The 72,089-nt window shown below is 33.9% G+C and overlaps 5 protein-coding genes across 5 annotated transcripts; 4 read left to right on the top strand and 1 right to left on the bottom strand.

The window, feature by feature from the left end:
- Positions 1 to 38,850: 38,850 nt before the first annotated feature.
- Positions 38,851 to 41,882, top strand: LOC132307505 (glycine-rich RNA-binding protein 3, mitochondrial-like). Its single transcript, XM_059805294.1, has 6 exons — positions 38,851 to 39,091; positions 39,209 to 39,249; positions 39,396 to 39,559; positions 40,339 to 40,438; positions 40,543 to 40,712; positions 40,990 to 41,882. The coding sequence occupies exons 1-6, from the start codon at positions 39,039 to 39,041 to the stop codon at positions 41,509 to 41,511; spliced, it is 1,050 nt and encodes a 349-aa protein (XP_059661277.1). The 5' UTR covers positions 38,851 to 39,038; the 3' UTR covers positions 41,512 to 41,882.
- Positions 41,883 to 44,777: 2,895 nt separating this feature from the next.
- On the top strand, positions 44,778 to 58,500 carry LOC132307504 (long chain acyl-CoA synthetase 8). The gene is made up of 12 exons (XM_059805293.1): positions 44,778 to 44,992; positions 45,893 to 46,498; positions 46,644 to 46,724; positions 46,899 to 47,171; positions 47,547 to 47,678; positions 47,758 to 47,931; positions 48,090 to 48,319; positions 55,149 to 55,266; positions 57,082 to 57,213; positions 57,297 to 57,431; positions 57,755 to 57,961; positions 58,169 to 58,500. The coding sequence occupies exons 2-12, from the start codon at positions 45,953 to 45,955 to the stop codon at positions 58,331 to 58,333; spliced, it is 2,193 nt and encodes a 730-aa protein (XP_059661276.1). The 5' UTR covers positions 44,778 to 44,992; positions 45,893 to 45,952; the 3' UTR covers positions 58,334 to 58,500.
- Positions 58,501 to 59,694: 1,194 nt separating this feature from the next.
- LOC132307503 (uncharacterized) lies at positions 59,695 to 65,291 on the top strand. Its single transcript, XM_059805292.1, has 12 exons — positions 59,695 to 60,166; positions 60,763 to 60,926; positions 61,044 to 61,127; positions 61,278 to 61,335; positions 61,967 to 62,020; positions 62,498 to 62,569; positions 62,680 to 62,760; positions 63,240 to 63,412; positions 63,725 to 63,827; positions 64,032 to 64,154; positions 64,375 to 64,497; positions 65,092 to 65,291. The coding sequence occupies exons 1-12, from the start codon at positions 59,786 to 59,788 to the stop codon at positions 65,176 to 65,178; spliced, it is 1,503 nt and encodes a 500-aa protein (XP_059661275.1). The 5' UTR covers positions 59,695 to 59,785; the 3' UTR covers positions 65,179 to 65,291.
- Positions 65,292 to 66,449: 1,158 nt separating this feature from the next.
- LOC132309672 (polygalacturonase-like) lies at positions 66,450 to 67,896 on the bottom strand. The gene is made up of 4 exons (XM_059807959.1): positions 67,777 to 67,896; positions 67,389 to 67,694; positions 66,785 to 67,303; positions 66,450 to 66,674 (listed from the first exon to the last, which is right to left on the bottom strand). Exons 1-4 carry the CDS (start codon positions 67,894 to 67,896, stop codon positions 66,450 to 66,452), a joined length of 1,170 nt encoding a protein of 389 aa, XP_059663942.1.
- A 1,598-nt stretch (positions 67,897 to 69,494) lies between these two features.
- Positions 69,495 to 69,848, top strand: LOC132309671 (uncharacterized). Its single transcript, XM_059807958.1, has one exon. The coding sequence runs from the start codon at positions 69,495 to 69,497 to the stop codon at positions 69,846 to 69,848; it is 354 nt and encodes a 117-aa protein (XP_059663941.1).
- Positions 69,849 to 72,089: the final 2,241 nt, after the last annotated feature.

Here is a 72,089-nt window from a genome sequence, read left to right as displayed (position 1 = left end):
TGGTTAATTATTTAATTGTCTTTATTAAGTGCTTAAGTAGAAGTTGAATTAATAGTTTTCAGTTAGGGTTTCTTGGAGCCGTCATACAAGTATTTAACGTGTATGTGACTTAAGTTTATGGGCCGACTCTAGTTTAATTAGGCTTCTGCCTTACCTCTAGTTTAATTGGGGTTTTCTAAAGGCCTATATATATATATAGTTTAATTAGGGTTTTCTAAAGGCCTATATATATACGTGTATGAGTTTCACTAAGGGTTTTGGAAGAACCCTATTCACGGCACAGTAAAACTAGAACGTAACAGAGAGAGAGTTGAGAGAACAGAGGCAATTGTAAGAGCTACCAAGGACACGAACAGAGAGGGTCAAAGGAGGGTTGTGGTGGATTAGATCACACCCATAGGAGGCTTGAAGGAAGTTAGTAGTTGCCGGAAACTTAGAGATGACGCCGGGATTTCATAACTGAAATCACAGGCAAGTTCTTCTCTTTTTCCTTCTCTTTGGCTCGTGTTCTGTGCACCTAGATAATCTATAGGGTTTAATCAATTAATAACTGGAAGTTATATGTTTAGTATATGTTATATGAATGATCTGTTTGCCGTAAATTCAAATCTGTTTACAGTTCATGTATGGTTGCTCCCAGTTTTATTCTTAAAAGCATATTAAGTTCTGTTGTAATGTTTGTTACTGTACTTGCTTCCATCTTCTATAAACGAACCATGGGGATGTTAATGGGGTGATAGAAGACTTTAGGTTCAGTATTATTGAGGAACAGAGGGGTTGGAATGGAGCTGTGGTTGCAAAATAGTTTCAGTGTTGTCCCTAAAGCATGTCTAGTTCGGTAGCAAATTTGATCTATGTAATTGATTTAAATGGTTAAAATCAAACCTTTGGGATGCTAGTGGATATTAATAAGACCCTTAGGATCAGTTTTTGAAACCAACTGAAGGGCAGAAACATGCCGGAGAAGAAGCAGAAAGTCAGAACGGAGCAGAACGGGGACAGAGGCTCTCAAAGGAGGTGAGTGGAGCCGGCTCCCATACTCATTGAGCCGGCTCTAAATTCTATAGAGCCGGCTCTAGGCTCAAAAAGAGCCTACTCTTGGAATTTAGAGCAGGCTCTTTCAAATAGTAGTTTTCTGAATTTTTTTTTCTACGAACTGTTTGGATACTGTTGGAGCATGGGAACATTTCTGTTGACTCTGGGGTTTTACAGAGGGATTAGAAGGTTGGCTTTGAGTGTTATTAAGTCCTTAAATTGAGTAAGGTTGACCTCTAAGTTAATGAAATTAACAGTGAGCTAATTTAACAACTGTGCGTACGGTTAACGGCTGGAAGGAGATTTGTTGTCTAGTTTTAATTTGACAACTTAGGGTGCTAAAATGATTCTAAATTAAGCTTAAAAGCACAGTGAAGTCTTTTAAATTTATAAATTGGACTTGGGGCATAGGGCATGGCTCTGTGCTAAAAGATAAGACAGAATACAAGTATACAACTTAGTACGCTGTTACCGGATGAAAGGAATTAAATTGCTTAAATTAATATAGCGATTTATTGGACTATAATATGATTATAGAATTTATTCTAATGCTTGATAGAGTCATTGATATATTAGATTTGATCTATGTATGCTCTGGATGGTAGTTGCCGAATTATTAATTGTTTCCTGCAACTATATGGTTTAACTCTTGGATTTAAATTGCTGAAATACTAAATACTCTTCTGCAATTATTTAGGATGGTTTTGGATTATAAATTGTTAAACTGTTAATTATATGTTGTAATTTACATGGTTTGGATGTTAATTGTGAACTCTTATATATTATTCTACAATTAATTGGATTATTGGTTTGAACTGTACATATTGTAGTATCGCATATACTATTCTGCAGTTATTTGGATATTTGGTTTTGGACTGTAAATTACTTACTAATTATTTATATGTTGTAATTTACATGGATATGGAGGATTGTATGCACCAGTATGGGACGGTGACATACTAGGTATGATTTAGCTGAAAACGCTAATTCCTACCTTATGGATTTTAATTGGTGAACAGTTTTATCTGTTCAATCAATTATATGGATTGTGTGGATTGTATGCACCGGTATGGGACGGTGGCATACTAGACACTGCCTGATTCAAAATAACTCAGTCCTACCTATTATGGATTAAGGGTTCGAATTATAAAATTAAAAAAACATAATTTTCCTTATATTTAAGTCTGGGCAGTTAAATAAGCTGAACGACTTATTGGATCTCTTATTTAAGTCTGTGCAGCTGAATAAGCTGAACGACTTATTGGATTTCCTATAGATGGATATGAATGGATTTTAAATATATGTTTATGATACCACGAGATGAGCTTGAGTCTCAGACTCGTTGGTTAGGGTGCGTATATGCAGTGGATGCGTAATTGGCTATAGTAAGTTGAGGTGTACCCTGTTAGGTCTAGGTACTCATGCCTACCTTTGGATGCGTTTTCGCATGTTGCTTTCTATTCAGGTTGAAACCCCTATTGTAGTCCAGTGAATGTCCCTTAGTGTGGATATATCTATATGTATGGACTAGATAGCTATTGTTGAGATATCTAGGGTGTATCTGCGTATCGAGTCACTGTTTGGATTGTAGTCAGAGAAGAATTTACATGTGGGCCTAACCCACTCTTATTTTTACAGGTGTTCGTTAGTTCCAGACTTAGAGCTGGATCGTTCTAAGCGGATACAGTCATTCACTCCACCGATGACCAGGATTTTATTTCATGTTTTAGACTTGGGTTTCATTTCCAGTCTTTTGAGTTCAGTGAGTTTTTAGGGGTCCACTAGATGGATTCCCGAGTTGTAATAGAAGTGGAGAAGTTGGATATATCTAGAATAATTATTTATTAATAAAATTTTATTCTGGTGTTTTTGAATTATTGTTCTAGTTCTTTTCAGCAATTTATTTGTTCCTGTTTCTTAATTGTATTCTGTGTTCGATTATTGCTAATTGATTTGATATCCTCGGGTTATCGGGCGTGGGCCTGGCCAACCCGCATCCGAAAATCCGGGGGTATCACACCTATGGACCCCTAATAATATCCCAAATTGAAACTGAAACAACTGAAATAAAATCTAAAGCTAAACAGTAGAAGTAGTCCTACGTAGTCGGAAGAATGAGTGTTTGTATCTGCTGTGATACCCCTCGATTCTAGAGCCACGGGTGATCAAGTCCGAGCACAGATCCGAAGGATATCAAACAATTAATATTTAATCGAACACAGATGACAAAATGAATTGAATAAATAAAGTTTAAGCTGGAAGAAACTAAAAGTAAAATCCTTTATAATTAAATACTTAGAATCTGATAATCCAAAACTCCATCAGTTTAACAACTCGGGAATCCATCTCTAGTGGACCCCTAATAAAAATCCCAAACTGAATGAAAGTAAAAACTGAAAATAAAATCCAAATCTAATATTTGGAAAGAAGCCCTACGTCGTCGGTAAAATGGAAGATCGTCTCTACTCAGCACGAACAAGCTCTAGACTGGAAATGCCCGATACCTGTAAAATGATGAGTGGGTCAGGCCCACATGCAAGTTCTATACCACTACTACCCAAGCAGAGACCCGATACGCGTGTACATCCTAACCAATCCAACAATAGCTAATAGTCCGTAGATAAATATATATATATATATAATCACACTACAGGACTCTCACTAGACTACAGGCTCGTCTCAACCTGACTAGTAGGCACCATGCGAAAACGCACCCAAAGGTGGGCATGACTACCTAGTCCTAGCAGGGTACACATCCAACCATCATAGCCAGCTATGCATCCCAATGCATATACGCTCCCTAACCAACGACTCTGAGACTCAGGCTCATATCGTGGCATCATAAAAATATATTTAAATTCCATTCCAAACCAGAAGTGTCACTCAACTATTTAGTGATCTGACACAAATACAGGTAGGACTTAACTTTTGTAGTTAATCCATCCTTTAATCCAGAGTAGGTAGGACTTAGCATTTTTAAGCTAATCCCCCTAATATGTCACCGTCCCATACCAGTGCATACAATCCATCCTTCCAGTTGATAATATAAATGACAGTAAATATCAACGTATCCAATCTAAGCATAACAAGAATGTTTAACTAGCATGCTTGTTTAATACATCCAGTATATGATTCCCTGACAAGTTTTAAATACAGAGAACAAATATAACGATTCTGTAACTCATAAAAAGCATAACAATAATATTAACAGTAATTGCATGCTTCCTTGTAATACTTCACAACATTCCCCAAGTTGACATAAACAATTCTGGATCAACATCAACTAGTTTCTTATTAAGCATTAAGTGTAATTATATTAGTCGACATGCTTAATCCCACACTACTGTTTCATGATTTAAACATAAACTTCTTAATTCAATTACTAAGCAACTTGAATTATCTGTAATAAAGTCGTCACACAAACTTCCTTAAGTGTCGTAAACATCAATTAATTCCCCGTTAAGCATAATTGACATTATATAATTTGAGATGCTTACTCCAATACCACGGTCATATGATTTACACATAAAATTCCTAATTCAATTGTTACTTTTAAAACAAGCAACTTGAATTATCCGCATCACCGTAAAACTGATCACTTCCTAAAAGTCTTCGCCTGTTCCTTATTTAGCTTCTTTTGGTATATTATGAGTTACCATGCCATCATAGAATTTATCAAGGGTTTATTCATTACAAAATATCCCTAGAACCATTCCTAAAACATTCTGGAACTTCAAAATTCCAAATACAGTAGCCTAGATTCGCAAGGAAAACAAAGAAAATAAAAAAAAACTGGAAAACCTGGAGGAGCCGGCTCCACCCAAAGTGGAGCCGCCCCCACTACCAAGTAGAGCCGCCTCCACTACCAAGTAGAGCCTGCTCCACTTTTTAATTGAGCCTGCTCTACTTGAAATAGAGCAGGCTCCTTCCCCTGTGCGTCGTTTTTCCAATTCCGGCTGTGTTGATCCTCCAAACCAAATTTCTTGCTGATTAAAATTAAGTCCTTGGGTGTTCAAAAGTTAATTAACTTCCTTGATTAATAATCACATTCAGTGGGAGCAAGAATTAAACAAAATAATTTAAAAACGGTTAACATGCACCTACAAGGAAACATGCTGTTCAACTTCTTCTCCAACTCCGGCAACTTTGTTCCTCCAACCCAAGTTTATAACTAATCAAAACTAAGTCCTAAGGTGTTTCAAAGTTAACTAAATTCTTTACTTATTAATTAAATTCAATCAGAACAAGAATCAAGCAAAACAGACTAAAACCGAATGAAAACACATACATGAACACATACTGTTTTGAAACAATTACTTGTGCAACCATATTAATTTAACTTTATTACTTCCTGGAACTAAATTAGCGATGCAAAGAACACAGGTCAAAGAGATAGAGTTAGTTATAGAACTTGCCTGTGAGATTCGGTTCAAAAATCTCAACGTCTTTCTTCTAAATTTTTCGGCGAACTACCTTCTCCTAACTCCCCTGATACTTCTGCCTCCAATACGTGTGGTTAGGGTTCTAAACCCTTGGCAGTCTTATACAGATATATATATATAGGCCAACTAAACCTAGGTGCAATTAAACCCTAATCCTATTACTAGACAGAAAACAAAATAAGTCGGCTAAATACGTGGTTTTCCTAAACTGATAAAACCCTAATTTAATAAATAAAACATTTAACTTAATTCAAATAAATACTAACTAACATAAACAACCAATTTAAAATAAAATAAATAATCAATTTAAATAATTAAAGCAAAACAAAAATTCAACTAAATAACAATTTAAATAAACAAACAAACACAACAACTACAAATAACCAACTAAATAAACTAAAAACACAATTAAACATTTAAATAAATTCCAAAACTATCCTGTTTAAAATTAGGGGTATTACATCTGCTCTGCACGATCAAGCTCTAACCCTGGAACTGACGAGCACCTAAAAATAAGAGAGTGGGTCAGGCCCACATGCAAGTTCTATTCTACTACGATCCATACAGAAATCCGATACGCAAATACATCTTAGATAGCTCAACAATAACTAGAGTAGTCCATATATGTATAAGTATACACTATAGGACGTTCAATAGTCCAATAGGTCTGTCTCAGCCTGAGTAGAGATACCATGTAAATCGCACATAATGTGGTCATGTGTACCTAAACCTACCAGGGAACAGCAACTGCTGTCCAGTTATCTATCCTAAGCGATATACGGACCCTAACCATGGTCTTGATACTCAAGCTCATACCATGGCACCATAACATAAATATATAAAGTCCGTATACTCCTCATATAAACTATCATCCATCTAGTATAGTGGCCTGATATATGTATAACAATCCATCCAGAAACCAAAGTAGGTCATTTAATTATTTTAGTGACATGACACCAATGTGAGTTGGACTTAACCTTTATGGTTAATTCATACATCAATCTAGATTAGGTAGGACTTAATATTTGAATTAATCCATCCCTAATATGCCACCGTCCCATACCGGTGCATACAATCCTACAATTAACATAATTGATAAAACAGCACTAGGTATTCATCAATCATTCTCCAGAATATGCAGCAACATAAATTAATACATACACAACAATATTAGGCATTCATTACAAAACCTAAAAATCATGTTTCAACTATTTAAATTGCTAAAATAAATTAAAGCATTTAAATCCTCCAAATCGTTCATAAATTGATACAGTTTATAGCAAATTAAATACCAATTTACTTACTCACAACCAAGCATAGTTAATTTCAAGTAATTCACTATACTTATATCTCTATTTAAATATGTTTAAACAGTATTAAATCATATTTACAAGAATCTCCAAGTTCCAGTATGTAAGTTAATTAACAACCAAAGTGTAACATGTAGGATTTTTCCCTAAGTTCACACTGTCCACTCCTTAATCCATTTATAAATTATTGTTTCCCTGTATTTTTACAGGTCTGTGACAATCATATACATCATTTAAAGCAATTTAAACAAAGTGAAAACACCCTGCACAGTCCAAACAGCGCCCTAAAACCAACAGTATGCAATTATGGGCGAGAGCAGGCTCTCACAAATTGGCTCCACACTCCTTGGAGCCGGCTCCATTGATGAGGGAGCAGGCTCCCTCCTTTTGGGAGCCTGCTCTCTCACTCCCTGAAACCGTTCTGCGTTTTCCGCTTCGTCTTCCTCACTTCCGGCGATTCCCATGGCCTCTGTAATCTTTTAAATACTTGTTCTAATGTTCATTCAGTGTCCCATATTATTTTAAAGATATCGACATGCATCAACAATCTCAATTAAACAAGGCTTAACAACATATATAGAAGGATACAGTTAAACGCTTTAAGAAATTTCAAAATAGTTTAATTCAAAAAAGCAAATTACACTTTAAACATGCATCACAGATATGTTTTAGCATTAACTAAACCCCTGGAGTCTACCTAGGCATGCATAGAATACAGGTTTAAGGGAAAGAGTTTGAACAGAGATTTGCTTTTGATTTCAGTTTAGAAATCTTAAACCGTCGTCTCTAGCAACTCCGGCGACCTTAATTACTTTACTGACCTCCATTGCTCCTAGTTCAACCCACGAGCATGCGTAAATTACTCCTCCTTGGTTCATCCCTTGACCCTAACCAAAACCCTAACTTGTCTCTCTCAGTTTTCTCTCAAACCAACCTGTTCTTTCTCTCAGCCTCCATAGTTCGTAAACAGAGTTCTAAAAACCCTTGCAGACACTAAACTGTTATATTTATAGACCACTTAGGTTAACCTAATCCTAATTACGTAGGGAATGAAAAACACACAAAGCGGCAACACCGTGAATCATAAAACCCTAAGTAATCAAATTAACTTATTTACATAATTAAACAATTACAATAATTCAATTAAATACAAATAATAAATAATTAAATCAATAATTCAAATAATAACAATTAAACCAACAAAAAAATGTAATTAAATAATTAATTAAAATATTAGGGCTATCCTTTTAAAATTAAGGGTATTACAGATGACAACATCAATGAGTGGCTAAACCATTCTCTTGAGGCTAGAGATAGCCCTAAGCATACCTCCTAGACTTTGATGTTTTGTAATTAATGGGGATTTGTATTGTAATTCTTGTCTTGACATCTTTTATATATATAAATCTTGTTTCTACAATTATTTGTGTATTTTAATACTTCCAATTGACCATTAAGTTCTATCCATACTTCTACGTATGCTATAATTAATGTTCATGTGTGTATTTCTAGATTTTGTGACATTGATGCATATCTATGTGTGTTGATATCATGAATTTAGTGATGGTCAAGGCATAGTGCTTAAATAGATTATTCTTGAGGTTTATTTGATGGTTCATACTTATTTTTTAATAGATTGTGTCACTTCATTAGTTTAATTTCCATGTCACTAGCTTAGTTGTAGTCTAATTGCCTTACTTTTTTATATAGGTGGATAATATATACTTGTTGTTTGATGTTTCATGCTTATGAATGCATGTAATACCCCTAATTTTAAAAAGATAGTCTCAGCATTTTATTTATTGTTTTATTTTATTTTCGTGTGATTATTTGCGTATTTGCTTAATTAATTAATTGTTATACTTAGTTAATTAGTTTGACTTAACTATTTTATTAATTATATTACTTGATTAACTGTTTTAATTATTTAATTGGGTTCATTTCATTAAATTGTATTATGTGATTAATTATGTGATAAATTTTTAATCATTTAGTTGTTTTAATTATTGAATTGGTTTACTTTTCGTAAGTTAGGGTTTTATTTTTATGATTCACGTTAGCCGCCGTAGGTTATAACTTAGGTTGCTTTATGGGCTGACTGGGATTAGAATTGGGGCTTAGTTTCTAAGTATACATGGATTAGGGTTTATTGTTCTGAGCTTATAAATATACATATTACGGTGGTTTAGGGTTTTAGAAACTTAAGCATAATTATGTAAAACAGAGAGACAGTGAGATACAGAGAGAGATATGAGAGGAAGGCTAGGTTGGACCAAGGAGGAGGAAGGCTAGGTTGGACCAAGGAGGAGGAAGGAGAAGTTATTCGTAGGTGAAACCAAGAGCAACAGAGGTGAAACATCAGTAGGGGATTTCGTCGGAAAATTCAGAGACGGTGGATTAGAGTTTTAAAACTGAAACTCAAGGCAAGTCTCTGTTCTACTATTTCCCTTTAATCTGTGTTATGTGCATGCTTAGGTAGACTCCAGGGATTAAACTAAAGCTTAAATACATCTTTTATGCATGTTTAATCGTTATGTGTTTCCATGGAATTAATCTGTTCTTAATTGTTTTAAAAGTTCAACCCGTAATCTTGCTGCCGATGCTTAACAACTTGTGTTTTAAATTCAAGTCTTAGTTTTATATTATTGTCTTATGATCAATCTGGAACTGGGATGGACCTTAAAACATGCAATAAAAATTACTATAGAGGCTTGGAAAGCACCGAAGTCAAAGAAGACGAAGGAAGAATGGACTACGGCTTTTAGGGGTGAGAGCAGGCTCTAAAAAGGAAGGGAGCCTGCTCCTACAAAGCTAGAGCCGGCTCTCTAGGGTTGAGAGCCGGCTCTCAAAAACCTAGAGCCGACTCCCAAGGGTGGGGAGCCGGCTCTCCTTGTAACAGAGCAGGCTCTCAAGTTTAAGAGCCTGTTCTCTCTCCTTTAAATGCGTTAAAACTTGTTTTTAGGAACTGTTTGGCTGAACTAGGTTTTTCTAAGGCTGTCTGTATGCTACTAAATGGTGTAATTCATTGATAAAGATTTATAAAAATGTTGGGAAACATGTTTACATTTAGATATAAAGGCCGGAATTAACACAAGGTTAAACGAAGAACCTGTATGTGGAAGATTGGATAATTGACTTATATTGCCTACTGTTTTAGCAAATTTGATTCCGTTGCATGATCTTAAATTATGAATCATGTTATCAGTTGTGTTATAAGCATATAGTTGGTTAAGTATATGTACGCTTTGATGGAATTAACTGATGTTTTAAGTCTGCTATGTATTGCATCAGTTATGGTTCTGTTTGGAGAAGTAAATTGCATAATTTTGCTTTATCAATTTAATGGACTAGAGTTGGGATTCTAAATCTTTTATTGGATACATAATTTAGTTATACACATGTTAAACTATATTTATGCCTATTTTAGGATGTGGTTGATATATATATTTATACTGTTTTGTCAACTATGTTAGCTGGAGGATAAGTATGCACCGATATGGGACGATGGCATATTAGGTATGGATTAGTTCAACATTAAGTCATACCTAAAATGTATTAAGGTGTGGATTAACCATAAAGGTTAAGTCCAACTCCTATTGGTGTCAAGTCAGTAAATAACTGAATGACATAATTTGGTTTATGGGATGGATTGTTATACATATATCAAACCACTATACTAGATGGGTGATATTTTGTATTAGGAGGACACGGACTTTATATATTTATGATATGGTACCATGGTATGAGCTTAAGTTTCAAAACCATGGTTAGGGGTGCGTATATCGCCTATGATGGATAGCTGGATAGTAGTTGTTGTTCCCTGGTAAGTCTAGGTACACATGACCACATTATGTGCGATTTGCATTGTATCTCTATTCAGGCTGAGACAGACCTATTGGACTAGTGAGCGTCTTATAGTGTGTACTTATACATATATGGACTACTCTAGATATTGTTGAGCCTATCTAGGATGTGTCTGCGTATCAGATTCCTGTTTGGATTGTAGTAGAATAAGACTTGCATGTGGGCCTGACCCACTTTCTTATTTTACAGGTGCTCGTCAGTTCCAGGGTTAGAGCTTGGTCGTGCAGAGCAGATACAGACTTCCATTCCACCGACTACGAAGAACTACTATCTTATTAGCTTTGGATTTTGATTACAGTTATTTTTATTTACAGTTGGGATTTTTATTAGGGGTCCACTAGATGGATTCCCGAGTTGTTAAATAATTGGAGGTTTTGGTTAAATGGATTTGAACAATTTTATTTTGAGGATTTTCAATTTGAATTCTGTTCAACCATTTTTATTCATTTCTTATTATTTCAACTTGTATTCTGTGTTCATTAAATATTAATTGTTTGATATTTTCCTCGGGTTTAGGCCTGGGCCTGATCAATCTGTGTCTCGGATCCGAGGGGTATCACAATGCAAGTAGTATATTTCTCTAATTTAATAAGTGTGCATTAATTATGGATGTATGGAAGGATTAATAGCTTAATTTGATATGCTGTGTTACTCACTAGATTGATTAGATAATGTATGCTTACTTGGCCATCTGTAATGCCCTTAATTTTAAAAAGGATAGTCTCGGTATTTATTTTATTGTTTTATTACATTTTTATTTGATTAGTTGATTATTTGTCTAATTGTTTAATTGTTTACTTGCTTAATTGAATTCTTTGTTTGAATTGCATTATATGTTTATGTGGATGTTCATTAATGGTTTAAATTAATTTATTTGTTTCACTTGCCTTTTTGTTTAATTGAAATTATAAGATAGGTGACTTGAATTAAATGTTTAAATTGAAGTGTTTAATTTTATTTAGGATGTGATTGGATAATATGGATTAAATGGGTATGGTTAATACCCATGAGTGTTTATACATGTATATATGGGTACATATGTATATGTGGATTAGTTTAATTATTAGTAATTATTAATAATTGAATTTTAATTTTATTCATTATATAAGTTGTATTATAAATTCTAGGGTTTTATATAGTTTCACGGGTTGCCGACTTAGTGGTATTTTTTATATTATTTTTCTTTTCTTTCTCTTAGTGTAATTAGGGTTAAAGATGTAAACACCTATAAATATAACGGTATATGTCTATCTAGGGTTGGAAAACCCTATTCACGTACATAGTGACTTGAGAGGAAAACAGAGAGAGACTTGAGAGAAAAACAGAGAGTCTTAAGGAGGAAGGAAAGTATTTGTTTTGGGTTGAACCAAAAGCAACGGAGGTGTTGAACGACAGTCTAGGAATTTGTCGGAAAACTTAGAGACATCAGAGACGGTGGTTTAAGGTTTTAAAACTGGAATAGAAGGCAAGTTCATATTCTAACTCCTTCCCTTAGACCTGTGTTCTGTGCATGCTAGATAGTCTCTAGGATTTAATCAGACTTTAAAACGGATTTGTTATGCATGTTAAATCAGACTTTAATCTATGTTATACATTGTTAAATTGAAACTGATTTTTTTTAAACGGATTATTTCTGTTAATTGTTTTATTTTCTGTTAACGATGCATATTGGAATTTTTATAAGGTTCTGAGATCTTTGAGACATAGATTGAACTTCTAGAAATTGTAATAAGTCATTACAGAAGGGTTTAAACACCATCGGAGACGAGGAAGAGGATCAAAAATCAGGTTACAGCTCTTTGAAGGAGAGAATTGGCTCTCCAAATGAGGGAGCCAACTCTAGGGATGAGAGAGCCGGCTCTCACAAAGGTGAAGCCGGCTCCACAAGGGGTAGAGCGGGCTCCCCATGGGGGAGGGCCGGCTCCCTTGTTTTGGGAGGCAGCTCCTTCTCCAATTTTTTTGGTTTTTCGTGGTTTGAGCTCTGTTTGACCGATTGGGGTATTCTGGAATTGTTTTAAATTGCAGTAAAGAGTCTAAATAATTATTTTAAACATTTAAATATACTTGGAAACAGGGTTATGTTAATATGCTTAGGAGTGGAACAACATGAAGTTAAACAGAAAACCTGCATGTTGAGTATTGAATGATTAATTTAACTTCTTACTTGTATTTAACAAATCTTTTCTACGTGATTTAATAGTGTTAATCATGTTTCAGCAGTGTTATAAGTGTAGTTGATTATCTGAAAATAACTATGCTTAGATTGGATTAATTAATATTTTAATTTATTGTAAATTGCATCAATTATTGGACTGTTTGGAGGATTTAAATGCATAGTCTTAATCTAGTAATTTAAAGGACTGGAACATGATTTTTAAATCTTGTATTGGATGCATAATATGGCTATATACATATTAGACTTTATTTATGCTTATTCTGGAGTATGGTTGATGATTAAATTGATCAATTACTGCATCAATTATTTGATTTATGAATTGTATGCACCGGTATAGGACGGTGGCATATTAGGGACGGATTAGTTCAAAATACTAAGTCATACCTATTTTGAAATAAGAAATGGATTAACTATAAAAGTGAAATCCTACTTAAATTGATGATTAAATTTATCATTTACTGCATCAATTATTTGATTTGCGAATTGTATGCAACGATATGGGACGGTGGCATATTTGGGACAGATTAGTTCAAAATACTAAGTCCTGCCTATTCTGAACTAAGAGATGGATTAACTATAAAAGTTAAGTCCTACTTATATATATGTCAGGTCAATAAACAGTTGAATGACATACATTGTTTTCAATGGATTATATATATATAATTATAGTGCCGTGATATGAGTTTGAGTCTCAGAATCATGGTTTGGGTGCATATATCACCTAGGATGGATAACTGGATATAGTTGTTGTTCCCTAATGGGTCTAGGTACACATGTCCACGTTATATGCGATTTGCATGTTATCTCTACTCAGGCTGGGACAGACCTATAGGCTAGTGAGAGTCCTATAGTGTGTACTTATACATATATAGACTACTTTAGTTATTGCTGAGATATCTAGGATGTATATGCGTATCGAGTCTCTGCATGGATTGTAGTATAGTAGAACTTGCTAGTGGGCCTGACCCACTTTTATTTTCTTCAGGTGTTCGTCAGTTCTAGGCTTAGAGTTTGATCGTGCTGAGCAGAGACAGTCACTTACGTAGGATTTCCTTTCATGTTTTAGTTTTGGATTTTATTTCCAGAATTTACTTTATATTGGGATTTTATTAGGGGTTCGCTAGATGGATTCCCGAGTTATACGTATTGGTGGTTTTGGAAAGTTTGGATGATATTATAACTTTTGAGGATTTAATAATTAGAATTATTTTCAGCTTTACTATTTATTTCTTATTTCTTTTGTCATCTGTGTTAATTTAAATATTAATTATTTGGTATTTCTCGGATCTGTATTCAGACTTGATCACTCGTGGTTCTAAAATCGAGGGGTATCACACTATCTATGCTTGATAATTTAATTAATGGCACACACTTCCATTTACAATACACAATCCCCCTAATCCATCAAATATTGAATGTTTAGGAAGGTAATGCTTAGTGGTGAATTCTATGACCCAAGACTCCTCTCTCATATTCTCTACACCTCATATTGTTTTAGTTGATTTACATTGCATTTATTTAGTTTCAATTGTAGTCTAATTCAACCAACAAACCATCTTTTGATTATTCAACCTACTAATCCAACATTGATTTCCAAACAAGAATACGCTTCCTTTTCCGTGGGACAATCCCTACTAATTCTAGCTACATTAATAGTAAGTAGTGGTAGTGGTATTGTATAAATTTAAACTTTGTCACATTTTATCACACATTTGCAACTAGGTACCGATGACGGACACCACATAACTTGTTAGGAAATCCCAAACTCATTGCTACAAGGATAGGTATAGGGTACGTCCCTGCAAAAAATATATATATATATACACATAATTAAATGTAATTTAATAATCAAACTCATGATTATTTATATAATTATTTATAATATTTATGTGCTAATATATTTATTTATACATTTATTATTAATAATAGTAGTCCAACCCAATATGATAAAGTAATCTCAATCTTATTCCAATAAGGATAGGTATAGGGTAGCGACAACATAAAATAAATTAACATATTTAGGTCTTATTTAATCATCGAAATCAATATTTTGGTATATATTTATTATTAATTTGTAGGTGCTAATAAATGACACGTGCATCTACAATAATAAAAATTAAAAAAATACAAGCATTTTTCAAGCTTAATTGTCTTACTTGGCAGCATGACTTGTTTATATGTAATTTTTGAATAGATATATATTAAAAGAAAGTATGATTTAAAAATAAATAAATAAATAAAGATATAGGTAATTTTTTAATAATAATAAACAAAGTTTTTAAAATTTGTTGTTAACTTCAAAATTGTCATGAAAATGACTAAAATAAAAATACCGCTAATTTATTCATTTATATGTTTATAATTAATCAAGGCAAGTCTGATCTTAAAATGATAGTGTTGGCCTAAGGATTTTGTCTAAAGGTCAATCTTATGTTTTGATGATTACAAACCATTAATGATGTTTATGTACTAATATTTTCATTGAGTGAAGTATAGTTGATCAATCATTCAATCCTCAATGATGAGCATTTCAAGCATTCCAAACACTCAAGCAATGGATTCAAGGAAGCATTAAAGTGCAAGAAATTAAAGAAGAACTCGAACTTCAAAGATCACACAAAGCATTTCAAAGAAAGAAAGAAAGTCTTCATCAAGCCTAAATGATCATGGTCAAAGAATGAAGAAAACGGTAGATAGGATGGCGAGAGTTTAAGATTCAATGTCAAAGTCTTTATGAATTCATTTGAAGCTCATCTCTATTGGACCATGCATATCATACATCATTCATATGCTCCTATGACCATTAGCAATAGACTAGGAACTTCATTTATATATATTATCATATGAAATCTTTGCTAAGAAAGAGTTAGTTCAAGTTTGATAAGCATTGAAAGAACTCATTTTTTTTAAGCTAGAAATTCTAGGACCATGCACATTAATCATTATATTTATTTTGATCTCTAAAAAGAAAAGGAAAAGGCATTGAATCAATTTTTCATCTTTAAAGTCTTTGTTGCCAAAATTTGGTAAATGACTCTAAGACACAATGCACTTGAAATTTATCATCTTCGTATGTCCCTAGACTCTTAGAAATAGGCCTTGAACTTAATTGAATCATTCATCAAAGTCCTAGATGCTAGAAAGATGGATATCTCAAAAGAAGCTATTTTCAGCCTAGAAAATTTCAGACCAGCTTGCACTAAAACTGCTATAACTATTTGTGTAGTTGGAATTTTTACACAAGGCCAGTGGCATTGGAAAGCTGACTTCGAGCCCTTAAGTTTAGACTCAAATTTCACCTAAATTGGATTAATAATGACTAAGATATGAGCTTCACAAAATACCTGATTCTGCTCTGCGAAAATTCTGACCAGGTTGCGCTTAAATAGCCATAACTTTTTCTATGGTTGGAATTTTTGAGCAAGGCCGATGATTTTAGATAGCTGACTTCAAGACAATAAATTTAGACTCAAATTTCACCTCATTTAGAGTTTCATGGACTGAGTTATGTCCATTTGAAGTCATGCACTTTTTTCTGTCCAATTTAGCAGCAGCCTTCATGAAGCAAGAGCAACCTCTATACGAAATAAAGCCAACTCTCTCAAAGACTAGAGAAGGCTCTACAAAATTAGAGACGGCTCAGGAAAGTAGAGAAGGCTCAATGAAAAACTAGAGAGGGCTCTACCAAAATTAGAGAAGGCTCAGGAAAGTAGAGAAGGCTCTACAAAACTAGAGAAGGCTCCAATTTTCTATTGAGCCGTCTCCATTTCAGAAAAAGAGCCTGCTCTACTTTTTTAATGGAGCTGCCTCTATTTGAAATTGAGCCGCCTCCACTTTTACAAAGAGCCGGCTCTTTTGAGGGTTTTGAATTACAACGGCAATTTTTCTGCATTTATTTCCTCTAACCACTTCTAACAGTTATATTGAGTTATGAATTTCTTTATATATACAGAGGGCTTGTCTGAAAAGTATACACGATTTTAAGAGACATTATATTACATTGCAAAGAGAGCTTTTGTTCTCATATCTTCTCCTCATCTCTCTCATTCACTCATATACTACTTGAGAGAGCATTCAAGAACATTCATTCAAGTGCATCAAAGAAAACTTTTTGGCTCTACCATTATACAGAGCTTTTGTTCTAGTTATACTCACTCATAGAGCCTCTATTCAGACATCGATCTTTGTCTCATATACAAACTTCCATAGTTGAATCAGAGTGAACTTCAGAGAGCATTTAGTGAGCCTTTACTGAACTTTTGTTCTAGTATTTCATCAGAGCTTTTGTTCTGTATTTTCCTCATCATCTCTCATACATTTCATACTTAGAGTTTGAGCTTCACTTGATTTCATATATACTCTATTGTGAGGTTTGATTTGTATCAGTTCTTGAGAGGATTTCTTGTACTACAAATTCTATCTACAAATCTGCTGTAAGCCTAGGAGGAAGAGTTTCTCTTAGTAAATAAATTGTAAGGGCTGGTGTGGCCTATGTAAAACTAAGAGAGGTGGTCTCTTAGTAAGAATACTGTAAAGGGTTGGTGTGACTCAAAAGGAAGCCTAGGAGAAGGGTGTTCTCCTAGCAAGAAAGAGAAGCAAGGTCTTACTTCAATTGAAGGTTTGCTCTCCACCATTAAGGAGAAGCTCTAAGGAATTTGGGAAGTCTTAAGAGGGATCTTGAGCTGAGGAGTAGGAGTTTCCGAACCTCGCAAAAATTGCCGTGTTATTGTTTGCAATTTCTCTTCCCTTATCTCTTTTATAGTTATGCTAAATTGATTACTTTCATATCTTGTTTATTACATAATTGGTTATGCTATTGAGTAGAAATTGTACTTCTATAATTTGCGAAAATTGACCATTGACTCTATTCACCCCCCCTCTGGAGTCAATTATTAGGTAACAGATAGTATCGAATTTATTTCAATAATGATAGGTATAGGGTACATTCCAACAAAACAAAACAAAATAACATATTTAGGTCTTTTTATAGTCGAATTTAATATATAAATTACATATATTTTTATATTTATTATTAATTTTTAGGTGCTAATATATTTATTTATATTGGTATTATTGGTAAAGAATGTTTAATTACAAAATAGTAATTTGAGTCAAACCTCATAAAATAATCTCAAACTAAAATATGGTGCGTGACTAAACCTTGGTTACCTGGGTCTATGTTAGAATCCTGTCTCATTTCTTTTATTTATGAATAAAAAAAGGATAAGTATAGGGTATGTCCCGACAAAACAAAATAAATTAACATATTTAGGTATTATTTTATAACCAAATTCAATATTTAATAATATATTTATTTATAACAGTTATGTGCTAATATATTTATTTATAAATTTATTATTAATAATAGTAGTCCGACCATAATATGATAAAGTAATCTCAAACTTATTCCAATAAATATAGGAATACGATGGCGGAAAAAAAAAAAAAAACATATTTAGGTGTTATATAATCACTGAAATCAATATTTTATTGTATAATTATTATTAATTTTTAGGTGCTAATACACGCCACATGCAATTCACGTGAATCTATGTTAGTAAGAATAATAAATAAATAAATGCGAGCACTTTTCATGTTTAATTGTCTTGTTTGGCAACATGACTTGTTTCTATGTGATATTTTGAGAGATATATACAGAAAGAAAGTAAGATTTTTTAAAAAAATAAAAAAAAAAAAAAAATATATATATATATATATAGGTAATTTTTTAATAATAAATAAACAAATTTTTTAAAAATTTATTGTTAACTTGAAAATTATCATTAAAATGATTAAAACAAAATTCTAATTTATGTATTCATTTATATATTTATTATTAATCAAAGTAAGTTCGATCCTAACATGATATAATAATCTTAAACTTATTTCAATAACAATAGGTATATGGCAAATTCCGACAAAACAAAATAAAATAACGTATGTATGTCTTTTTTCTTTTCTTTTTTTATAACCGATTTTAATATTTAATTATATATATATTTTTATATTTATTGTTAATTCTTAGGTACTAATATATTTACTTATATTGTTATTATTAATAAAGGTAAGTGAATGACAAAATAGTAGTTTGAGCCTAACTTCATAAAATAATCTCAAACTTATAATAATGAGAACAAGTATATGGCGTGTGACTGAACATTGGTCACCTGGGTCCGGTTAGAATAATATCTCATTTTTTTTTTTAATGAAAAAAATGAGAGGATAAATATATAGTATGTCCCGACAAAACAAATAAATTAACATATTTAGGTATTATTTAATAACCGAATTTAATATTTAATTATATATTAATTTATAATATTTATGTGCTAAAATATTATTTATATATTTATTATTAATAATAGTAGTCCAACCATAATCTGATAAAGTAATCTCGAATTTATTCTAATAAGGATAGGTATAGGGTAGCGACAAAATAATATAAATTAAAATATCTAGGTGTTATTTAATCAGCAAGATTAATATTTTGTTGTATATTTATTATTAATTTGTAGGGTTAATTACACTCACATTCCTGAGGTTTGCATTATTGACAGCCAGATGAAAGTTAGCTAATTTTTGAACAATAAGACCCCGTTAGATTTTGCATCCAAACAAAGCCTTAAATATTTGAAATGTCTAATTTACCCTTTAATATCTTATTAAATTTTAATATAAAATATCAAAAACACTAAATGACCGAAATGCCCTAAATGAGAAAATGCAATATTAATACTCAATTTTTATTTTTTATTTTTTCTCATCTCTTTTAAGTCTTTCCTAAGAACGATCCGAATGTCTTTTTCCACATCTTGCTACCGGGAAAGCTCTGATGAAGATTCCGACAGCATAGATCCAACAAGAAGGCTCCGGCAACAACCAAAATTGACACAACTGCTTTCTAACAGTGGTTGTTGGCGACGACGATGCAGCAGTGAAAACACAACGACAGTTGATGATGATGAAAGCTTGGGAATATTCGGGCGACGATTGTGGCAGATTCCGACAAGATCGTTGGCGATTAGAGTTGTTGCTTGGGTTCAAATTGTGCAGCTATGGTCGGGTATGGTGAGAGTGGATTTGTCAGTTGTGAGACCAAACTCTCTGTTACCTCTTCTCTAACCCTAAGTCTATCAGTTCAAACCCTAACCCTCTGCAAATTTTACTGGTGACTCTTTTCTAACCCTTTTTTTATGTTATTCTATTAATTTTGGGGAATGCCAAACAACAATAATGGGATCAGTTTAATTAGTGTGTGTAAACATTGTATTTATACTTTATATTCAGGTTGTTTTTGAAGAATCAATTTGCTATTTTGATTTTTTTCTCAAATTTTGTGAGTTTTGCAATTAATTTTTGGCTTGGTTCATTGCTTGAAGCTTGAGGGATGATTTGGAAATGAAGTATTGAATTTATATACACACACACACGGACATCTGGAGTCTTTAGAGAGAAACATCTCTATTGATGAATCTCCATTGGCATCTAGATATAAAAGGAAATAGTCTTTAGAGAGAGACATCTACATTGATGCTCTTATATACCGGATCTCCATTGATGCTGAAATTATATATATACACGCGCGCGCGCACGATATATATAATTATTTTGTGGTGGACTGTGAATATAATGAGGGGATTAAAATTACTTAGAGAGGGCATTTAAGTCATTTCATAATTTAAATGTGGTTATTGACAAGTCAAAAGACATTTAGGTCATTTTATCGTGTGCCAGATGTGGGAGATGATGATAGGGGGTTCTTTATTAACTTTATTAAACTTGAAGAGGTGTCATTGTTCAAAAAAAAAAATGCTAACTTTCATATGGTTGTTAATAAGACAAATTTCAGGAGTTGTGAGTGTAATTAATTCTAATTTTTAAGTGATAATATATGTCACGTGCAAGGTACGTACATCTACATTAGTAATAATAAAAATAAATAAATGTAAAGACTTTTCAAGCTTAATTGCCTTGCTTGGCAGCATGGCTTGTTTATATAAGATTTTTGGAGATATAAGAAATTTTTTAATAAAAAATAAAAATGTAGGTAATTTTTTAATAATAAATAAATAAAGTTTTTAGAATTTGTTGTTAACTTAAAAATTATGACGAAAATGACTAAAACAAAACTCCAGCTAATGTATTTATTTATATATTTATTATTAATCAAGGTAAGTCGGATTCTAGCATGATTGAGTAATATCAAACTAATTTAAATAGAGATAGGTATGGGGTACATCTCGACAAAACAAAATAAAATAGCATATTTAGGTTTTTTTATAACCAAATTTAATATTTAATTATATAGTTATTTTAATTTTTTTGTGCTAATATTTTTTATTTTTATTGTGACTATTAATTAAGGTGAATTAATAACAAAATAGTAGTTTGAGCCTAGCCTCATAAAATAATCTCAAACTTATTATAACAATAGGGTGCGTGACTTAACTTCAAGGTTAGAAACATGTGCCATTTCTTTTATTTATGAAAATAGGTATGTTCCGACAAAACAAAATAAATTAACATATTTATGTACTATTTAATAACCGAATTAAATATTTAATTATATATATATTATTAATTTTTAGATGTTAATATATTTATTATTAATCAAGGTAAATTGTTTTTATTCCATATATATGAAGAAAAAAAATAATAACCTCCTCCCAAAATATTCACTTATTATAATTATCTTTTACTCTTCAAATTCCTTTAATTTTTTATAAAACAATTTATATTTCCTTTCTTCAATGAAATCCTAATTCTGTTCCCTTCAAAGTTCTCTCAGTTTTTTTTTTTTTTTTTTTTTTTAATTATTATTATTATTTCTTAAAATTATTTATTTTTGCACTTATGTATACGATGTATGTAATCTTTTTTTTTTTTTCTCTTCTTATTTAAATTTATTGTTGTGATTTTGTCACTTTCAAAAATAAAGACTTGTTGAAACAATTGTAAATGTATTTGATGAAAATATTATCAATCAATGTTATGGTGTTTATATCTGTCACGTATTTATTTTTCTTACACTACTCTTTGATTATTATATTATTTTACAATAATTATTTTTTTTTTATTTACCTTTTGATTTGAGCAATCTATTTTTGTAATGTTATTTATTTAATTTTTAATAAATTACAATGTGCCACTATATGAAATATTGATAGAGTGATATCAAACTTATTTCAATAAAGATATGTATTGGACACATCCCGGTAAAACAAAAAAATTAATATATTCAGGAGTTATTTAATAACCGAATACAAAATTTAATTATATATTTATTATTAATCTTTAGGTGTTATTATATTTATTTTAATCAAAGTATGTTAGCAACAAATAGTAATATTGCCCCGGGGGCTTGACCGAGTATGTTTAATAATCGAATACAAAATTTAATTATATATTTATTATTAATCTTTAGGTGTTATTATATTTATTTTAATCAAAGTATGTTAGCAATAAATAGTAATCTTGCCCCGGGGAGCTTGATTGAGTTGATAAGGTAACGATCCGGGAACGCTCATGTTTCAGGTTCGAATCCGTCCATCGTCATTATAACTCTCGACTGAAATTGTTGCTGAGGTGTGGGGCCGTCGATAACCTTGCCCAGGTGAGTTCCGATGCTAGCCAAAAATAACCAAAAATAATTATCCGGTCCGCTTCTCTTCGCCGTCGCTGGAATTGAAAGTGGAAACATATTCAACCAAAATCATGTATTAATTATATAAATTAACATAACAACCAAAATCAATATTTAATTATATTTATTATTAATCTTTAGGTACAAATATATTTAATCAAGGTAAGTTAACGATGAAATAGTAGTTCGACCCTAATTTGATAAAGTAATCTTAAACTTATTTCAATAAAGATGGTATAGACTATAGAGTATCGATAAGACAAAATAAATTAACATATTTAAGAGTAATTTAATAACCAAATTCATATCCGCCACATGCAGGTACGTGCGTCTATACTACTAATAATAAAAATTAAATAAATGCGAGCACTTTTCGTTTTAATTGTCCTGCTTGGCAACAAGACCTGTTTGTACATGACTTTTGGAGAGAGCGGTATTGAAAAAAAAAAGAAAAAGTCTTTTTTATTGAAAAATATAGATATAAGTAATTTTTTAATAATAAATAAACAAGGTTTTAAAATTTGTTGTTAAGTTGAAAATTATCATGAAAAATGACTGAAAATAAAATTTCAGCTAAGGTATTTATTTATATATTTATTATTAATTAAGATAAGTTAACGACAAAATACTAGTCCAATCATAACCTGATAGAGTAATCTCAAACTTATTTCAACAATGATAGGTATATGGTACATCCTAACAAAAAAAAAAAACAAATAAATTAATCAACATATTTAGGGGTTGCTTAATAGCCGAATTCAATATTTAATTATATATTTATTTTTATATTTAATATTAATCTTTATGTGCTAATATACTCTGTCCCACAAAAAATTTCAATCTTTTCATTTTTAGATGTCCCAAATCAAAACAATGTACTATTTTTATAATATTTCTAATTTATCCTTGTTATCTTAAAGTTATAAAAGCAAAACCCTCACTTGGGCCCACCATAGAATGGTATATTTGAAAATTCATTCCTATCACTATAATAAATTAAAAAATTTAAAACTATACTACTAAAAATTTAGAGCCCAAAAAGGAACTTTTTTGTGGGATAGAGGTAGTATTTATTTGTTTAAAATCAAGGTAAGTTAACAACAATATAGTAGCCTAACCCTAACCCTAACCTAATGAATTAATGGAAAAATTACACTTACATAGAGTTAGAAACCTTAAAAAGCAAAATGGTCTATTTTAAAAGTTCATTTTTCACTTTGGTTGAATTAAGTAAAATAATTACATATGCATCAATAACTATTGTTTACGCCCAAAATGCCCTCCAAACACTTATTCCAAAATACTAAAAATTATCCTCCTAAAATGTACTTTCTTTAAATAATTTATTTCTTTTAATTTTGAACCATATTATTGCAACTTTCATATACACACACATAATAACTTATACAAATAATAAAAAATATTCAATATAGTAAAAATTGGGGAAATCAAAGGTTAGTCCCCAAAAAGAAAAATATAATTAAACTCATGAATATATAAATCGTCTTTATTGTGATGAATGCCTTGAGATCATTAAAGGATTCGATTTTTACACATTAAAACACACTTTGTGACTTCGAAGGGAACTTGATTAAGTTTAACTCAAAACTCTCATTTGATTTCAAAGATTCAATTTTTATACATCCAAACGGTCTACTGACTTAACAGGTACCTTGATTGATCTTCTCTCGTCATTTAGTTTTTTCATTATCTTCATCTTTCGTGCATGTGTGCTGAATGTGTGTGTGTGTGGGTGTATATTCATATAAAAGTTTTCACAATTACAAATTTATATTGGTATGAATTAGGAGATATGGTTAAACTTATGTGCAAGTAAAATTATATATATATATATATATATATGATGAATTTCCATTTACTGAAAAATAAAAATTCTATACATAATGAATTTCCACTAAATTATATGTATATTTCAAAATTGATATTTGCAGGTTTGAACGATATGGATTAGGAGATATTGTTAAAGTTTTTTGCACAAAAATTATATAATATATATTGTTTTTTATTTTTTTTATTTTGGTAATATATACACCATTTGCAGAAATGCCAAATTGAAAGTCAATTCATAAATCTTGTTTTTCTAAATTTTATGAATGAAATAATTATTTGATTTAGGAAGGATATTTTGGTATTTTGAAATAAGAGTTTGAAGGGTATTTTGGACATAAATAATAGTTTTTAATGCATATGTAATTTTTTTACCTAACACGACTAAATTGAAATTAAATTTAAAAATAGACTAATTTATTATTTAAGGCTCATAAATCTACTTAAGTGCCGTTTTTCCTAAATTAATTTCAAATTTATTCCAATAAAGATAGGTACATGGCACGACTCGATATAAACAAAATAAAATAAAATATTTATGTGTTATTTCATTAATAATCTTTAAATGCTAATATATTTATATATATTTATTATTAATCAAGTTAAGTTAACGACAAAATAGTAGTTTGACCTAATTAGTAATCTCAAACTTTTTTCAATGGTAGGACAAAAAATAATTAAAAGCATATTTAGGTCTCATTTAATAACCGAGTTATTTATTTATTATTAGGGATAATTATACTGACCTTCCTTAATTTTTGTCATTATACATTGACCTCTACTCTTGTTTGTTAAATAACACTGACCTCTTCTGTAGAGTTTCGGATAGATGGCGTTAACTGTTATATTAAAATTACTTTTCTGCCCTTATTATATATATACTGTATTTTATTACAAACTCAATGGAGTTTGAAAAGACAAAAAGGCCCAAAACCATTCCTTCAACCTACGTACACAAACAAAAGCCACTGCCTGTAACAAACAACACAAGAAATCAAACAAACAACATAAGTAATCAAACCATTCAAGTTGTTGTTCTCGATCAGCGCATCGACGAGGATTTGGGCGGGCTCTCTGCTGCGGCTTCATATATATATATATATATATATATCCACATATCTATTGACAGTACCCAATTGCGAGGAGCTGGTTATTGGGTACGCTGATGACGATTGCGATGAAGGGAATGGGTCGAGAACATTCGACGCTGCACATGGCGTCGAGATTTTGATATGGGTGTGGAGATTGGCGACGACGAGAGCGCTATATAGGGACTCGATTACCATCATGAGGAGGGAGCGGAAGAGGGGTACGGTAGTCAGAATCTCGTCGCCGTTGGCGACGATGAGCGTTTGCAGGTAGTACCCGGCGACGTTCCGGCCGATTCAGGCGGTGACAGTGGCGTTGGATAACCTAATTGCAAGGAGCTGGTTGTTGGGCACGCTGAAAACGACCCGGATCTTAGTTTTGGCTAGAGCTTTGAGAATGTATGCGTCGGCATCGTAGAGATGAATGGTGATGGTTTAGGTTTGAAGTTCATAGACCCAAGCTCGGTGAAGTGTATAGAACCACCGCTGATCTCGCCGCCGCCGCCGTCTCAATTCATCTTGCCGCCGCCGCGGTCTCGCCACCGTTTTGGGTTTTGGTTATTTTTTATGGACCTACACATCTACTGCCTGTCTAGACAACAGAGAGGTTAGATTGTTGAAATTATCCATCACTGGTAACCATTCAGCCATGCATCATCCAGATGTTGCCCCAATTGGATTGATGAAACATTAGGTACTTGAGGTGATGCCACCGTTCTGGTTTTGATCGAGGAAAGAGAGAGGAGAGAGAAAAAGATTGGGGAGAGAATTTGTGAGGAGAGGGGAGAAATAATTATTAGGGTATTTTAGATATTTTAATTAATTTATTTACATATCTTTGAGGGGTGTAATGAGAATTTGAAAATAAAAAATTAATGGTAACAGTATTTTTTGTTAGTAGAAGGGAGCTCCTTGTTATACGTATACAAACCTCGAGTGTTATACGTATACAAACCTCGAGTGAGGTCGTTATTATTTGACAAATAAGAGGGGAGATCAGTGTAATTCTCCCTTATTATTAATATATATTTAGGTGCTAATATATTTATTTATGTAATAATTATTAATTAAGGTAAGTTAACAATAAAATAGAAGTCCGACACTAATAAGGATAGGGATATGGTACGTCTCGATAAAACAAAATAAATTAACATATTTGTGTGTTATTTAATAACCGAATTCAATATTTAATTATATATTTATTATTTATCTTTACGTGCTATTATATATTTTTTACACATTTATTACTCACTCCGATTCAATTTAAGTGTTGTTTATGGGAAATGATAAATTATAAAGGGACATGTGGAACATGTATTGTGAAAAATTACTAAATTGTCATTTTAAGTTTGAATATTCAAATTTGAAAGTTTAAATTCAAAGTACATGTATCGAAAGATGAAATATATTGTTTGAAAAAAAAAAAAAAAAAATAGATTATTGTTTTTGGACAAACAAAAAAAGAAAGCATGACACTTATTTTAGAACGGAGGGAGTATTAATCAAGTAAGTTAACGACAATGTAATAGCTTCACCATAACGTGACATAGTAATCTCAAACTTATCCCAATAACGATGGGTGATACATCCCGACAAAGCAAAATTAGCCGTTATTTAATAACCGAATTTAATATTTATTATTAATATTCTGGTGCTAATATATTTATTTATATATAATTATTAATCTTTAGGTGACATTATATATTTTTTATATATTTATTATTTATCAAGTAAGTTAAAGACAAAATAGTGACGGCCTTAACGTGATAGAGTAATATCAAACTTATTCTAATAAGGATAGGTATAAGATATGTCCCGATGAAGTAAAAAATATGAACTAATTTAGGTGTTATTTAATAACCAAGTTTAATATTTAATCGTATATTTATTATTATTAGCTTTTATATATATATATATATATATATATATATATATTATTAATCAAGTAAGTTAACGAACAAAATAGAAGTATGACACTAAGGGTGTGTTTGGATAGTATTAGTTATGAGAGAAAAGAAAAGAAAAGAAAGGATAGTATTAGTGAGAAAAGAAAAGAAAAGAAAGGATAGTAATAATTTCTATTTGTGTTTGGATAGACATGGGAGAAAAGAAAAGAAGTGATAGTTATTTTTGTTTGGATAAGATAGAGAAGAGAAAAGAAAAGAAAGGATAATAGACAAATTACTTTTTTACCCTTTCATAACCATGGGACTTGGATGGAATAATAAATCTGTGTATTGATTTGTGGAGGCTAATTTTGGTATTATCAAAATACCACTAAAATCACTATCCTTTCTCTCACTATCTCTCCCTATCTTCTCAATTTTGAGGAGAAAGCAAATAAGAGATAAGGAGGGATAACTATCCCTCCCTGTCTCTCCTTATCCCTCCCTATCCCTCCACTTAAATTACCCAAACACAAACTTACACTATCCTCTCTTTTCTTTTCTCTCCCTATCCCTCCAAATCAACCATACCAAACACACCCTAACGTAATAGAGTAATCTCAAATTTATTTTGATAAGGATAGGTACAAGGTACGTCCCGATAAAACAAAATAAATTAATATATTTGGGTGTTATCTAATAACGGAATTTGATATTTAATTATACATTTATTATTAATCCTTAGATGCTAATATATATTTTTTATTAATCAAGTAAGTAACAGTAATCGTAATCGAATTGATCCTTTTACCTTTAATTTTTTAATACAAAATATATGTAATTTTAAATGACAAAAAAACACCTCTCTCTCTCTCTCTCTCTATATATATATATTTATATATATATATATATATATAGGAAAATGCTATTTTGAACGACAACTGTTCACCCCGAAAAAAATCGTCAAATGTGTCAGTTGTTGATTTGCTCATTACCCTTTTGCCCCTTTCCCCAGTCTCTCTTTGCTGCAATCCTCTCATCTCTCTCCCTTCTCTTTCCTGCGATGGCTATTCACCACCATTATCGCCGTCACAATCAAGTCTATCGATTCCTCTACCGTCGAAACCCCTTCCTCCTCTGTCACCCCTACGACCGAGGCGAGGCCACCAAGGACAAGATCGCCAGGAACTTCAGGCGACAAACTGAAATTGAGCAGCGAACAAAGATGATTGGTGCCGGCTATGAAGGAATTTACTGGCGAGGAAATGGGTCTACCTTTCCCGCTGAGTAAACGGCGAGTAAAGTGGGAGGTGAAATGGCGTTGCAAGGAACAATTGTCTGATGAATGCAAAATGAGAAAAGGATGATGAACGACGATGAGTGGGCTGTTCGGTGGTGAAGTGGATTCATTTGCTTGCCGATGCTTGAACTCGGTGGTGACCACGGATGAAACGGCATAGAGCTCTGAATAAACCACCAATGAAGAGCAAGAAGGATTGTGCTCGGTCGACCGAGCACGGGATGGTAGGGACTGACGGCGGTCTATGGGCTTGACGAGAACAACGAATTGGCGATTGTGAAGTGACCAGAGATGATGGAGCACAGTGGTGCTGTTTTTTGTGGTTGTTGTGGACGGGTTTCTTTATCTTAACGCGTTGCTCCATCTTCGTCTTCAACTTACCCCAATTTTCTCTTCCACGTCTTTCTATCAAAACTCCTAATTTTTCAACCCAAGAAAGGCAAGTATGATTCTCGACATCAATACTGTTTGCAATTTGGCTGGAACTACTCGTCGCCGACAATAAAACAATACCGAGGAAAGAGAATAGAGTTAGGGTTGCAGCGTTGGTGAGGTCGGATTTGGGTGATGGATAAGCAGGATTGATGGGTGGAGTTGAGGTGGGACCTGTGTGGAATTGGTGGATATGTGGAGGGGTGAATTGGGGATAATGATGGTCTGAGGAGGAGGAAGAAGAAGAGAGGAGAAAGAAGGCCATGCCATGTGGGAAAACAGAGGGGCGGGCGAGGTGGTGATTGTGTTTAGGGGTAGTTTGGTTACAAAAAGAGCCAATAAGAGGTTAAAAGGTACCATATTCATTTAACACTCAAAAGTACTTTGACCTGTCAAAAATTAACATTTGGAGTATAAGTGAAATGTTAAACCACTAATACTAATTCAAACGTAACTAAAATTTAAAACCAAAATATTAATCTAGATGAAATATAACCCAACTAGAGAAGGTGTGAGTGTATTTTGTCCTATATTTAATGATAAACCAAAAATTAATGTACTTTCAAATTTTTTTTTCTTTCAATTATTGAACTTCACCCGAGTCAAAATTGGTCTCTACCATTAACTTCATATTATAAACTTAAATGTAAAATAACTTTAGATTATAAACTTAAATGTTTTTACAAAACGTACAAGCAAGTGCACATTGTGAGAAATAAATAAATAAATAACAAGGGTAAAAATTTTAGTTTCACCATTCATTTATTAATAATAAAAACTACCAACAAATTATAACCATATTTCTATCACATTCTTTGTCAAAACTAAAGTAAATGATGAAGAAGAAAACTTACGGATGTTTGTCAATAGCTTTTATTTTGAATTTTTGCTTTGTTTCGAAATAGAAATAATATTTATGTTTTAGAGTGTGTTTAACACTTCTTCAAAAATTGTTTAGTAACGAAAAATTGTTACAAGATTTTGGAAGCAAAAATATAAAAAAATGTTTGGTAAATAGTGTTTCAAGTTTTAAAAATTAAATGGCTAGTTAAAAATGTAATTTTAGAATTTTTTTTATTTTTTTATTATTATTATTTTTTTGAACGAAACAACCAAAAAACATTCATTTTTATGTTTCTGATTTTGACCTTTTTATTATTATTTACGTTATCAAACATAATTTGTAATTTTGTTTCACTACAGTATACTAATAAAAATAAAAAGTAAAGTAAAAATATTAGCCGAATAGGCGCTTAGTCAGCAAAAATACAATAAATGATCAATTAACATATAAACAAAACGAATTGAAATTTTGAATACAAATGAACACTAGAAATGTTTGTCTCAAATCATGACGATATTAACATACGTTGAACCATATTGTCATCAATAATCATTTGACATACCAATGGAACTTCTTCTCCGATAGACATGACCAATTAAATAATCACCCATCATATTCATTGGGTAGTATATACTACTATTGGTAATTTAATATTGGTATTAGATATGATTAATGGCTGTTATACTATTTGTATTAAAAATATAATAATAATAATAATAATCGAATCCCTAGTGGAAGTTTCCCATGGTTTGCAATTTTTAATATGATGTTTAGTATGGATAAATGAATAAAATAAATATTGGCGTGACTCCAATCAACCCAATTAAAATCAGGATCAAAATTTTATAGTGGCAGAGGATCACGAGAAAATCCAGCTCATGAAATGTAAATATGATGCAGACTACAGGCCAGTAGTTGACCAAATTGAGAGCCCACCTCTAGGGCAATGTGAGCCCAAATATTTTGATCCACATGCTTTCACCATAATTTTTTTTACAAGACAATAGTGTTAAAAGTTATATTAGTGCAGAGAGAGGCTTATGATTTAATTTTATGGAATTGGCTATTTCACGGAGAAAATTATACTAATCCGTTTGGGATTACTTCTCAATTATTTAAAAGTATTTTTATTTTTAAAAACTACGTTTATATATATATTTGATAATTATTAAAAACGTTTTAATAATTACTAAATTTAGCTTAGTAGAACTTTTTAATGAAACTATAATTTGGAGCTTTCAAAACTGAGGAATATTTTAGGTAATTATTATTGTTATTATTTTATAAAGATAATTACACTCATTCCTTAATAAAGTTACTATTATCAAATATAGTAACATCCTATTATATTATTATAAAATTAATAATAGAAATGTTTACAAAAATATTAATATCAAATAAATTTAAAAATAACTTAATTGTGAAAAAAGTACTGACACCAAATACCTAATATATTTTTTCCTTACCGCAATTTTTTTATTTATTTTTATTCCGACATCAACCCCAAACGAGCAACCTCTCTTAACTATCCAATTATCTTGTAAAAACTCTATTGAAAATGAAATTGGATTTCATAGAATTTTAAATGAAAAATATCACCATGATTATAAATTTTGCTTTAATTACATGTGCATGGATTGAGTACATGAATTTACTCTCTCCACTCTTTCATATATATATATATATCACCATCCACTCTTTCATATTACATGTCATTTCTTTTGCCATGAAAATTACTTTTAATAATTTCATTCATGTTATTTTTTGTCGCCCTCCTCGTTTTCGTGCAAAATATTTTTTGTTTGTTGTTTTTTGATACATGATGTGTCTAAACCATCTAAGTTAATTATCTTTAATTTTTTACTAGTGGGTGTTCCACTTAATTTTTCTCTCACATTCATCTTAACATTCTCATTCCTGCTACGCAAATGCAATTTTTTTTTTAAGTGTCCAACACTTAGCCCACGCCACATGGTTAATATTATAATGGTCCTACAAAAATTTTCAATTAGTGTGTGTATCATTTTATTTTTTATCACGTAATGTCCCACTAGTTTGCGTGATCGATCTTAAGTACCAAAGTTGTTGTTTCGAGTAAGCTTTTAGTTTTGAATTGCTATAATTATATTGCCAATGCTTGACTCTTTGTTAAATTTACACGGCACACACCAGCTAATTGTTGCGAAAGATAACCCTAAAAAAAAAAAAAAAATTCCACTTTTTTTTTCAGTGTAGAAACTTTGGTTCCTCCTCCAAGTGTAACACCAACAACTCCTCCAAATGACACCCTCGTAAAATAATGTCTTGATTACGAATAGATTGCTAAAGATTTTATCAGTCCACTATCCTCTCTCAGCGTCATTCTAATAAGTACCTACCAGTACAAAATCTTCCGTCTGAACCATAGTGGCATTACAGTGATCTTTACCTACCACAACCTCACGAATTACTAAGACACTAACAACCACTATTATTATAGCGTTGTAAAAACGAATCCCCACCTAGCATTGAGCATATCAAACTAATCTGTTTTTGATTATTTGACTCATTTTGATAGTTTAACTATCACATCCTAACTAGCATACCATATTGATGCATATCCAGATCCATTAGATTGGCTAGAAATTTGTATTTCTGCTCAATCCTATAACCATACTTTCACAAATCCTAGCATACATAGCGCTATTATCCATGTCATCAACACAATAGTTGGTTGATCACATACTTGTGTTCCCAACCAATCCATACTCCCAATCCGAACTAATTAACAAAAATGAAATACGTAATAACAAAATTGAAACATATAACAATCAAAGATGAAACACGTAGTACACACAATACACAAAACAACCAAAATAAAATTCCACTTAAGACATATTCCATTCCAGAGAAGAAAACCTCCTTTGAACTCAAGTTCCCAAAAGTTCATTCCATAGTTTCGTTGGTAATTATCCAACCTTTAAACTTATCCATTAACCGTAGCTTAACCGCACAATCGTTTGCTTAAATAAATATCCAAAGGCTTATCCCTCATCCTCCTAATATGCGGAATGCAAACTGTTTATCGTGGCTTTACAAACCAACTTAGAATGTCACAACCTAATCCCCATACTCTCCGGAATGTGATATAAAATCACGTCGTTGTTCTGGTAAGAACTCCATCCGGTTCCCAAACTCCTAAAGAGTACTTCGCAATTAACTCCCGGAGAGATGCTACGAAACTTTAACTATATGTAGATTGGTTCACACCAACTTCACTAGTGCTATTCACTATACTACTGGTGAATGTGAGCACCCTCGTGCGATCCTTTATCTTCAAGCTTCAATATCCCCTTTCTTGGAGACGCTGATATCTCCCCCCTTAGGATCCTCTTCAGAATCATACTATTTGTTTACCTCATTTTTGAGAACAACTGAAGTTGTGTTGGTCCCAATAAGCGGTGACCTAACACCCACCCCTTAATCCTTCCTTGGCGTATACTTTCTAAGTAATGCCAACCTTGGAACTAAACTTTCGATCCCAAGTTCTGCTTCTGGCAAAGAACTCGACAACCTACTCCTTTACTCCTTTGGGTCTATATCGCTTTCGCCTTGAACCCCATCCTCCTCCTAGTGTCAACCATTTATGGAATATAATTGACATCAATTTCTCCGAACGAATCGTAAAGAGAGTACAACGAATCCTAATATGGCACTAAGTTTTAAGAGACGCAACGCGGAAGTCCTATAACGAAAAACACTCCTAAGGACACTAGAACCTGGAGTGCTCTGATATCAACTGTGATACCCCCGGATTTCAGGATGCGGGTTGGCCAGGCCCACGCCCGATTACCCGAGGATATCAAATCAATTAGCAATAATCGAACACAGAACATAATTAAGATAAACATGAGTAAATAAAATTCGCTGGAAAGAAACTAAATGAAAATCCTTTATTGAAAACTTCAGAATAAATCTTATAAATAAGAACTAGTCTGTTACACCCAAATTCTCCATTTCTAATACAATTCGGGAATCCATCCCTAATAAAATCATCACTGAGAAATGAACCACCGAAAAAGAATCCAATGCTAAATCATACAGGATCCGCCTATGTCGTCGGAAGAATGAGAAGACGTCTCTGCTCAGCACGAACAAGCTCTAAGACCTGGAACCGTCTGTTACCTGAAAAATAATAGTGGGTCAGGCCCACGAACAAGTTCTATCCTAACTACAATCCAAACAGAGACCCGATACGCAGATACATCCTAGATGTCTCAACCATATCTATATAGTCCGTAAATAGATAAATATATATCCACACTACAGGACTCTCACTAACTATGCTGAGGGTCTCAACCTGAATAGAAGGTAACATGCAATACGCACCTGAATGGGCATGACTACCTAAGCCTAACAGGGTATACCTCAACCAACATAGCTAGCTACGCATCCTACTGCATATACGCACCCTAACCAATGTAGTGCCGCTCAACTGATTCGTTGCCATGATACGACATAAAATTAGGATTTAAGTGTTTTAATTAAATCCCTACTCCAATTATATATATAAGTTCATTCCAAATACAATGTTGAGCCGGTCAACTATTCGTTGCCAAAACACAACATATAATTAGGATTTAAATATTTTAATTAAATCCCTATCCTTCCTATTATCAGAAAATATAAACAACCATCCAATATGTCGTTCAACTATTTTAGTTGACAGGACATGAAACCATGTAGGATTTAACTGTTTTAGTTAATCCATTCCGTATGTATGAATGGGTTGGAATTAGTGTTTTGATCTAATCCGTCCCTCCGTATGTCAACGTCCCATACCGGTACATACCATGCATATGATCCGTAAATGATGCAATATTTTATGCAGTACATCAAACACATCCATATAATCCAAATAGATAATAAACAGAATTTAAATAGTTCATCATCTATAATCCAGAATCCATCCATGTAACTAACAAAACAAGATTTAATAGTTCATCAAGTTAATTATCCAGCATCCATCCAAGTAATTGACAGAAAATATATATAATTAATTCTAGGCCAACATCCAATTAGATTAACAGAACCTAAGTATTAGTTCAGCAATCTAAGTCCAAATTATAACCCAAATAATTGCAGAAAGATGTTTAAAGGTTCAACAATTTAAATCAAAGAGTTAAACCACGTATTGTTTAACAGTTCAACGACTAACATCCAGAGCATGAATAGATCAGTTTTAATAAAACAATAACTCTATCATGCATATAAGTAAGTTTTAAAATCATAATATTGTCTAAGAAATTGCTAAAATTAATTCTAACAATTCAGTTCCTTTTTCCCATCAATAGCATGCTAGGTTGCATCTTTGCATACGGTTTTATTATTTTAGCACCGAGCCATAAACTATGCTACAAGTCCAATTTGTTAATTAAAAGACTCTCTCATACATCTAAAATTTAATTTAGAATAATATTATAGCACCTTAAATTGTCAAATTAAAATTAGACAACTTAACTTCCTTCCAGCAGTTAACCGCGCACCAGTTGTTAAATAGCGCACTGTTAATTCCATTAATACAAAGGGGTATTTTATGCAATACAAGACCTTAATTACATCCTAAATTAATTATTGAAACCCCCAATAAAGTTTTAAAACTGTTCAGAAACCCCAATAGCCTAAATAGTAGCTGAAAACTTACAGTACGCACCAAAATGGAAAGAGCCTGCTCTAAAAAAAATAGAGCAGGCTCAAACCAACATTGAGCCGACTCCAAAAACTTTTGGAGCAGGCTCAAAGTGTTTGGAGCCGCTTCCAAAACATTTTGGAGCCGCCTCCAAAAAGGGGAAGCCCACTGTTCCGCTTCCTTCCTCGTTTCCGATGATCTGCTTCGACCTCGGCCACTTTTTACTCTTCAGTTGGTTTCTAAAACTAATCCTAAGGGTCTTATTAATACCAAATAGCATCCCAATGGTTTGGTTCGACAATTGAAATTTATTACAGTGATTTAAAACCTCTACCGATTCCTTATGCGTTAACATACAACTTGATCTTCGATTTGCAGACATAACTACAGGTAATACTAGAACATATACAGATAATCAAAACTGATCTTAACCATCCTATATATATTCCTTGACATCCTAATCCCTTGTTTATAACAATACGAATTAAATCATTCATTAAAACAAAACCAATCTGTAAGCTTAAAATAAACCAAACACACAAGTCATTCAAGAATTTTTTTAAACAACCATATATATACTGATAATCAACTTGACATATATTTCGCATGCCAGATTAGATTAAAATTCAATTAAAATCCTAGAGACATCTAGGTATGCACAGAACACAGGACAAAGGGATAGAGAGAGAATAGAACTTGCCTTAACCGTCTCTGAATTTTTCAATGAAATCTCCGACGACCGTTCCACCTCTGTTGCTCTTGCTTTTACCCACGAGCCAACCTCTGCTCCTCTTCCTCCTTGGTTCAGCCCTAGCCTAAGGCAAAACCCTAGACTTTCTCCCTTTATCTCTCTTTGTAATTCTCCCTGTAACTCTCTGTTACTCTCTCTGTTTTTCTCTCTATCAACACTGTACGTATATAGGGTTCTCAACCCTTTTTGAAGACATACTACCGTATATATTTATAGGCACTAATCAAAACCCTAAACCTAATCTTAATCCACCATATAAAACCTAATTGAGGCCCAGTTTAGTCGGCGTGAGATAGTAAGAGACTAAACCATATTTTTCATTACAACTAGGAATATTCCATTAATCCAATTAATTCCATTCAAAAACCAATAAAACATTTACACAATTAAAAACTATTTAATTTAATTAAAGAAAACAAAAATACAAAGAAATAATCAGACAAGTCAATTAAATAACAATTTATCAATTAAATCAATTAAAAATACAAGTAAAGAAAACAATCTATTCAAATCCACAAATCAATTCAAACAACCCGTTATTCAAATTCCACACATAGCCACATAAGCACTTAAAAATAATAAAATAAATACTGAAAATAATAAAATAAATAATAAAATTCCGATTATATCCCTTTCAAAACTAGGGGTATTACACAAATTCACTGTGAAGAAAATGAAGAATTACAATGGAGAATTTTCTCTCAATCTCTCTCACTTACTTTTTCTTGTATTGGTACAAATTTATCTCTAACTCTCACACACTCTAAAATCTTATTAGAGTTGATATTTATGGAGTCCCCAAACTTGTCCTATAAGAACTTGCCTTTTATAGAATCTAAAACCAATAAGGAAGTTAAATCAAATCAGGAAATTGAATTTTCCTTCAACTAATAAGGAAGTTAAATTAGATCACGAAACTGAATTTTTCCTAAAATTCAGTACTTTTGAAATTTTCATATAATTAAATCTTTCTAAAAAATAATTACCTAATCATACTCCACAAAACCACAACAGTGTCATATTTTTTTGAAATTTGCCGTGTCGCCGTATCTGTGTCGTGTCGTACCTGTGTCCTATGTCGGTGTCCGTGCTTCATAGCCCACTAGTTTGCGTGATCGATCTTAAGTAGTTGTTGTTTCGAGTAAGCTTTTAGTTTTGAATTGCTATAATTATATTACCAATGTTCGACTCTTTGTTAAATTTACACAGCACACACTTTATTTGAGTTTGACTAATTTTCGAACCATTCGGCTTTTAAACATCCCACCATATTTATAATTTTATTGCAAATTTATATTTAGAAGCATTCAGTATCACATTGACAAACATCATGCAACATGAATTTTTGTTTTAAAATTCTCTTAATATTTAATCTAAGATGATTGCAAAAAAATATGGACTTAACATGGATCAATCTAACATTCATGAAAAACTTACTAGTGCGACCATGAATAATATAAACTTGAGTAATGATACTTGCACCGATTTGTTACATTGAATTACCTAACCGAATGTTACTGATTGGTTATTTATATACAATACATGTAAGTGTAGGACCCACTTCTTTATTTCTGCATAAATGGATCAATTAAAATAAATAAGTTTGGCAATTCACTATAACAAATTGCATAAATAAAGAAACGTGAACCTTCACTTACATGTATGGTGTATAAATAACTAATCAGAAACGAGAAGTATCATTACTCTATAAACTTTGGTCTTAGATAAAATTAGGGGTGGCAAATTACAACACGACACGAATCTGACACGAGTTAAAAGGGTTTGGGTTTGGCATAAACGGGTTTGGGTCATAAAAGGGTCGACGCGATTAACTCGTTTACTTAACCATGTCGAGTTAGGGTTAAGGAGTTCAACCCGTGTACTCCGTTTATGACCCATTTAAATCAACATGTTATAATCGTGATTATGACTTATGTAATATGTTACCTGTTTAAATCCAATTAGAATAATTAAGTCATTTCAATATAAATCTTGTTTATGCATTATGATTTTTCTCTTTATTTTGAATATTTGGGTTAATTATGACAATTTTTTTCTATTATTTAGTATTTGATTAAATATTAAATATCTCGTTTTGATAAACAGGTCATTAAACGGGTTAACACGTTTACCTGTTAAATAAACGGGCTGGGTTAGTGTTCAAATTTTTAACACAATTATTAAATAAGTTGGGTTTGGATTTACCTATTTAGTATAATACCCTTACATCTATACGACACGAACACGAATTGCCACCCCCAAATAAAATGGTGGAATTTGATAAAATTTGTAAATTAGTTTAGTGGTATGTTTAGAGCTTACCAATTTAACTATCTTCTTATAAAACATCACATTAATGTACATATCATTCAGAAAAAAAAAAAAAAAAAACTTATAATTTTAATTAACATTAATAAATATGAAATAATAAAAATATATGTTATTTATAATTAAATTAATATGAGTTTAATTATAGTAATAAATAATTGAATTTGGTTTCAAATCTATTTCTTTTCCTTTTTCAATTCCACCTGATACAAAGCGTTAAATATACGACCGCTATTTATATATTTTCGTTTCTCAGCATCGAAAGCCCCTCAAAAAAGTTCCCAACCCTAGCTTACTAGATACGTAGTCACCGTCTTGTTCTAAGCCTCTCTGAAGCCATTGAACCCTAAATATCTCCCCATCCGCATCCATCTCAGGTCTCAGGTCTCAGGTCTCAGGTCTCAGATCTCTCATCTTTAAGCAATGGGTTCCAGGAAGTCCGATAATTCTCACTTCGGAGATGGTGCAAGTCCTGGGTACGTCTTCTCTATCTACTCTCTCTCTATATATATGCATATACATATATATACACGTATGTTAATTCTGACAAAAGTGTATCTGTGTTCTTATATCGATCGTGTTGTGTGTTACAGTAAAATTTTCATTGGAGGGTTAGCTAAAGATACAACCCTAGGTTAGCTTTCGCTGTTCTCTTAGCCTCTTTTTTCAAACAGTTAGATTTGCGTATGAATATGTATTTCTTGTTCGTCTGTATAAAATATTCAGTTTTGATTGACGTGTGATGTCTATTTTCTCGATTTGTGATGGGTATGTTTGCAGATACGTTTGTAAAGTACTTTGGGAAGTATGGTGAGATAATTGATTCGGTCATTATGAAAGATCGGCACACTGGTCGGCCCAGGGGTTTCGGGTTTATCACCTATGCCGAACCCTCTGTTGTTGACACTGTTATTGCAGAAACCCATGTCATTAATGGCAAACAAGTAAGGCATAGCATTCTGTATTCTTTCTTTTTTCCCCCAATGTGGGTGTATATTAGTTATGTTTTGTTTGATTACCAAGAGAACTGAAGTAAAGATTGAAAGTTTAATTTGTTCAATTCTTTGCTATATTTTCTTTTAGGTAAAGGTTATACCCATTGAGCGAAGTGTTATATTTAAGCTTTTAGCTTACCCCAATATTGGTTTTACTGGCTTAAATAATAAGAAAAGAAAAGAAAAGAAAAAGCCCTAATCTATTTCTTGTTCAATTATAGCAAAACACAAATTTGGAAGTATGCATTATTTTTTGGAAGCAGAAATAAATTTGAAAATTTTGACTTCTTTATGAATTATAGCAAAACCACAATCCAAACAATGGTGCATGAGACTTTCTTCACCATATCGGTCAATTTGGAGCAACATGTCTAGCTAATTGATGTGGAATCCCAAGAGTAAAAGGAAAAGAAAATATATCTTACGAGCGTATGAAAACTTTAGTTCTAAATTTTGTTAGGATTGGTTTCTCTTTTGTTTATAAATTGTTATAGATGGTTAAGCTGGGGTAGAATGAATTAGGATTATTGTTTCAAAATTAGTTTGGACAATCCCATGATGTGTTTTTTTTGGAAAAATGCTTATCTATTGACGAGATTGGAATTCAGGTTGCCTTCTAATGTCTTCACTGTGCTGAAATTTCAAAGCTCCATCGTAGATTCTTTGTCCCATTTAATGTTTATGGGGAGGAGCATTGAATTTTGACTTATGGAATAATTTTTGAGCAGGTTGAGATCAAAAGAACCATTCCCAAAGGTGCTGCTGAATCCAAGGATTTCAAGACAAAAAAGATCTTTGTTGGTGGGATTCCAACATCTGTCACTGAAGGTCTGTATTTAATATTTAGACATTGCATGCCCTTCTACTATCTATTGTTTTGTTAAACTTGTGCTTATCTTTCTCTTTGCATTTGGAACAATGCTCGTGTTTAGATGAGTTGAAGAATTTCTTCTCAAAGTATGGGAAGGTGGTGGAACATGAGATTATACGAGACCATGTCACTGAACGGTCTCGTGGCTTTGGATTTATTGTATTTGACAGCGAACAAGTGGTTGACAGTATTATAGCCAATGGGAATATGATTGATATGGCTGGTACACAGGTGAGTTCAATCAAACTTTCCACACGTCAGATTTATTTTGCCATAGTTGTAACTGATTCAAAGCAGCAATACTATATTATTCAATTAGTCTTTTTAGTGGTATAAATCATAACCACTATTTTGCTCTAATTTGTGTTACTATATTTGAACGACCTGGTGGGGTACTATAACAGTTTAAACTTTAATCAACAAAGAGGTTGTAGGTTAATTTATTGTGCCTAGCTTTCAAAATAATTTCAGGTGGAAAAACCTAGGTTAACTTACTTCTTTGTTGTAGGTTGAGGTCAAGAAGGCTGAACCAAAGAAACCCTCAAAACCAGCACCTGCTCCTGCGCACGGTAGTAACTCTAGGGGGCGCTCATATGGTGATGATTTTGGTGGATTTGGCAACTCCTATAGCGGTTTTGGCAGTGGCAGTTTTGGCCCTGCTTCTTATAGGTCACTTGGAGGTCTTGGTGGTAGGCTTGGTGATTATGGTGGGTATGGTGGTGGTGCCAGTGAATTTGGTGGTCGTTATGGTGACTTTGGTGGCAGTGAATTCGGTGGTTACCGGGGAGATCCCTCACTTGGCTATTCTAGTCGCTTTGGTTCCTATGCTGGAGGTTTTGGTGGGGGATATGGTGGGAGTGGGTTAGGTGCATATGGCCGTGGAGGTGGAGGCTATGGAAGTTACTCTGGGGCTGGCTCTGGTGCTGGTTACGATTCTGGCCCTGGTGCTGGTTATGGTGGGGCAGGGCCATTGTATGGAAGTAGGGCAGGTTATGGCAGTGGTAGTCGTTACAATCCATATGCGAGGTAGAAATCTGTCAGAGGTTTTCCCATAGGGAGTTGCACACAGGCTTTCTGATTTTCAGTTCGTATTGCATCTTGTGGTCTGAGTTCAGTAGTCATTTAAAGGACATCTTGGGAGGGGGATCAGAAGAATCATTAGTTTGTCTTCTCACTTTGGAACAGAACCAGATTTAGATCATTATCAGTTATGAATTATATGCTTTTGATTATTTGTTTTAGCTAGACAACTATCTTGTTATGAAATATGAACTAGTTAGAATCAATTGTTTCGGAGTTGTGACTTTGTTGTCTAGGAGATTATTCTAGATGCTTGTGCACACAATCTAGATCTATACACTTATTGCGTGTGGCAAACCAATGATAATCTTGAATTCCTTATATGGGTTTCATTCATATTTTGGTTCTATGCTAAACCACCCATTTGTTAAGAATTATACTATGTAGTCGTATTAGTTGGAAAAATCATTTTGTGATTTGAATGGAATATGGATGGTTTTATATGTACTGCGTGAGCTATTTTTGATAGCAGAGGCTTTACCTGTTCTTGGTTTGATTAAAAAAACCCTTCCTAGACGTTTTAGATAAAATTATTGATACCCTTGAGCTTCTTTTTTGCAATTCTTAAATATATATTTTACTTATAATTATGATTAACTCAACCCAGAATGGTTGTAAGCGTTTTATCAGGTTACAGATATAATTGAGCTTTACAATTATAATCGTGGGTAATGCTTCCAATTGCATTTGTTATCAGGTCGCAGATATAATTGAGCTCTACAATTATAATCGTGGGTAATGCTTCCAATTGCATTTGTTATCAGGTTGCAGATATAATTGAGCTCTACAATTATATTACTGGGTAATGCTTCCAATTGCATTTGTTATGTGATGAACAATTGCATTTATTTATTTGGGTAATTATGTCTGAAAACTGTTCTGAATATTTTATAGAAGATTTCAGGGGGGAGTTGCCAAATATTTGCTTTATTTTCGGGGTGGTTTTAGTAAAAGCATTCGTAGTGAATATTTTATAAATTAGTGACTGGGTTAATGGATTGTGAGTTTTTAGAAAAAAATGCTTTGATTGTGACCTGTTTCCGAGGGCAACTTGTGACCCTTCTAGATATGGAGTCCCTGTAACAGCAGCAATGTGCCACCTAGCGAGTTATGTGGTTAATCACTGGGTGAACAATTCTTCTTTCAAGACTCTTGGATATAGGTTTTGACTTTTGTGATACAGGTTTGTAATTTGGATGCTCTAGCTGATGCGCAGACACGTGTAGGATGGGATGTAATTTTCCTTCATGATATTATGATTTTCTGTTGAAAATAGATGTGTTCGACCTTTTTTGAGGTCTATAAAATATAATATATATATATATATATATATATATATTATATTATATATGAGAGTAATTACAGGAGTTAAATTATATTTGTGGCTGAAAAATAAGTTGAATTATGTTTGTGGCTGAAAAATAAGTTGAATTATGTTTGTGGCTAAAGTAGGTTCAATTATGTTTGTGGCTAGAGGTTGATTGTTTTTGGTAATGACATTGTTCTCTATTAATATGTCCATCTCAAACAAAAAAACAATAAATATCCATATGGTAAAATGGCACCTAGTCACATCTTCGATGCATGGGTGGAGTTTAGTTTGAAAGTGATATAATTAATCCCCAAAAAAAGTCGCGTGATAGAGATGCACGCACACGTGTTTGTGTTTGTGTTTGTAGAAGTACCATCTGTAGTGCTCTCGCAGATTCCAATGGCTGAAACAGGGGAGAAGAGGGAGCTTCAAAGCCAAAAGTCATTTGGAGTTTAAAGTTGGTATACCAGCCTCAATTTTGTAATCAGCCATCTCCATTTGGCAGTTGGCAATTTGTGCCTTTTTAAGTATATCGTGATTAAATTTGAATGGTGGCTTACTGAGATCTATTTATTAATTTGCATAATCGAAATGGGTACTTCAATTATTCTAGATTTGGACTGCGTCAAATTTTTTTTTTTTTTTTTTTCTTTTTTTCATGCAATTCGTCATCACTTACGTTTTCTGTAGAGGGTAGTCTGTCAATTTAGTCGAATTAGATAAAAAAATTACATATGCATTAAAAATTATTATTTAGGTACAAAGTACCCTTCAAACTCTTATTTCAAAATATCAAAATATTCTTCCTAAATCAAATAATTCTTCCATTCATGAAATTTTAGAAAATCAAGATTTTTAAGTTGACTTATAACTTGGCATTTTTGCATATGGTGTATATTATATAAATTTTGTGCAAAAAAACTTTAACGGTATTTCTTAATCTATATCGGTTTAAACCTGCAAATGTTAATTTAGAAATATACAAATAATTTAGTGAAAATTCAACATATATAGAAATTTTTTTTTTGGTAAGTCAAAATTCATCCTATATATATATATATATATATAAAATTTTTTGTGCACATAACTTTAACCATACCAATATAAACCTGTAAATGTGAAAAATTTTCTATATATATAAAAAATATCAATACATGTATATAGTACACAGGGAGGGGGAGATCATGAAAAAACTAAATGGTTGCTTCAGTAAATAGTATATCAGCAATGATCATCCCAATGCATGCACCAAATTTTTTTTTTGAGGACTAACTTTGATTGTCTCAATCAAAATACTAAATAGTTGCTTCAGTAAATAGTATACTAGTAATCATTTTTTATATATTTATAAAACAAGTATAATTAATTGAGTCAAAATATTGAAGATCATCCCAATACATGCACCAAATTTTTTTTTTTTTGAGGATTAATCTTTGATTTCCTCATGTTTTTACTATATTGAATATTTTTTTTTATTTGTATAAGTTCTCGTGTGTGTATATGAAAGTTACAGTAATATGATTCAAAATTAAAGGTAAGATCTTCTTTTTCTAAATTTTTCAAGTAAAAAAGTTATTTTAAGAAAGAATTTGATTCAAGGGGAATAATTTTGAGTATTTTGAAATAAGTGTTAAACTATTTTGTTAGTTAAGTGTAGTTTTTCTTAAAATCAACCATAAATCTTTCTTAATGCAGGATTGATCTATGATACGCGTGCCATTTCCACCAGACTCTTAGCTATAGAAATTATAGAATATTTGGGTTGTTAGATTTTTTATATACAATTGGTCATATATGACCCGATGTCAGAAAATATGACCAATTTGCCCATCACAATAAATTAGGCATCAACTCCAAAGTTTATTAAATCCTAGCCATTCTTCACAGTTAAGCTTATGTCGACAACTCAGTGTCAAGTACACATACATAAATACATAGATATATCTATATCTATCACACGTTTCTCGCGAATCTTCCACTTTCATAATTGTCACTCTTAACTTTTTCGAGCTGATAAGAACGGAACCGCACCTTCGGGTCGTCTGGGAAGGCGAAGAGAAAAATTTCTGGAGAAGTTTTCCCTCGAAACAAATGGGCACCTAAGGCTCTAATTTTGGCAGTAAGAGTCTCTCGTTTTTTAAATCTTCCTTTATAGATTTGTTGCTTGTTTACTATTTACTGTATTTATATTTCCTAGGGTTTTTATGAATTCGCGTTTTTAGTTGAGAGTTAAACTCGATCACATGCATGATTTTGATCACGCTTGTTATACGATCGATTCATATTATATGATCGGGTGCGTTTAGTTTCTGTTTGTGTCCCCGAAGTAAGTGAAACGTGAAGCAATTTGCCACATGAATTTGAGTTGTTCAGTTTGCATATTTGATTTTGTTTATTGATCCGAATGTGTTATACAACAATGAAATTCCACTTCATTGCTTCCGTTTATGATGACAAAAAAATGGGTAGAAGAAAAAAAACACTACAAGAAATTTATTTTAAATATTGTTGATCATAAAAATCGTATTCCTGTCTCAATTTCCACTATGATTTTGACTAGACTAGTGAGATCACTCAATTGTTTCTTTGTTATTCTGAATTTTGCAAATAAATTCCAAATGGTTTTCTGTTAATGCCTCTGTAAAGCCGAATGAAGGAGCAAAATTCATGTAACAGACCTCAAATAGGTAGAACAAAGCTTTGTTGAGTTGAGTTCATTAGTTATATTGGTACTTTTTTAAAAAAAAAAGGAAATTTGTGTGTGGGATATCTGATCTCTAAGGGTCATTGGATATCTTATTACCGAACTGAAATTCACTTATATTATATTTCTGATTTTCACGTCCATATAAATACTTAAGGAATAGTTCAGGGATTTCTTTTTAGAATGTTATCTTTATGCTTTAGTCATTATACTGAAGGAATAGTTCGGGGATTTCTTTTAAGAATGTTATCTTTATGCTCTAGTCATTATATATTGTGTATAGGTTACATCACTCATTCTTGATATTTATGTCAGGTATCTAATTGGTGTGCTTTTGGAAAGGAAAGCTAATATTGGCATATACAATTATACACAATGGAAAATTCTGAAGAAAGTAATTTGAACTTGCCTATGATGGAAAAAACGGGGAGTAGTGATTATTTGTCGATTTTCACAGACCATGGATCATTAGGAATTGTTGGTGCAGTTACTGTTGCAATTCTTATACCTTTATTTCTTTCAACACTTGTTGGGAAGAAAAAGGTAAAACAAAGGGGAGTTCCTGTAGAGGTTGGTGGTGAGCCAGGTCTAGCAATGCGCAATGCTAGGTCGGTCAAAATGGTTGAGGTTCCTTGGGAAGGGGCCACGACTATGGCGGCTTTATTTGAGCAGTCTTCTAAGAAGCATTCACGAAATCGGTTTCTTGGAAGAAGAAAGCTGATATGTAAGGATTTGGTCACCGCTAGTGATGGGAGGAAGTTTGAGAAACTACACTTTGGGGACTATCAGTGGGAGACTTACGGGCAGATATTTGATCGTGCTTGCAACTTTGCATCTGGACTTGTTAAATTAGGTCATGATGTGGATACTCGTGCTGCCATTTTTGCTGAAACGCGGGCAGAGTGGCTCATCGCTTTTCAAGTAGTCTTCTAAATTTTCTTTCTTTTATTTATTTATTTATTTTTTTGTTTCATACTGTTCTCTACTTCTAGTTATTTTCATTTTAGTTTTTATTTTATTTATGAGTGGGAGGATGATATAATGCAAATTTGTTTTCTGATTTAAGGGATGCTTCCGGCAGAATGTTACTATTGTTACTATCTATGCTTCTCTAGGTGAAGCCGCTCTAATCCACTCACTTAATGAGGTGAGGAAACCACTTCTCATGCAATTCTTTTCCCCTCTTTTCTAACTTCTTATTTTGCAAGATTACTTTGAATAAGTTGTGGAAGGTGTACTACGTGGAGATTATTCTACTTGAGCGACCATAACTCAGATTATGAATAATATTCAATTATTGCCTTATTTATTTTTTTGACAGACCCAGGTATCAACGTTGATCTGCGATTCAAAGCAATTGAAGAAGTTGGCTGCAATAAGTTCAAGCCTGAAAACTATAAAAAATGTCATTTACTTTGAAGATGAAGAAACTTCAAGTGATTCTGATTTATCCAGAGATGTAAACAGTTGGACAGTTTCATCTTTTACTGAAGTTGAAAAACTTGGGGTGAACCACCCTGTTCATCCTAGACTACCTATCAAGTCAGATATAGCGGTTGTTATGTATACAAGTGGCAGCACTGGGCTACCAAAGGTTTGATCCAGCTTCCGTTTACTAAAAATATGATGTTTTTGTATATGTCAATCGCCAGTCTTAACCCATGCATATTGAATCTTGGTTGTTTGCCATTGATGGCATGAAAATGAGCTGGAATGTAAGATATATAAAGAGGAAAACTTTTTGTGGATGTCCAAATAAGATGGCACTCCGAAGCTTGATTACCATAATTTTGATACATAAAATTTTGAGTTTATGTTCCTGAGTGCATGCTTATAGGCAGATGCCACTTATTATTATCTTTTGTTTCTTCTGCCACCAGTGAAACTCAATTTGCAATTTTTTTTTTGCTTTCCATGCATGGTGTATGTGTCATTTCACTTTTAACACGGTACGGTATTGATAATCCAGGGAGTTATGATAACGCATGGCAACATTGTAGCCACTGCAGCTGCAGTCTTGACAGTGATTCCTGAACTGAAAAGTAATGATGTTTACTTGGCATACTTGCCTCTAGCTCATGTTTTTGAATTGGCGGCAGAGGTATTGTCATAAGTGAATTTTTAAATTGAGTATTGTGGGGATTATTATTACACTTGTAAAAGACACTGTGGTTGTCCAGTCTGTGATGTTGGCTGCAGGTTGTGCCATTGGTTATGGTTCAGCACTGACTTTAACTGACACTTCCAACAAAATCAAGAAAGGAACCAAGGGAGATGCTTCCATGTTGATGCCCACCGTCATGACAGCGGTTCCAGCAATATTAGACCGTGTTCGCGATGGAGTTTTGAAGAAGGTTTGAACTGGATTGACAGAACTTACAGTCACAATTTTGGTAGCGTAGTCTATGCATTTTACTTACCAAAAAAAAGTTTGACGCTTTTTATGGGCTGAGAAAATAAAAATAAAGTAATAATAACATCCATTCTTCCTAATTGTTCCAATGCAATTTAGGTTGTGGAGAAGGGAGGTATCGCTAAGAAACTTTTTGACATTGGATATAAGCGCCGACTAGCAGCTATAGAAGGAAGCTGGTTTGGAGCTTGGGGATTAGAGAAACTATCGTGGGATGTCATTGTTTTCAAAAAGATACGCTCTGTACTGGGGGGAAATATTCGATTTATGCTCTGTGGTGGAGCTCCTTTATCTGGAGAGACACAACGATTTATCAACATATGCATGGGGTAATCATTCTGCAACAATCGACTTGTTTGTTTTCCTTCTTGTTAAAATCATTGCCAAAATTTGGGAAGAGGCTCTCTAGATGCGAATGGGGATAATGACAATGACAACTTTTCTAGTAGATATTTATCTGTCAATTTTTATTTATTAATTTATTTATTTTCTAGCATATATCTACCTTAAGAGTTAGGAGTATGCTGGTATATTTTGGAAGTTAAATTTCTAGTCAAATAGGCGACTTGGAATGTTTCATTCACCTACCATTTTTTAAATTTTGGTCTTATATGATACTGACACCAAGAACTTTATTGATTTCAACATGCTAACTACATGAAGGCAGATACATTACGTGGAGTTTTTCAGTTTTATTTATTCAGAATTCTTGTAATATCATGTTGCACTAAGTAAGGTTTTGAACTGCTACTAGTCTAAGGAGGACAAACTCTTTTAAGGAGGGCTTGTGTTCGTCTTGGATATGCGTTGGACATGGACAATTCACAGAAACTTTCAAACATGTCTGACACATGATGGACTTGTTTATAATTCAAAAATATATTTATAGATTTCAGACACAACTAACACTTCTCACGACACACCAATATGTGACTAATGATCTTGTACATGCTGTATTTTCTGTGGCATGGGAAATCCAGAACTACTATAAGAAAAATAATGAACCTATAGATCTATATAAAATTTTAAAAAGTTTGGCCAAATTAAAAAAAATGTAAAAAGGTTTTCTTAGATATATATGTGCATATCTATGTACATACACAAAGTTACTTACATACACATATATGTTGTGCCCTTGTCATGAATTTCTAAATGCATTAGGGGTGATTATGTTTATATACTTTATAAATTATAGCTAGTCATAGGATATTAGATTTATTTGTCATGAAGTTCTTTATTATTATTATTATTTTAATTTTTTTTCTTCTAATAATTGAGGGTGGGGATCCCATTCAGGGACAAGACTAATCCCTTTGGATACCCACTATCACCCTAAACAGCAGGGTTATTAAGTAAACCCAAGGAATTCATGTTTCTTGTATAATTTAAAATTTGAAAAGATGTCTGTTTCGTTGCAATACCTTACTGTATTCTTGCCCTACTTTTTGAAGATTGGTTGTGTTGCTTTGTTATTGTCCCTTTTTATTTTTTATTTTATTTTTAAAGGCAGTATACTGGCACATATGTCCCTAATGGGCCTTGAGCCCTCAACCTCCATTTGGGGTAGAGGACAAACCACTAAAGCCACGGCTTTGGTATTTGTTAGTGTACTGACGAGTCCGGAAATATTTTACAATAAGCGCAACTTACTTAATTTTAGCACTTGTGGAGATTTGATGTGTGAAATAGGACTCTGTTAGTTCTTGCATGGTAGTTGTTGAAGAAAATGTTTCATCAGGCTGCCTTGTTTACTTTCCATGTTGAAGGGGAGGCCAGCATCCATTTTATCTTCCTTGTGATTGTTGATTGATTCTTATTACATTTTTACTCGTATCTAGGTGTGTCGTCCAAAATCATTTAGCAAAAGACCCCTCATACCTTGTTCCCTGCCCATCCTGTTTAACACTTTTCATGATAAAAATGGCATTAGCTTATGAAATGGTAAATGGATAAGATATTAGGGTTTTGGTGTTTTAGTTTATGAAAGGGTATTTTAGTATCTTTAGTAATGTATAGGCGTATTTAAGTATCTTTAGTAATGCATAGATGTATTTAAGAAATTATGCAATAATATATAGGGCAGGGGTACCTATCCCCGTCCCAATTTTTTTTTTTTTTTTCCTGGTAAGGAATATCTTGCTTTCTTGCTTTTCAGAAAGTGAAAGAAATGAGGATGTAAACTTGGATGATTCCTAGCCTTATTTAGTTTATAAGTAAAATGAGGCCGCTATTAAATGTGGTTTGCTTCAAAATCTTTGGTGTTGGCTGTTTCTTACAATAATATAACCCTAGCTTAACCCACACTACGAGCATTATTAGGTAACATCATGTTTAGAAATTATCATTTGATGATGTTGATAATCGCGCCACGCTAGCTGTCCAAGTGGCGCCACCTCTGAAAATAGGCACACCTGGCCAATACTTATTTGGTATGCCTCTGCCCTTGAAGGGACCAAGACCATGTTTGGTGTGGTTAAATGCAATCAAATAAGAGGGAATGGAATGCTTTTCTTTCCATTTTTGTGTTTAGTGTGGGCTATTAAAGGTGGAATCATCATTCTCCACCATTCTCGGAAAATGGTCATTCCACCAAAATCATTCCATCTTTCTACCAATGGAATGGGCATTCCATTCCCACTAGGATTAAAAAAATTATGCCTAAAATAAAAAAACATATTATTATCTCTTTTATAAACATCGACGTCTTCCCACCCAACATCATCTTCCAACCCATCACAACCCTTGCTCCGCAGCCATCATCACAACCCTTGCTCCGTCGCCATCATCATCTCCTTGCTCCGGCCGCCATCATCATCACAACCCAGCCGCCATCATCACGACCCTTGTTCCGCTGCCATCATCACAACCCTTGCTCGCTGCCATCATCATCATCACAACCCCGCCACCGTTAATTTTTTTGTTAAATTTATTTATTTATTTATTTTTAAGTTAAATTTCTTGATTCCCATTCCATGCTTCTTCTCAACATGGCGTCGTTTTCCCTAATCTTGCTTGTCCCAATTTCATTTCTTACGATTAATTTTTGTGTTAAATTTATTTTATTTTCTTTTTTAATTTAAATTAATTCCATTCCAGCTTTTAAATTGGTTCAATCAAACACGGAAATGAGAATCATCATTCCATATTTATAGCATTCCATGTTTGCACCCAAACGCTAGAATGGAATGGTCACACTCATTCCATTCTCACACCCATTCCATTCTTAGCTTCATTCCATTCCCACTCTATTTTATTCTTGCATACCAAACTAACCCTAAGCACCGAGCGCTTGTTCGACAATCATCAGTGCCGAGCGCTCGTCCGAAGCACCGAGCGCTCAGACCCAGCTACCATTTTGAACCTTTCAATTTGTTTCCCTCCTTAATTGAGTTTGTTGGTCAATTGCTTTTAGGGGACATTGACCTCGAACTTGAGGAGGGTGTTGATAATCGTGCCACGCTAGCCGCCCAAGTGGCGCCACCTCTGAAAATAGGCACACCTGGCCAATACTTATTTGGCATGCCTCTACCCCTGAAGGGACTAAGTATCCTCGAGCTACTTGTCCCACGATTGACTTGCTGAATGAGGATGGGGTCGCTACCCATCCTCTCCTGAGGATGCGTCCCTACCCATCCTCTCCTGAGGATGCGTCCCGCTCCAGTCGGATGGGCCCATCCTTCCTGCTCTTCCGAGGTCGCTTCCTGCTAGAGCAACCTCAAGCTTTCTGCTTTGTGAGCTGCCCTCTTTTTTGTGGATAGAGGGACCTTGAAATATAGACTCGGGATGTGGCCTCGCGAGGTCAAGAAGGCAGAACCTCGGAGTAGGCTCATTCCTATGTTGGGTTCAGGAATTCTGAGGGCATGTGGACAGGTGGCTGAGATTCAAGGTACTGCCTTAGTCCGAGGCCGATGCAAGGGGGAAAGGACATTCGGTATCCGAGCTTGAGCTATGGGTGATAAAAAGTGCATTAATTACGAAAGACATTTGACAAGATCTGTATTAATTAAGGAGCGCCGTTACCTCTTTGGACCGGGGGACAAAACGCCGCTGTCCATCCGTCAATGTCCCATCTATCGGGAGGGGAGACCTTCAAACCCATGGGTAAGAGCGGACTCACCCAAAGGACTGAGAGACATTGACCGAGGGAATGAACACTATAAATAGGAGTATTAATCAGCCTTTAAGGGCATAACAACCACCCTAAGCACCGGACATTGTCGAGCTCGAGTTCATCGGGTACCGAGGTCGGCCTTCCCTCTCTTAATCTTTATTGTGCAAAGAGTCCCTTGTATCGCTTGGATCTCCACTTGGATACTGATCTCAGATTTCTTGGCTTACGTGAAACGATCTCCTCATCCTACTCACGAACCACCTTCAACACATGTATATAAACAAATACAATAAATTAGAAATTCAAAGAAGAAATGAAAAGAAATTACTGGCCATAGAACGAACGGGTAGTTTTAGTGAATGAACAAGTGGGGTTTCTCACAACGGTTAGGGTTTCTCTCTCTGGTAGAATCATCATTCTCCATTCTCGGAATCATCATTAAAGGTGTTTATTAAAGGTGGAATCATCATTCTCCACCATTCTCGGAAAATGGTCATTCCACCAAAATCATTCCATCTTTCTACCAATGGAATGGGCATTCCATTCCCACTAGGATTAAAAAAATTATGCCTAAAATAAAAAAACATATTATTATCTCTTTTATAAACATCGACGTCTTCCCACCCAACATCATCTTCCAACCCATCACAACCCTTGCTCCGCAGCCATCATCACAACCCTTGCTCCGCCGCCATCATCATCTCCTTGCTCCGGCCGCCATCATTATCACAACCCAGCCGCCATCATCACGACCCTTGTTCCGCTGCCATCATCACAACCCTTGCTCGCTGCCATCATCATCATCACAACCCCGCCACCGTTAATTTTTTTGTTAAATTTATTTATTTATTTATTTTTTAGTTAAATTTCTTGATTCCCATTCCATGCTTCTTCTCAACATGGCGTCTTTTGCCCTAATCTTGCTTGTCCCAATTTCATTTCTTACGATTAATTTTTGTGTTAAATTTATTTTATTTTCTTTTTTAATTTAAATTAATTCCATTCCAGCTTTTAAATTGGTTCAATCAAACACGGAAATGAGAATCATCATTCCATATTTATAGCATTCCATGTTTGCACCCAAACGCTAGAATGGAATGGTCATTCCTATTCCATTCTCACACCCATTCCATTCTTAGCTTCATTCCATTCCCACTCTATTTTATTCCTGCATACCAAACTAACCCTAAGCACCGAGCGCTTGTTCGACAATCATCAGTGCCGAGCGCTCGTCTGGCAATCATCAGTGCCGAGCGCTCGTCCGAAGCACCGAGCGCTCAGACCCAGCTACCATTTTGAACCTTTCAATTTGTTTCCCTCCTTAATTGAGTTTGTTGGTCAATTGCTTTTAGGGGACATTGACCTCGAACTTGAGGAGGGTGTTGATAATCGCGCCACGCTAGCCGCCCAAGTGGCGCCACCTCTGAAAATAGACACACCTGGCCAATACTTATTTGGCATGCCTCTACCCCTGAAGGGACTAAGTATCCTCGAGCTACTTGTCCCACGATTGACTTGCTGAATGAGGAGGGGGTCGCTACCCTTCCTCTCCTGAGGATGCGTCCCGCTCCGGTCGGATGGGCCCATCCTTCCTGCTCTTCCGAGGTCGCTTCCTGCTAGAGCGACCTCAAGCTTTCTGCTTTGTGAGCTCCCCTCTTTTTTGTGGATAGAGGGACCTCGAAATATAGACTCGGGATGTGGCCTCGCGAGGTCAAGAAGGCAGAACCTCGGAGTAGGCTCATTCCTATGCTGGGTTCGGGAATTCTGAGGGCATGTGGACAAGTGGCTGAGATTCAAGGTACTGCCTTAATTCGAGGCCGATGCAAGGGGGAAAGGACATTCGGTATCCGAGCTCGAGCTATGGGTGATAAAAAGTGCATTAATTACGAAAGACATTTGACAAGATCATTAATTAAGGAGCGCCGTTACCTCTTTGGACCGGGGGACAAAACGCCGCTGTCCATCCGTCAATGTCCCATCTATCGGGAGGGGAGACCCTCAAACCCTTGGGTAAGAGCGGACTCACCCAAAGGACTGAGAGACATTGACCGAGGGAATGAACACTATAAATAGGAGTATTAATCAGCCTTTAAGGGCATAACAACCACCCTAAGCACCGGACATTGTCGAGCTCGAGTTCATCGGGTACCGAGGTCGGCCTTCCCTCTCTTAATCTTTATTGTGCAAAGAGTCCCTTGTATCGCTTGGATCTCCACTTGGATACTGATCTCAGATTTCTTGGCTTACGTGAAACGATCTCCTTATCCTACTCACGAACCACCTTCAACACATGTATATAAACAAATACAATAAATTAGAAATTCAAAGAAGAAATGAAAAGAAATTACTGGCCATAGAACGAACGGGTAGTTTTAGTGAATGAACAAGTGGGGTTTCTCACAACGGTTAGGGTTTCTCTCTCTGGTAGAGATGAAGATCAAGATGATTGGTCAGCTAGTGTTTCTCTCTGCGATCAAGTAGCAGATGACCAGTATGATGGGTTGGGCCCAACCGACTTCGGCGACTTGCACCCTTAGGTGTAATATGCATCTACAAAGTACTGTAGAAGACTATAACACAAGTTTCCATAAAAAATTGATATACCAAACTTACAAAGATCACAGAGAAAAAGAGAGGGACGGAGATAAAATTTTATTTATATTTATTATTGTTATTGTTATTTTGAAAATGTAGGAAACAACAAACAGGTATGTCATTTTCTTATGGGGTATTCTTTTATAAGTAGCAAATAGTTATGTTACTGGCACAAGGGATGCATCATGACGCCTAACTTTTTTAGGGAATGAGTTTGAAAATCTAGCACATTCGTTGTCCTAAAAGAACCACTTGTGCATACACTAGAATGAGGAGAATCTGTTGTTAAGTCAATGTGATGGAAGCTATCATAAAAGTTAAGTTTAGTTTAGTTTGATGCAAGATGTATTGGCCAAATTTACCTGTCCTCCCAAGTTGCCCTCATAATTTTCTCTTTTTCTTGTGTTTACTACCACTTAACAATTAAAGTTTCTTTGCACAACCTTCTTCAGGGCTCCTATTGGTCAAGGGTATGGCCTGACAGAAACATGTGCTGGATCTGCTTTTACTGAGTTTGATGACATTTCCATTGGGCGTGTTGGTCCACCTCTTCCATGTTGTTACATTAAGGTATCATATTCTGCTTGTCAAGAATTGACTGGATTTAACAATTAGATAACTATAGTCTATCAAGAGAAGAAATTTTTTCTTTTCTCAAAATGTGTCATGTAGAATGTCTGGACTTGCACTGGTTTTTATTATTAATATTACCTTCAATAAGCAGTCACAACTGAAATTTGGTGACTCAATGGAAATTGTAAATTCATTCTGTAAAATGAATGATACTTACTTTTTAAACATTTCATTAAATTATTAATACAGGTAACATAGATTATATAGTCCTCAGCTTATGATGATCCTTTTGACAAATGAAACTCATTTGCTGTGGTATTAGCAAATGGTGGACATAATTTTTATTTGGCGAACTTTCAACTTATCTATTGAGAAGAAATTCTTAAATTAATTTATGTTCTGAAATAAATTTCAATCTGATTTATAGAGGAAATATATTTCAACCCGACTATAGGTTTCAAACTCACATATATAAACGCATTCCCTTTCAGTTACTATATCTAAATACCATGAAAACAAACACATAATTGAGGTGACAACTTTAATTCACATGAGGTTATGACAATATTACACACATTCAGACACGCATTGGTAAGTTAAGTAGACTGTTTGCAATTCATTAAAGAACAATTTCTAAACTGGAAATGTACTAGTCAAATTGAAGTAGGAAACTAATTATAAGACCTAACAGCTCAACTCAACAAAGCCTTTCCCAAATACTTGGGCCAGTTACATGAACAGAACTCACAAAAAAGGGCTAGCCCAGTACACGAGGCTTCTACCATTGTCTGGGAGGGTCGGATGTATGCAGCCTTACCATTGCAAGTAGAGAGGCTGTTTTCCTTTTCAAACCCTTGACCTCCGGGTCATGATAGATCAACCTTTAACATCGCACCAAGGCCCACCCTTATGAACAAAACTAACCAGAGCCATGAATTTCAAGCTAATTTTGAATTGACTTAAGTGCAAAATCAAAGCCTAAATTTTAAACCATAATCAGTCACTTACATAATCATAAATTTTAGTTCCGCTAGTTCTTCCTCTCACTCACTCTCTAGCTCCCTCTCTTCTTCAATATTATAACAAACAAGAGGAACTGAAATAATAATTTGCTTGATAAGGCTGGCCTGACAATCTGACATTTGATAGCTTAAGTCCGTTCAGCCATTTTGTCGCTGAAGTTTTAATTATAGTTTTGCTTTGGTTTCTTTCAAGTAAATGTCCATTTACTCACAAAGTCGCATGTAAATAAGGAAAAACCAACCTTTGTATTCGGTAAAGTTGTGAAAATGAAGATTATTAAAGAATAATAAGTCAACTATATTAATTTCTGAAAAAAATAAGTCAACTATATTGTCAGAACAAAATCTCGTTTTCTTACTACAATTTCCCAAATTTCAGTTGTGATTTTTCAAGAGTTCAAACATTCTATTATATTATAATAAAAGGAGATGAAAAAGCTAAAGAAGTACAAGATAAAAATCCATATATAGGGTGTTCTAGGTACCTAGTATCATTAAAACAAAAAAATTCCAATCATCCCTGGGGTTATAGGGCTTAAAGTATTCCTAAGTCAATGTTGGGTTATTACAGCGCAGGTCATTAAATTTGAGTCGAGGAGGATTGAAAATCTTCCAAACTCTTCTTACTCCAGATAACCCAAGAAAACATAAATTTTTTAATTTATGCTTCCAACTTTTTACAGTAATATCAGTCTGTAATTGTTATTCCTCTGAAGTACACAGTATTTATTTTAATTTTTCTGATTGGGGACTAAATTTCTGAATGGATTTGTTGGATTTGATATTGTAGCTTGTCTCTTGGGAAGAAGGTGGGTACAAGATATCAGACAAACCTATGCCCCGAGGAGAGGTTGTGGTGGGTGGGTTCAGTGTCACTGCTGGTTACTTTAATAATGTTGCAAAAACTGAGGAGGTGTACAAGGTAAGTTTTGTTCATGTATGTGGGTGCTTGATATTGCAGGCTGTTACTTGTTATTACCGAACCCAATTTACTCTTTAATGCAGGTTGATGAGAGGGGAATGCGCTGGTTCTATACTGGTGACATTGGGCAGTTCCATCCTGATGGATGCCTTGAAATTATTGACAGAAAGAAGGATATTGTTAAACTCCAACATGGAGAGTACATCTCTCTTGGCAAGGTATGCATACAATCTTTTTCTATTTTCTCTTGGTTCTATGTTGTACACCTTTATAGGAGGTTTTGCATTTTACTATAAGTGGGGTTGCAACCAAAAATAAAAATAGAATTGCGCATTTAGATGATCCAACCCTTCCCATTTTTTTGATCTGGAAAATGAGTGGATATCCCGAATGGCTCTATTATTGACCTGGAGATTTTTGTGACTACTACTTGTATGACATCGTAAGGCATTGGCAGAATGAAGCATCTGTTAGCTGTGCTGAAACTAGTGTCCTGTAAGTTTTTGTTGTACTCATTACACAGGTTGATACCTGATTGCAGGTTGAGGCAGCACTGATGTCGAGCAATTATGTAGAGAATGTAATGGTTCATGCAGATCCCTTCCACAGTTTCTGTGTAGCCCTAGTTGTTCCCTCCCATCAAGTCCTTGAGAAGTGGGCTGGAGAAGGTGGTGTCAATTACAAAGATATTTCAGAGTTGTGTGACAAAAAAGAAGCTGTCAGTGAAGTCCAACAATCACTTTCCAAGGTTCGTCCATCTTCGCTCACATACTTGAGAGTTACTGAAATAGAAAAATCTTTATACAAGAGATACAATCATGTTTTGTGTTTTTCACACGGAAAGTAGTGACAGACGTTTATTGGAGTTCATGCAAATCTCTGATTCTTGCTTGCACTTGGGGAGTTCTTTTGTGGGGTAGTGAGAATTTTGTTGATGTGGATGCAATATTTGCAGGTAGCAAAAACTGCCAAGTTGGACAAGTTCGAAACTCCTGCAAAAATTAAGTTGATGCCTGACCCGTGGACACCTGAGTCTGGATTAGTTACTGCTGCACTCAAAATAAAGAGGGAACAACTGAAGGCCCGATTCAAAGATGACCTTGAAAAGTTATACGCATGAAGCCTTCTGACAGTTCATATGTTGCTCTATTATGTTTTTTGTTTTACTGATAACAAATTTTGGTGATTCTGTATCGTTTTGTCACCTATGAAAACGGGATTTTCACTAGTGTTGGCTCTGTAACCTGTGTTTCCTAATTAGAAGTCTATTTTGGGTGTTGGTTTCCAGTTATCAGATTCAGTGATCTGTTGTTTGGAAGGTGTTCGACTTGCATGTGTTAAGCATGCCGCCAGCGTTCATCCTGAGCTAGGATCAAACTCTCTATAAGATTCATAGTTGCATTACTTATAGCTTCCTTGTTCATTGACAAATCCGCATATCTAATTCTAATGTTCTGTTCATAAAATTGATATGTTTTTCTTGTGTCAGTGAAGCAAAACACACATGTATATATATAAATTTTTTTTTTCTTGAATGGTAAAGGAAATAACAGAACATTTGTTCCTCCAACAGAATCTTGAATTTTGATAGTTTCAAGAGTGTAAGGTTGTGGACTGCAATGTATTGTTGCAATACCTTCAATAGAATGTGGAATGGATATATGCTATGTTTTTGAGAGCACTGAATTTCAAGATGTCGGTTTGGTGCTCTCGGTTTGTACGAACGAGAACTGTTCCCCAGACTCCCCTTCTTCCTTTCTGTAAGGAAGAATGCTGATTCAATTATGTCTATGTTGAATAAAAGTTTCAGAGAGCACAATCACGCAGAAGATCAAGTAGCTCATTGAAGATCCATTCAGCTAGGAAAAGCAGAATTGATAAAACAAATAAACTGAACGGCATTCAACTGTAAAGGAGCTACTAATAATTTATACTATAAAACAAGAGGAATTCATCAAGAAAGTAATACAATATCCCTGCTTAACCTTCCAATTTTAGAACAAATCAACTAGCACAAAGAGCGAAAACCCAAAAGATTATCTTTTCAAAAAAAAAAAAGAAATGTATAAAGTAAATCAGATCAAATATAACGAAATAAGTAATAGAAATTTTTTTTTTCAATTTTTAAAAAATATATATAAAAGCAGAGCTTTGATCAAACTATAATCTTAAATAGAACAGAATGAAAAAAATAACATTCACCTTGTTGACTCTAAGTAATTTGAAAAAGGACTTGATTGTTGGGTGTATTTAAAGGCTTAATTGTTGTTGTTGTAGTTGTAGTAGTATTAACACTGTTATGAGATTATGATAAATAGGTTCTAGATTTAGTTTTTGGGGGTGGAATTACGAAATTAGGGTTTTTAAGTGAATAAAAAAAGAAAAAAACAGTAAAAGAAGGTTATGCACAGCCTGGAGTCTACGACGTCGTTTCGAGAAATTCTGTCATGTTTAAATTTAGTAACTGTCAAAACGACCACAGATTGTTTCCAAACCTCACTTATTATCAATTTTTCACTCCCTTGTATAGCTTCAACAGATAAGGTTCCCACTCTTAGCTCTCTCTCTAGCCATGGCCGGAGCTTCTAGAATCTTCCACTCAACACTCATCCCCAGTTTCTCTCAGAACTCCACTCCATCTCCACTCCACAAAACCCCTAATTCACACTCTCAGACTACCATCTCGCGGCGAAACCCAATTCGCTGCTCTATCTCTACCAGCGACGCCACGAAGAGCACGGTGACCCAGAAAATCCCTTGGGGCTGCGAGACCGATTCGTTGGATAACGCATCGGCGTTACAAAAATGGTTATCCGATTCGGGTCTTCCAGACCAGAAAATGGGCATAGAGAGAGTGGAAGTAGGAGAGAGAGGCTTAGTCGCCCTCAAGAACATAAGGAAGGGAGAGAAACTGCTCTTCGTCCCTCCCTCACTTGCCATCACTGCCGATTCGGTACCATTATGTTATTATAATGTTTCAATTTCTTAGTGACATTTATAATTGCAGTGTGTTAAATATCAGGTTCTTGAATTGGGTTCTGGAGTTAACTGCTAAATATTTTACATTTGTTAGTTAACAGTAAACACGCGAGAAATTTTACATTTTCTAGTTAATAGTAAGCAAGCCAGATTCGAATATCTCTGTGTATGTGTGTGTGTTTATGCGTAGATTACCTATTTGAGAAATTAACGGTTATCTTAGATTTAATATGTGTGTTTATGGGTAAATTACCTGCAAGTGTGTGTTGCCCAAGTGGTTAGGTTGCTCCCGTGTCCGGTAGCCGTGTTTGGGTAAATTACCTATTTGAGAAATTAATGGTTATTTTAGATTTCATATTCTATTATTTTCAATTCTTTGCTTTGCTACTTTTTACACACACATACATTTGCTACTTTTCCCTGCTCCTTTACACATACACACATATTGAGAAATTAATGGTGTTTATCTTTTTCTAAGAACAATTAAGTTTGTAGCCATTATAAGTTCTAATTGAACAAGTGTGGTATTCATGTACATTCTTTTTCGTTTGCGTGTGTTTTAAATAAAAGGATTGGAGCTGCCCAGAGGTTGGTGAAGTATTGAAACAGAATTATGTTCCAGACTGGCCATTCCTTGCAACATACCTAATCAGTGAAGCAAGTATCATGAAGTCTTCAAGATGGAGTAATTATATCTCAGCCTTGCCTCGACAGCCCTATTCACTTTTGTACTGGTAAGCTTTTGTGTTATGATTGTCCAAATGGTGCAAGTCTTTAAGAGCTTTTCTTCTACAACGATGAAAAGGGTCTGCTCAGGTTTTTCCCCCTACAGCCTTTCTATATCATTTCAGGACACGTTCAGAACTAGATACATATCTGGAAGCATCACAGATTAGGGAGCGAGCAATTGAAAGGATCAACGATGTTACTGGAACGTATGCCTCCTTTGCCATTTTTTTAATTAATGCTAGGTGTTACTTGATATTTTGGTCTTTGTTTAAGTTCTCATTGCAAGGCTTAACATTGTTTGAACATGTCATTCGGTACGTACTGATTAAGGGACAATGATTCCAATTTCTTGACAGGTACAATGATTTAAAACTCAGGATATTCTCCAAGTATCCTCATCTATTTCCTGAAGAGGTACTATCTTCTTGTGGCTATTGTTTTGCTCATCTAGTTGTCCGTAACCTATAAATGCTGATGTGTTTTTGCTAATCAATACTCTAGATCTTCTTGATTCTGTGTTGGTGGAATGTGACCCAAAATTGGATCTGCATTTCCAGGCTCCCTGCACAATGCATTTTTCCCCCTTGATTATGCACCTTCCAAAAAGTTAGAAGAAATGGTACATTATAAGTTATAACCACTGATTTTGCAATTTGTGTGCCCAGATCACCATCCAGCTGCTTTTTAAACACTATCATATACAAATAAGTTCAACAGACAAAATCTATTTACATATTTGAAGTCAGCTAGCTGGTTGACAAACTCTATTCAACAAAGAGGATGGCCGGTAGTAGATTTCAAGCTGGTCAATTTTTGGACATGAACTTATAAACCTGACATATTCTTTTTATTTTTACTTTGGATAAAAAATATTACTCATGACTACATAAGTTAATTGTGAATAATCAAAAACTAGAAAAAGTTGTTTTGATTCTTTAGTTTGAGTATGGATAATTTATCTTTTTGCAAGCTGTAACTGGATTTCCATGAGTGCTCTTATATGCTGTTTAATATTTGCTTGAATTTGTACTATGTGTGAATACAGGTATTCAATATGGAGACTTTTAAATGGTCATTTGGTATCCTTTTCTCACGCTTGGTGAGTTTCATTAGCAATGCGTTAAGTACATTCTTCATCTTATCTTTGAGTAGGAGTAGGGTTAGACTATCAAGGGTTGTTTGGATATCAACATCGATTAAATGTACAATTTTCCATATAGAATGAGGTCATAACTAAAAAAATGAAATTCCAAGAGTGGGGCCATTTATTTGAATCCTTGAGTCCCTTATGTTCTGTTTTTATCGCTCCTCTCTATTTCAAAATCCTAGATGAACTTTTAAGAAAAAATATTGACATTTCAAATTTTATTAAAAATGAAAATGAATCATATTATTTCTAATGTAGTCCAACACCTTCAAAAATATAAGCCACATCTTTGATATGTTATTTTTTATAAACTTGAATTTCCTTAAAGCTTAAATTTGAAGGTTTCCTATATTGACCTTGATTTGTACTACTATATTAATTCATCAAAGTGGGTTATGTTACTCATGTAGACTTCATTAGTGAATACAGGTCCGATTACCCTCAATGGATGGAAGGGTTGCCTTGGTTCCGTGGGCAGATATGCTAAATCATAGTTGTGAGGTATATGTAATACAATTGCCAAAAGAATTTTTAAATTTTTTTTTTTTTGGGTTGCTTAACTATACACGATTTAGACTATAACGGAGTGCCATGATATTGTATTTTTCAAGGTGGAAACATTTCTGGATTATGATAAATCATCACAAGGAGTTGTTTTTACAACTGATCGGCCATATCAGCCAGGTGAGCAGGTAAACGAAACTTATTAATTTTGTTATTGGCGAGTAAACTTTTTAATATTTTCTATTTGAGTGTAGCGATGCACATAAGGAATTTCAAATATATTAACCATCTCAATGCAACAATTATTTGTAAATTCTTCCCAAATTGCAACTTCTCTCTCTCTCTCTCCTTTTAGGGGGACAAAACATAGGATTTGGCCTACAAAGAGTTTTGGTAAAAAAATCCATAAAAACTTGTCTAGGGATCTTTAAATTCTATGATGAATTTATTTGCTAAGTCAAGAACTTAAGCGAAATAATTTGCTCTAGTGTGCTCCACACATCAATGATAAACAAAGCAATTCTTCATATTTGTGAAAAGGAAACATTTTTAAGAGTCAAGTTTTGATTGTGTGCATAAGAACTTGCAATTCTTTTTCGTCCAAAAACTGTGAAAGATGATATTGTGAAAATCATTACTCTCTTATTGCTTGTGTGACTTCATATAGGTTTTCATATCATATGGAAAGAAATCTAATGGAGAGCTGTTGCTATCATATGGATTTGTTCCAAGGGAAGGCACCAACCCTAGCGATTCGGTTGAGTTATCTTTGTCACTTAAGAAATCTGACAAATGTTACAAGGAGAAGGTGGAAGCTCTGAAGAAGCATGGTTTGTCGACGTGAGTGCCTCGTAGATAGATGTAGTCATGTTATGCTGGATCAATTCCTATTAATAAATCATGAATGTTCACAAATTTTGGTGTGATTTTGGAAGAGCTCCATTTATCTCAAAATATTGATATCCTAATATCACTTGGATTAGGCACACACCCATTATGTGCAATTACGCAGCTCTCTTTTCTTTATCTCCCCATAACATAGGATCCCCAGACGTGATATCGGCTCTCTCTCCTTTAAAAGATGTTATTTGTCTGCCTTCAATTTACTTCTTTGAATTAAATGCCTAATCATTATTTGTTTTAATTCAACAGGTCACAGTGTTTTCCTTTACAAATCACCGGTTGGCCACTGGAGTTGATGGCATATGCTTATTTAGGAGTAAGCCCCCCAAGTATGAACAGGCAGTTTGAAGAGGTCTGGCTGGTTTCGAATCCTAACTAGACAATCCATTATTCAATAGGGATGGTTTATTTCCACAGCCTAAAGGGTTGCATCTGAATCTCTCCAACTCACATATGTTGTATACGAGTGGGAGGACTGTGGATGCCACCAAAAAGGCTGCAGAAATAGCATTTCATATTAAAAATCTTACTAGGGTTCTCCAATAATTTATTTTAGATGGCTGCTGCGGCGAGAATGTCCAAGAAGGATATCAGATATCCTGAAATAGAAGAACAGGCTCTGCAATTTATTTTGGATAGTTGTGAATTCAGCATTTCAAAGTACTCCAAATTCCTTCAGGTAAAGGAAGTTTTTATTAGTTTTGTTGTTGTTGTTTTAGTTTGCAATTTGTGTGAAGCGATTTATGATACAGAAAATCTGTGAGTTAATAGCATAAAATGAGAAAAATATCGCTGTATTTCTTTACATTTTAGTCTCAAAGAATTATACTAAAATCTTTTTGATATTTATGTTCATCGATTTGATTTCAGTCTTAATTCTTCCTTACATCTCACAACAGGCAAGTGGATCAATGGATTTGGATGTGACGTCTCCAAAGCAGCTCAACAGAAAACTGTTTTTGAAACAACTAGCTGTAGATTTGTGTACTAGTGAAAGAAGGATACTGTTCCGTGCACAATATGTAAGGATACAGCTCTTCTGGTTTTACAGATTGATAATTCTCTCTAGCTCATTTAAATTGAGGTGTTTTGTACAAAATTTACTTAAAAACTGTTGCTTAGACCCTTTCCTGTGGTCATAATCCATCAACAGTCTGGATATAAAACAATTTAGACCATAGCCTCTCTCCATTGAATGCTTCTTTGTCTAATTACCAATCAGAGTTGCTGTCTCATGGCACAGACGCCACTTTTGTAATTTTCACAGAAAAACATGTGGTTTTCAGTGATGTACCAGTTATATTCTTCAGAGTCCGTCCACACTGTGAAGTGATATGCTGTATTTTGGTAATCAGATAACCCGTAAGGAGTGAAGCCATAAATTTAGGACATTTCATGTTAGTAATCCCTGCTCGCTATAAACCCTTCATTTAATTAACTGTAAGCATTGAGCATCATGTATTTGCATGTGCCTGTCCAAGTGCTACACACATGCTCATATTACAATATGCATGTAGTATGTTCATCAATCGTCCTTCATTTAGTCTTTCTAACTATAATTTGACAGATACTAATCTGGTTAATCTGTTTGATAATGCTTTTGTGGATGACACCAGATACTGAGGAGGAAATTAAGGGATATAAGGAGCGGTGAATTGAGAGCTCTTACAATCTTTGAAGGCTTCAGGAAGCTTTTTAAATGAATTACTCAAAGAATAAAGTACATATAGTTCTGAAATGAACATTTGATCCTGTTATTGTTGAGTACCTTTTATCTGGGAAATTCACTTCATCAAAATATTGCATGTTCATTGTCTGTGTTATGTGCTGTAAGTTTCCTGTTCATAGTTGACTAGTTTGGGTTAAGTCTTTGTTGAGTCGAGTCGATATATGCATGCTGGCACAGTGACACTTCTGTTCTGTTTGAATGAAGGTGGTAATGCATGAACATTTCAGCTAGACCTGGCTCAAGGTTATCTAATGTCGTGTTTCCGTAGTTCACTGTTTGTAATGGTGAAGAATCATAATTAAATAGAAGCTAAAATTCTTTGAGGAGTTCTTGGAGGCCACATTTTGGTAGAAAACAACTTCCTTTTCCAACCTTGTCACAATTCTTAGAACTGTAAACCCTAGAAAGACACAAAAAGAAAGAAATAAAATATACTATCAGATTATCATTCATTTATTGATTTTTTTTATCTAATTGCGCAATCGGTTATTTACAATATTCATAGCACATGTCCTCGCAGCAGTGAGAGTTGCAACTTGCAAAGGGTATGATTAATGTCAATGTCACGAATAAACCAACTAATGCATCTTGTCTTTTTTGGTTTCAACCATTATTTATTTATTTATTTTTGTGCAAGATCACCAATTTCAATACAAGTTTCACCAATTTCAATACAAGTTTCATGTTCATTAATCAAGTTTCATGTTGCAACTAAAAGAATATTGTTGGGATAACATTGCGCAGGATAAATGAATCATCTAGACACAAGTATGTCATGCAAAGTAACAACAAAAAAAATACTATTTCACTTTTAAAGTTGCATGTATATAATGGCATAAAATTACCCAATACGATAATAAAAAGAACGATTGAGTTAGAACTAAGAATTTCAGCAGAGGCATATTTTTATAGTAGGCTCATTTGACATTTATGAAATTTTATTGTTATTTGTTGTTCCAAAATTTGGAGGGCATTGCAAAAAAAAAAATTACTTCAAGAAATCTGATTCAGAAGGAATTGACATGATCATTTTTTATTTGGTTTTTTTTTTTTTTTTTTTTTTGAAGGTTAAACAATCACACACGCTCATGCTTCCACTGAAGCTCAAATACCCGACCTTTCCTTTGGTTTTGAAATTTGATCAAATTGCTCTTAATCAGTGTCTCTCCTGGTGTATGATTGCAGAGAAGGATAGAGTTCACTAGCATTCCTCCTTTTCTTCCGAGTTGATTAGAATCAAGAAAATTAAGCTCCGGTCAGTGCAACGTTTATTCTGCCAGAAGTAATCGGCTTAATGTTTGCAAGTTCGGACTTGGCAGCGCGTCCATTGTATGTCAGCTGAATGTTACCTAACTCCACATTTTCGCACGGCAGAGCACTGCTACAAACAAGCTTGACACCAACTTCGGTTGACGAGCTGCCTTTAATGTTTTTGAAGCTCACTTTGCTGATCTTAACTTTAGATGGAGGCTGAAATTAAACATCGAAAACGATTCGCAAATCAACGAAATGGTTAAATTTCTTTGTTTGTCAAAAAAGAAAACAATATTGATTGATTTTTAGTATAAGTCGAAGTATACCTTGGGTGGGCATTTTAATCTGACATCGCAGTAGTTTTGATTGATGACGATGGGGTTCCCAACATTTGTCATGGTAATATTCTCGAAATGCATATCAGAGGCAGTGCTAGGAGGGGATCCAGGCCATGTCTTTATTCTTACTCCGTTCATTGTTTTGCTGATGCTGCAGTCCTTGACTATGATTCCGGAAACAGGTTGCTCATTTGCGTACTTGCCGAGACTCCCAACGCTGATGCCATGGCCGGGTCCGCAGGTCACTCTTTCGACCTTAACTTGTTGGGCTCCGTCGCCAATGGACACACAGTCATCCCCGGTCCCTATTCTCGAATCGAGGACTTTTATGTTGATCGAACGTCCAATGTGGATTCCATCAGTGTTTCGGCTAGCTTCTGGTGCAACAATGGTGAGTCTTTGAAAAGTCACGTCATTGCCTCCCAAAACAGTAATATGAAACTGTTTGGCGTCCTTGGAAGTTATGTCATGGATCACAGCATTCTTTACGAAGTTGAACCTTATACTCTGTTATGCATGGAAGAACTCATTAATTCGAATAGAATTGATGTTGGAAATTTAAGGATAAGAATATTTATATGAATCTGCTTACGGTGGGACGTTTGCATTTCGTGTTTGTGCTACAATCAATAGTTTTTTTCCAAGCATCGGCACCCATGCCATCGAAAATTCCACCACCGGATAGGGTGAAGCGATCAATTCTTTGGAAAGCAACCCAGCTCTCAGTAGTGATTTGACTGAGAGGAGGGGCCTTCAGGGTGCCTCTGAGCTGAACCCCGACAGGAGCAACGCAAGGACCTTGAATGATCACCGGACTTAACGGATATGTGCCTGCTGGAATCATGACCGTGCTTGGAGTTCTCGACGAACATGCCAAACTCCAAGCTTTCAACAGAGCCTAGAATTCAAGCATATCAGTAATGAGTGATTGAAACAAGATTATTTGGAATTCATATTTTCTATGTATATGTAGAACTCACCGGCTTTAAATCAGCGTTCGGCCTGGCACCATATTTTGTTACATCGAAAACGGCTCCTTCTGCAACATGTGCTAGAATTAGCAGCGCAGAAATTGCCTTAAGACTTGATCTCAAACTCATCTTCTTCTTCTTCTTTTTTTTCTAGCTTTATGTGTTGGTTAAATTTGTTGACTTGAATGGATATGGTGAAATCCAATCTTCTTATGGAGATATTTATAGTGTTAAATGGAATCTTATCGCCAGTAAAATCCTCAGCCAATTTTAGCAAATTCGAAGTATGAATTTGGTTGTAATATCCTGTAATGTACCTTAATCAGGGTGTAATATGTTGGCTCAAATTCCTAAATTAAGCGTTGTTTTCTTGTAACTATGTTTATACTACTATTTTTATTGATTTGATTTTTGTTGTTTTTAGATTGTCTTTGGAGATAAACGGTTGGTACAAAATTTTGCATGAACATAAATTTATTGACTGTCAGTTTACTGTTGCTAATAGGGATGACAACATGGCGGTTTTGGATTGATGTACCCTCCTGGTCACCCGTTCTGTTTATAAATTGAAAATTAAAAAAACAATCAACAGTTTAATATAAAATTCAAAATTACAAACAATCCATACGGCAAAAGTACCAACACACTAAGACTAAACAAGCTAAATTACATTGTTCCAAACCAAAATATATAAAAAATAGTGTTAACTATTATATATACTAATACAAACTAGGGTAATTTTAGTAATTTACACACTTATACGGGCAGGGGCCTGCCCCCACCACAAACTCGCGCTAGTTTTTACAACTAAACCTCATCCCCGCCCAAATAACTTAAATCATTTCCCAGGCAAATTGCCATCCGTAGTTGTCAAGCACGGAGCCAAAAATTTATTTTGGAGGGAGAGGGTAATGAGCATGATCAATTATTATTATTATTATTTTCCTTCCAATAAATAATGCATCAAAACAGCGAAGTTAAAAAAATAGAATTTTAGTACTCAAGATTCAAATATCATATCAATATTCTAAAAAATTATATAGTGAAAAAAGTTCAAAAATATAAAATACAAACATTAAGACCATAAAATTCTTGTAAAATTTAAACAAAACAAAAAGAAGATAAAAGAAAAACACAAAAAATAATCAACAAATCATTGAAATGGTTAAATTTCTTTGTTTGTCAAAAAAGAAAAACGAATTGGAGGAATGACCCTTCACTTGTATAGATCAGAAAAAAACACATTATTTTTATGCTTCATTTGTAGAAATGAAGAAAGAGTGGTGGAGGAAAGATAAAAAAAGTACAAAACAACTTTATTTTTTTTTTCAAATTTTTATTAGTCTAAATAGGACGGAAGAGAGCAAGAAAACAAGTTCTTTCCTATGATTATTGTAAATATTTTAAATTACAATACCATCTTTTGTAATATTAAAAAAAAAAATTCAGAAAAAAAGTGTGTAATTGAAATAATGATAAAAATAATTTAAACCCCCTTTTTTTTCTTTCCCCATAACAAACAAATTAAATGTGGTCTATTTTCTCTCTCTTTCATGCAACGCTTCGCTTGAAGTAAAAAAATTCATATCACAACAATTCAACTGAACGGTCTTATATCTGCGTGTATATATATATAATATGCGACATTTTGATCCGAGACAGCACAGTAAATATACAGTATTCAGAAACGATTCAAGACTCTCAACTAACAGATATCAGAAAAAACGATGTGTCCTGGCGACGAATCGGCCGACATTTCAGCGACTGAGCTGGAGTTCCGATCAACAGCGGACGACGCTTGGTACATCGTCCAAGTAGTTCTCCAAACCGAGACGTTCGTCGTCAAGTTTTCAGAATTCCCCGAGTCAATCGACAAGAGAGTTAGCGCCGCCGATTTCCAGACCCTCCAAGCCGTCCACGACTTTGTTCGGCGCTTTCGACCATTTTCGGTTCAGTTACAGGACAACCAGTGCTCCAAAATTGTGAAAGGCTTGACAGTCTGTGCCCCATTCAAATTCAAACACCACGACATTCGCTTCTATGACGCCGTCGTCGAATCGGTTAGTCTAACCTCTTCATGACGCCAAGATTTCAGCCGGAATGACTAATAATTTATAAGAAGACATATGAACATGATTATTTGCCTAAAAAATTATTAGCTTGTCTTTTTGAGTTTTAAATATTTAAGTTTATAATTTTAAACTATATGTAAAGATGCAAAATGTATTGCTTAAAAAAGAAAAATGAATACTTATTTTGGAACAAACAAACAAAAATTAAAATTATGACACTTATTTTAGAACATTGGGACTTTGGGAGTATTATACATTGTAGTTATTAATTTCTAGAAAATGGCTATTTAAAATTCGTTCTTTGATTTTTAGGCCAATTTTATATCTAAGTATCGATCTAGAATTGATATTTATGATTATAACACTTCAACTTTTTCACCCCCAAGGACAAAACCCCTACTTTATATCATGTTCATTATGAACATTTGGCTTTATTTATGTAGCTATTTTTTTATTTTGAAAAATAATATATAGTTGGATGATTAATCTGTCTGTTTGATGTAAATAAAGGCACGGTGGGCTGACATGGCCCCATTTTTATACAAACAACCAGAGTTGTTCGGCTGCATGACTTTGTATCATGACATTTTTTTGGAACTTCAAATTTCATGACTTTGTACGGTGATATTTATTTTGGGACTTCTAATTTATATTTGGTATTCGTTTTGAATACCCAAAATTTAGTTATTATTGATTCTTAGACTTTCTGCTAGGGGCCACTAATTGAATTAGTTATCAATCATAATCCAATTGGTTTCAATGGCTTGAAAAAATCTTAGTCCATCACAAATTTATCAAATAATAGATTGGATCGAATTCGTGAAATGACGGATCAATTTGAGTTTTTCTTAAATTGTCCAATATTATTTACTTTTTTAACCATAATGATAAAATTTTAATTTATCAATATTAATTCATATATTTTAATAAAATGATCATTAATTAATTAACCTCAATTCCTCCTATATATATTAACCATAATGATAAAATTTTAATTTATCAATATTAATTCATATATTTTAATAAAATGATCATTAATTAATTAACCTCAATTCCTCCTATATATATATATAAATGTTGTACACTTGGATTTGATAGGGGCACTATAAGGAACATTCATTTGCCAAAAAAAAGTTGGTGTATGTGCACCTTTGTGCTACGCTGGGTACATGGTCCAAATATGGGTCATCTGTCAACGGTAAACATTAATAATATATGGCTAATTCAATCCGCTGCGCAACTTGATTTCAGAGTGGCATCCTTTGCAAAGATGGCAAAGGAGAAACATGAAATTGTTTCTGATAAATCTGGTGCAATTTCTGGAGGCAACAGTTCATTGGGTAATGAAACTTGGGATGGTATTTGTGTTGAAGAAAATTGTTCCTCATCCCTCCTCGAAAGGCTCGAATCAAGTTTGTTTTGTCTCGTGCTGCAGGCAAGTTATTGTCTATAACGTTTCTAATATATATATATATATTTTCCCGACCATTTTCGGTATGCTATATCTCACCCTAGCCTCCCCACTCCAATGACGGGTTCTCATGCATTACTAATTACTGTTGCATGCATGATCTCAGTTTGAAGCTGCATTTGCTTGATTTTTAGGAAACAGAGCGTTCCAGACAATTTGGTAGTAATTGTGATGGTCTGTTCCCTGAAACTGACGTTCCTCTCAAGGTTGGACAAGCAAATCAGTACCTGAGGTTGTTGCAGGGACAGTTTCGTGAGCTTCATGCCAAGCTTGATAGGATTGAAGCTCGGCTCCATCAATCAGAGGATGATGGAGATGAGGATTGGTCATTAGTTGCTTAGGTTTTTAATTTTGTTGATGTGATATCTATCAGGGATTTTTATTTATTTATTTATTTTTTTTTTTTGAGGTGATGGATTTTACTTTTTCATGATATTTATTCCTTTATTTCCAATTTTCTGTCCTATGGTAACTTTGTTGGCATTATTGTAGTCATTTAACATATCTAGATGGTTTTCAGCTTATTGATTCATTATTATTTTCCTCACCTTCTGTAAGTTTTGTTCCTTAATGATGGTTCGAAAAAGCTTTATTTTAAATAATTTGCTTAATAAGTAAAGGGAATGTTTGGTATGCGTTTTATTTTTATTGTTTTTATTTTTATCGGGTAGTGTAATAGTGAACGGTGAAAAAAATATGTCAATGCTGAGATGTTTTGTGAGTAGTAGCCAAAACTCAAAACACCAATTTGGTATTTTTACATGTTCAGCACTGTAACA

This window comes from Cornus florida, unplaced genomic scaffold (genome assembly GCF_030987335.1).
Source record: "Cornus florida cultivar Cherokee Brave unplaced genomic scaffold, ASM3098733v1 CherokeeBrave_3.0.0_Hap2_Chr05, whole genome shotgun sequence".
In the NCBI taxonomy this organism is placed as follows: domain Eukaryota; kingdom Viridiplantae; phylum Streptophyta; class Magnoliopsida; order Cornales; family Cornaceae; genus Cornus; species Cornus florida.
Note: the sequence above shows the minus strand (reverse complement) of the source record. Positions and strands in the feature narration are given on the sequence as shown.

Excerpts from the sequence above, each read along its gene's own strand:
- LOC132307503 (XM_059805292.1), top strand. The coding sequence starts at position 59,786 with ATGGCCGGAGCTTCTAGAATCTTCCACTCAACACTCATCCCCAGTTTC. Across the intron at positions 60,167-60,762 it reads TTGCCATCACTGCCGATTCG|GATTGGAGCTGCCCAGAGGT; the intron begins GTACCATTATGT and ends TTTAAATAAAAG. Across the intron at positions 62,570-62,679 it reads TGCTAAATCATAGTTGTGAG|GTGGAAACATTTCTGGATTA; the intron begins GTATATGTAATA and ends GTATTTTTCAAG.
- LOC132309672 (XM_059807959.1), bottom strand. The coding sequence starts at position 67,896 with ATGAGTTTGAGATCAAGTCTTAAGGCAATTTCTGCGCTGCTAATTCTA. Across the intron at positions 67,695-67,776 it reads CGAACGCTGATTTAAAGCCG|GCTCTGTTGAAAGCTTGGAG; the intron begins GTGAGTTCTACA and ends CTTGAATTCTAG. Across the intron at positions 66,675-66,784 it reads GATTAAAATGCCCACCCAAG|CCTCCATCTAAAGTTAAGAT; the intron begins GTATACTTCGAC and ends GTTTAATTTCAG.
- LOC132309671 (XM_059807958.1), top strand. The coding sequence starts at position 69,495 with ATGTGTCCTGGCGACGAATCGGCCGACATTTCAGCGACTGAGCTGGAG.
- LOC132307504 (XM_059805293.1), top strand. The coding sequence starts at position 45,953 with ATGGAAAATTCTGAAGAAAGTAATTTGAACTTGCCTATGATGGAAAAA. Across the intron at positions 47,679-47,757 it reads TTTTTGAATTGGCGGCAGAG|TCTGTGATGTTGGCTGCAGG; the intron begins GTATTGTCATAA and ends GTGGTTGTCCAG. Across the intron at positions 47,932-48,089 it reads GCGATGGAGTTTTGAAGAAG|GTTGTGGAGAAGGGAGGTAT; the intron begins GTTTGAACTGGA and ends AATGCAATTTAG.
- LOC132307505 (XM_059805294.1), top strand. The coding sequence starts at position 39,039 with ATGGGTTCCAGGAAGTCCGATAATTCTCACTTCGGAGATGGTGCAAGT. Across the intron at positions 39,092-39,208 it reads GGAGATGGTGCAAGTCCTGG|TAAAATTTTCATTGGAGGGT; the intron begins GTACGTCTTCTC and ends TGTGTGTTACAG. Across the intron at positions 39,250-39,395 it reads AGCTAAAGATACAACCCTAG|ATACGTTTGTAAAGTACTTT; the intron begins GTTAGCTTTCGC and ends GTATGTTTGCAG.